General features: G+C 45.3%; 2 pseudogenes; both read left to right on the forward strand.

Annotated features, from left to right (window-relative positions):
• Positions 1-12,775: 12,775 nt before the first annotated feature.
• Positions 12,776-14,515, forward strand: LOC147981408 (uncharacterized; annotated as a pseudogene).
• Positions 14,516-37,103: 22,588 nt separating this feature from the next.
• Positions 37,104-38,818, forward strand: LOC147981409 (uncharacterized; annotated as a pseudogene).
• Positions 38,819-72,089: the final 33,271 nt, after the last annotated feature.

Below are 72,089 nucleotides of genomic sequence, written 5' to 3' on the forward strand. Positions count from 1 at the left end.
AACAAGTCATAACAGCCAAGCTACCAATCAGACTGCGAGTAAAGCCAAAGGACAACCTGACGTTGCTGTTGTTAGTTCGAAAGATATTATATTTGTTGTAAAATCATCAAAATAGAAAAGACAGAGCAAGGACTGATGACCTGTTGCTTTGCATTGTTTGTAGCCACTGAAGAAGTGATTACTGTGGATGATGCTGAAGAGTATGTTCAAATGGACGTAGATGCTCCTAGTCCAAGGAGAAATCCAGTGGAAATGGACACCGATCATGACATGGTACCAACATTTCTGGAAATTCAGTCGGATGCAAGTGTCCGAGCGCTGACCGATATTGTACAAGCCAGTCCAAGTGCATTGGCGGTTAGACGCCCCGACCTTCAACGCCTCCACCTATTCCTTATGTATTGTATCCGTTGGCCAGCACTCTAGAGGATGGGGTTAGTATCAGCGAAGAGGCCATGACTCAAGCCGAGCTAATGAACCCAAAGCTAAAGGATTCACTCAATTCAAGTGAGTCTCTGAAATCTCATCCCCAAGAAAGTACCACCGTAAGTGCCGACCATTTTCATTCGGACGTTCAACTTTTGACTTGTCATCTGAGTAGCGCCTGATATGTTTTCTTCTAGTGGGGGCACGTTCAGTGCACATACTAGGTGTTGCCTCCGAGACTCTGAATGATTGCTGGCAATCAATTAGAGTCTATACTGTTAGTTTATTTCCTTCTTCATAAATCTAGAACCAATCTATATCTATCTATCTATCTATCTATCTATCTATCTATCTATATCAATATCTATCTATCTATCTATACCTATACTAATTACAGACTTCCTAAAAATTCCCAAGTTAATTAGTAAATTGGGACCGTTAATCTCGGTGGGACCAATTTATTACGGTCTAGATCGGTTTGTATATTCCAGTTTGTCATAATGCTCAATTTGCGAACAAATCGCTTAAAAGGCCCGCTCAAAAGGCCCACCATCCTTTTCTCCAACCCAAGCGTTGCATAGCTGCCGCTCGGTAGCCTAGAGCCCTAACTTATACGATCCTGATTCTATCTCTCCCAACATAAAGCTCCGATCCCATCTATTCCATGCATGCATGTGCCGCCATGGTCGTTCAAGACACATGCAATACACATCTCTTCCCGTCTGACTCTGCGGTACTACAGTGCGGCGCCGGCTCTCTCTCCGGTGACCAGTTCATCGGTCTAAACAAGTCAATAGGCAGGCATCCAGAGTGCCTCAAGTAATCGTGAAGATTCAGCGGCGATCCCATCTATTCCATGCATGCATGTGCCGCCATGGTCGTTCAAGACACATGCAATACACATCTCTTCCCATCTGACTCTGCGGTACTACAGTGCGGCGCCTGCTCTCTCTCCGGTGACCAGTTCATTGGTCTAAACAAGTCAATAGGCAGGCATCCAGAGTGCCTCAAGTAATCGTGAAGATTCAGCTTGCCGCTGATCCTCATTGGCGGTCGTCGCTGCAACATCAAGGCAATCAACCATGCCGCCTCCTGCTGGTGCTGCATGTACAAGATACGTGTTTAATTAAACACTAGCAGTAATGGCGTTGCCATGGCCTAGCAAACAAGCTCTTAGTAATTTAATATTTGTTATGCATACATGCAAACAATATTCGCCACGGTCATGGACAAGAAACTAATCTATCTACTATTCCACGGTCATGCACAAGGAACTAATCTATCAACTATTCCATTGCCTCCTGACTCTCTTCCTCCCTTCATAAAAAAGTCAATTGTGTGGTATCAGATCTCTACACCCCATACAAAAAAAATCATGTGTCTCAATCTCATGACTGCAGGTTATGGATCCCGTGTGGTCAAAGGTCAAATAGCTTATATCCTCATAAGGATTTTCCTCATGTGGATCAGGTTTGTTTTTGCCGCACATTATTGTTTTCAGAATTTTTTTCTTCACTGTTTATAATCGATTCCATTTTATTGATCACATCACCTAATTGTAATGTGCCAAGTGGATCCTAAACAGTTGTTTCTTCATTGCAAGTTGGGCATTATTTTTTTGTCCAAGTATTTTTCCCACGTACAATATTTGTACACCTCGTAGACATTGAGTCTGAGCACAACTATGCCCATCAGCTGGGCAACATCATCATCAAAGAGCGTTATGTTGGTTGTCCCGCTGGGTGCAAAGGTTATTTTTGGTCAGCTGGTGCCACTACCCAGGTTAGATAAGTGTCTTCTTGCAAAAAAAAAACCCTAGGGATTTGTTGTACCAGTTTAGAATCACGCTGTTACTCAATATTGTTCACCTACTAATTTTCGTACTCCACTCATTCCAATTTGCGTCTTGAATCATCTTTGAAAATTTATTTTCATTCATGTCGTCATAAATAGTTTGCGGGTAAGATTTGTGTTCCTTTAACAATATTAAAGTTCTATTTTATTTGTTTCTGGCAAATCAAGGTCTAAAACAATTAATGGTGTGTGATACATACGCTTAATGCAATTAGCAATAAAAAGGATTCCAGCAAACTGAATGTCCGAGTAATTAGGCACCTATACTAATTAAAAATTCAGAGAGCGTAGTTTGCCTATTATTTTAGTTTACAGGGAGATAGGATTAGAAACCACGTGCCTGTTCGTACACACAAGACCAAAGGTTTGATGATGCATACTAAAAGTATAAGATGCTGCTTCGTTTTTTTCAACAGATGGATAAGATGTGTCCTTGCCAACCTCACAACGCACAAGAACGAGTTTCAAATAAGAAAACATAGTTTCTTTTAATAAGATGAAGAAAAACATAATTCAACTCAACTGTGCGCATTGGTAACTAATAAAGATGCGCAAATATCAATAGTCAAATTTAAAACTGTTTTTATATTAAAACTATATGTAAAAGTATCTGTATAAGCTTCAGTTAACTACCAATGAACATATACAATGAATATTTTCCGATGGATGAAATGCACCAGTCTCGGTACAGATGTTCTGGCATGAATTATAAATCACAACAAAAGCTAATTGCTGTGTATGCAATATATATTAAGTACAAATATAGTTCACATATACTTCCTCCTTTCCATAAGGTAGTGTCATAATGTAGTGCGTATATATTTTTTGAAAAGTCAAACTTCACAAATTTGGCCCATGTTTATGAAGAAAAACATCTACATCTAGAATACTAAACATATGTCATTTCATTCATCGTAAGATGTAGTTTCATATTTTATATGTTTGGCGACCAAGAAAAATAAAAATAAAAATAAACTCTATCGAATATTTCAATTAGTTTTCAAACCATTGTCATGGAACTAAATTATGGAATGGAGGGACACAAGAAAAGTAAAAATAAAATTAAACTCTGTCTACTATTTGACTACCTAGACCAAGTCAAAGATGAACCATCGCATGCATTGGTCGCAAGAGCTTGGCAAGATATTCTAGAATTGTAGGTAAATGAGCAGATCGCGAAGTGAACCTAAGGAGAAGAAGTAATTGTTGTCTATGAAAAAATGGTACAACAATTGTGTATAAATGGAAATGTTTGCGATAAGATGATAATCTCCCCCCCCCCCCCCCCCCCCCCGAAAAGAAAACAACAAGAAATTGTTTCACTATAAAAATATAATTGCTTCCAAAGACAGAAAGTTAACATTCTCTATATATTAGGATTGAGCCAGAGTTAATTAATATTATTAATCAAATATAAGCATTTCAAGCAATGCTGCCCTGGTATAGAAGAACTCAAGTAACCTGTTTTACAAATTGGATAACATACTTTTAGAATGGCTCTAAATTCACTGATATTTGTACCGACACAAATGGGTAGACCGAAAACCATGTCGCGCCTTCCGTGAAAAGAAGCATGTTTGCCTCCGCGATAAAATGATTAAGAAATTAAATGCAAAACCGTTGTTGACGAATAACAACTTAGTCGTAATGTTTGTTTACAATTGTAGACAGTTAACATTCTCTATATGCTAGCCCGTGCAAACGCACGGGTTGACGACTAGTATCTTAAATTCATGACTCGGCCTGATTGTTGACAATCAGTTAGAGTGTACATTACTAGATTATTTTTTGTCTTTGAAATTTTGGTCAATCCCTTTGAATCCATAGTTTCTCTCGATCACTATATTACTAACTGCTATCTCATGTCTTTTGAGTAGAAATACTGTCAACTGGAATCCAGGCATCTGGCATTGCAGGAAGAAGTAGAAACTCTCCGTGCGGAACTGGAGAAAGAGAAAAAGAAGAACGTGAAATAGGAGAAGGAGAAAGCTATCATGGGAGGTAAACTTTTCATACCAGGCACCCCCATGCCAGGCCACAACAACCAAGATGAGCACACAATCTTCTCATCACGATGGTGACTAGTGAGTGTCACTCCTCGTGATCTTCTCTATGGATCTCTCCAGTTCATCTATGGGTGTTTTGGTTCGATCTTTGGTAGGATAGATCAACTTCTTGCAAATGAAGAAGCTTTCAAAATACTTCCTCAAGTCCGAAATGATCCCTGATTGTATTACATGTTTGCTTCTTGGAAATGGACAAGGTATCCTAGGATATTCACTAGCCCCTCAGATTTCACTTGGGTTTTCAGAGGGCTTGATCAGATCTTTTAAGATCGGTAATATTATCCGACTCAAAACCAAGTGTCGTCATATAGTTCCTTATGTATTAGCTTATTGAATATATTAGTGCCTCCATTTCACCTTCTTTGGCATTTTATACATTTTCAGTTAGTGTTTCATATCTATAAACACAGGTGATTGTTTGTTCATTACTCGCTCACACTGTTGAACTAGTGCTTGCATAGACTAAGATTGTAGTGCATAGAGCCTATTTACTGTTTTTTTAATGCATGTGTTGCCTATAATCAGTATGCATATTGTATATATACATAGATCTCTCATGCCCCTATTCTACAAGTGGCACCACATCTAGGGAAGCGGAAAGACCACCTAGCATTAAATACTAAGTTGTGTTATGATTAAATAACTAAAATTGTTTATAATAATGTAATCACAGCTCATAATTCTTCTCCTTTTTTGGCAGCTTCTAAGATTCAGTTGTGATCATGTATACAAAAGTAATATTACTTCTGAAAAGATTGGTTTAGGGGTTGTTTTCATAATTCCATGTTGAACTAGGTCTAGGTCAACTTAAAGGGATGGTTACAAATAATTCTGTGATCTTATTTAAGTTCATTGGTCTTATTCTTCAGGTCAATTACGAATTATTAGTTTAATGTGGTGCTTATGTTTGTTAGTGCCTTTTAGAAAGGTTGCTACATTATTAACCTGTAGGATATACTTATGAAGTTTTTGTGCTGTTTCATAGAATACATTTCCTAGTGCATAGGAGGACCTAATAAAACTTTGGAGGTTGTAACCCAAAAAATTGCTAGTTTGCAACTTCATTATGAAGGAATTTCTTCTACCATGGAAACTATTGTTTATTTGGGAAGCAAATAACTTCCTCGATGTTTCTTTTTGTTTATATGCGGTGCATAATATACCTTGTTAATAGTAATAATTTAGTTCATTGGTTAAGGATCATTGTTGTAGCATTCTGTCGTAGTAGAAAAATGTTTATCTTTAAAGTACGTGATTTCCCAATATACCTGTGGAGAACATGCATGACCGCACATTCTTAGTCGTGCTATTGCTAGTTTGGTAGATGCTGTATATTATTTTAGTATTATGTTCACCCCTATATGTGACTTATCAAGATGATTTCCTACACCGAGTAAAAAAAACTGGAAGAGAAATGAACTTTTAAGCACATGTGTTTTAACATGTTATGTATGTATTTGTCGTTATCTCCAAGTCATTTCTATTTTCAAAGTGTAGAGTTCCAAAACAAGTACTCCCAGAAGAGCAAAGGCCGAGAAGCTTGACGATGAAATATTTGATATCCTTGCATGGCGTTATAGGTGTGTGTGTCGTCTATACATGTTCTACTGGATATTCTTAAAAAGAATTGAAACAATAACCTGGAATTGTTGATAAAAATATTATCAATGAAATGTTGTGACAATCCTCCACTCATGCATATCGAGGCCAACTCAATTGTTAATTTTCGGATATGTTATACATGAAACCCTCATCTTAGGACTGCGAGATCTATGAACTGCTGCACATTAATTGAAACCATCTTCAGCTACATAATCTATGAATTTATTCATCGGCTATGTAATCTATCAACATCTTTGCATCCGAGATGTATGAGTCAAGCACCATCAGCAATCGAATCTTAGAATCTAAAGCCGAAGTAACGCATCACCTCACGCAGGAGAATTGGGCACTTTGACTCTTGATAGAACCGCGGTTTGATGCACAGTATGTGGAAAGGCGTGGGTGTGGAAGCGCGGCAGAATGACGATCTCCTTGTTACCAGGCTCCAACTCCAGCCAATCGCGCACACCAAGCAGGGTACCGCCTCTTTACAGGCGCGGATTAAGTCCTTTGGATGGCTGAAAACTTGACGTACCAGTAAAACGGCAGGTGGATAACAACGTCGAAGCAGCGCAGGACGGAGCCCTCAAGGCTGTCGATTGTGCGGCCGGTGACATCGGTGAAGTCCCTTTGCCGGTGAAGACGGTACACCAGGTACCGGGTGCGAGGTCGTCCTCGCCAGTGACAGGCCCGTCAGTGAGCATGCATGGAATGGATGAGGTCGCGGCAGGCCTCATAGTTTCGGAAGAAGGCAGGGTCCATGCCCGATCGACGCGGTGGTCAAAGGGCGCTCAGTCGTCGAACAAGGCGTGGATGCGTAGGGAGCTCGGGAGATGGCATAGCTTCAGGCGGGGAAGAACGCGCAGGAGAACTCTACAGCAGCCGTAGATGTCAGTCTCTGTGACCTCCGCGGTGTGCATCCACGGTGGGAAATGTTGGCGCCGAGCCCTAGCTTGCTCTTTGCGCCGGTGCGCAGCTCTCTCTCTCTCTCTCTCTCGCACGAACAAAGATAAAAGAAAGAGGAGATATAGGACATGGTGGTGCTTTTCCGGCGCACATACGCCTTCCGCAAGGTGGTCTTTTCCTTGAGCAACAACTCGAGATACACACACCTGAGCAGTACAGTAGAGGGCTTTTTATACCAGGCTAGCACACACACCAGCACACTCACGCACACACGCAAGATCAACCGGCCACTAAGCCAACTAACTAGCATGCACACACGGACCCGCGTCTCCATGCATGCACCGCATGCAATAGCTAAGCTTACGAAACGGCCACACGGACTCGGCCGTCTCCTTCCATGCATGTAGGTAGCTACTAACAAACACAACGCATGCAGCTAACAACCCCTAACCGACGCAAGATCAAGACTACGGCTAACAGTAACACCATGCACCATGGCCCCGGCGCATGCTCTCTCTCTCTCTCTCATGGCAGATCGTTGGACGCGATTTCTTGTAGCTGAAGGAAGCAGGGCGAATGACCGGCTGTAAACTGATGGGATGCTACTGCAGGTCGCCTAGTGGAAACGGAAAGTGGACCGACTGTTTGTGACCGGTTGTAAACGACGAGCTTCAAGACTTTCCTTTTTGTTCCCGAAAAATAATGTCGGTGAAGAATGGATACAGTTTAGAGACAACCAGGCGCTTTAATTTGCTGCCTTAGGGCATCATAAACTGATGTGCAGGGCAAAATGGAAAATATAACCAAAAGTGAAACAAATTCAAATAGTAATTAAACTCTTCTTGAAAGTATTTCACAGAACAAAACCTTTAGTTAGCGCCTAACGCATAGGCGCAATGCGTTGTGTCGTAGCGCAGTTCTCACAGGTGCTACATATATAGCTAACCATATGTAATAATGTAGTCAATATATTTTTGTTAAGATGTTCATGTGATTATTAAAAAGTGTTCAATGATATTTTAAATATTCATCTAATTAGAAAAATGCATGCATTACAAAATCATGTAATTAAAAAAGTTTGAGACATTCTTAATAAATCATATAATTACAGATTTATTTGTTATAAAAAAATTTAAAAGATGAAGGAATACTAGAATTGCAAAAAAAAATGTTGCAACAAATAGAACAGCATGTTAGGGATAAAAAATGTTTACATCAGAAGTTTGTTCTTTCAACTATAGTGGTTTAGGCATCCCAAATATTTATTACCTCAATATATGTATCCTTGGCTCATGGGTAAAGAAATCCTTGGTTCACGGATAAAGAAATATATGCCTAGAGAAGGCAAGATTTGAAACACTAGAGTTGATGCAAAATATCATGCTTCATCACCAACAGTTTTCCATAGCAACGTAGTAGGCACATCAACCTTGTCCCAGGGGTACGGTGAGGAGCAAAAGATGCGAAGTTACTCTGAGCGTCACCTAGCTCCAAGTCCAACATACATGTGACGCACACCATGCTCGGTATCGCAAGAGCTCTGGGGGCGGCATCCTTTTAGCATGCGCGGATTAGGGCATATGGCTCGCAATAGACCAAACATTCCCGGAGTTTCAACAGGAGGATGTCAATGTCGAGGCACTGGACGAGCCCCCATGGCTGTCGATTTGGTGGTCGATCACAATGGTATTGTTCATTGGCGGGTGAGCCAGATCCCCTAGTTGGCCAATTGCTGGGGCGAGTTCGTACTCGGTGCTCACCGGCCCATCGTAGAGTATCCCGTGGATGAACCCACGACAAATCTTGTAGTTTTGGAAGATCGCAATGTCCGCGACCTCGACATTGTGGTCGAAGGGTGCCTGGTCATCTTAGAACAAGACGAGGATGATGCACATCGCTGTTCAGAGGGCCTGGATCCCTATCATGCGCCTCCCACGCGACACAACCACGTAGTCGTGGATGCACATGGAGGTCGGGAGATCGCACCCTCGAGGGAGGGGGGCGATGCGGAGGAAAACTCTCCCATAGCCGACGACATGCGTTGCTGTGACGACTGCCATGTCTAAGGTGGCAACACCATGGTCCCGGCGCCCACTCTGTCTCCCCAAGGAAACGAAATGAGCTCTACTGTCATCTCATACGCACCATGGTGGACTGTAGAGCCGAAAACAATGGGCGTAAACTGAAGGGATGTTGTTGAGGGCCTCCTACTAGGAACGGAAAGTTTTGCATGTTGAGTTTGAAAACTTTTCCATTTGCTCCCTAATTAATGTCGGTAAAGCCCGCAAACAGCTCGAAGAGAACTGTGTACTTTTATTTACTGCATGAGGGATTTGTTGGCGCTGCCTCCTCCTCGCGGCGCCGCTTCTTCTTCTACCTCCCAACTTTCTTGTGGTTTCTCTCTTATCTCATAAACACACACCATGAAAGGAACACACGTAAACACAGCTCACCGTGGAGAAAATTGGCTTAGCCTCGTTCTCCCGATGAGAACACATGGGCTACATTTTCCTCCTCTTCTCATTAACAGAACCAAGCTGATTACAATGCTTAAGTAGTACCCGCACACGCATAGTCCAGCCACCACGCTCGGCCACTAGCCCCACTAACAGACGCACAAGACTAGCCAACTACTTGTATCTAATCTGTTTCCTAGATTCTCTCCTACGTCCCAAAGACTAGGCCATCAACGCATGCGCATGCAGCTAACAAACTCACATATGCATGCAACTAACCACCGTATGTACAACCGCTTCCGTACGTGCAATACTGCCACATGACACGGCACTACACATGCACACACATACGCCACGCCGCTGCTCCGTCCCGTACGTCCTGTGCGCACCCAACGTGGCCGACGAGTTCGACCGCACCAGTGTGTCCCGCACGTCCCGCGCGCACCGGACGCGCCCGACGAGGCCGACTGCACTAGACGCCATGGCTTATTCCAACACACTCCCCCTAAGCCATGACGTCGCCGCACGGCCTGCCGACAGGAGCCCTGCCTCGTCGATGTCATCTCGGCGCTGGGGACTCCTCCGCTGCGTCTTCGGCACAAGCCGCCGCTCGCCGCGTCTCCGTGCCGCGCGCCTCCACGGTTGTCGCGCCGAGGCGCCGCGACCTCCTGCGCTACCACGCAGGTCCTTCGCAACCTCCTCGTCTCCGCGACCGCCGTACTCTTCGCGCGCACTCCCCACGTCCCCGCGCTCCTGGCCCGCGCTCCCGCCGCGCACGTACGCGATCTGCGCGACCAGGTCCAGCGCCCCGACGCAGTCCAATCCGGCGGTCCCAACGCATCCAGTGCGCACCCATAATACGCATCGGTCGCGCCCGGTCTGCCGCCGTCGTCGTCGCCATGCGCCGCAGCTGCGCCGCCTCGACCTACATGTCCGCCATGCTCGTCGCGGACTCACCGCGCGCCACCTCCGCATCCGCCATGACAGCCGCCGCGCCGCGCACCTTCACTGGCCGACACACGCCCCGGAGCTCCGCACAGCCGCCGACGAACACCACCATCGCCCGCACGCCTCCGGCATGGCCCAAGATGACCCAGCTTATGATACCAATTGTTGGCGCTGCCTCCTCCTTGCGGCGCCGCTTCTTCTTCTACCTCCCAACTCTTGTGGTTTCTCTCTTATCTCATAAACACACACCATGAAAGGAACACACACGTATACACAGCTCACCGTGGAGAAAATTGGCTTTGCCTCGTTCTCCCGATGAGAACACATGGGCTACATTTTCCTCCTCTTCTCATTAACAGAACCAAGCTGATTACAATGCTTAAGTAGTACCCGCACACGCATAGTCCAGCCACCACGCTCGGCCACTAGCCCCACTAACAGACGCACAATACAAGCCAACTACTTGCATGCATCTAATCTGTTTCCTAGATTCTCTCCTACGTCCCAAAGACTAGGCCTTCAATCGCATGCGCATGCAGCTAACAAACTCACATATGCATGCAACTAACCACCGTATGTACAGCCGCTTCCGTACGTGCAATACTGCCACATGACACGGCACTACACATGCACACACATACGCCACGCCGCTGCTGTGTCCCGCACGTCCCACGCGCACCCAACACGCCCGACGAGCCCGACCGCACCAGTGCGTCCCGCACGTCCCGCGCGCACCGGACGCGCCCGACGAGCCCGACCGCACCGGTGCGTCCCGCACGTCCCGCGCGCACCGGACGCGCCCGACGAGCCCGACTGCACTAGACGCCGTGGCTTATTCCAACAGGATTCATATACCGACGTGCCCATATTATTATTGTGAGATGGTGACGTACTTCAGCTTATAAGATCAGAGCAAGATTCAGTAAGATGAATATGACATAGATTACTAAGGTGATAAGTTCATAGACCTCCTTGCGGATGTGGAGCAATTAATAGATTAGAAAATGTTCATGTAATTACAAAAGTGTTTCTCATATTTTTACAAAGAAATTCATGTAATTTAAAAAGTGCTCGGTCAATTTTCATAAACGTTTGTGTCATTAGAAATTTTTTTATTAGCAATCCATGTACTAAAAGAACTGTTTGATACATTTATAGAAATTTGGATGTAATTAAAAAAAGTGTTGAATGCATTTTAAAATATATTTGAGTTTTTAAAAAATGTAACCATGTAATAAGTAGTTAATATATTTTAGTAAGATAGTCATGTGATTAAAAAGTGTTCGATGGTTTTTCAAATATTCTTCAAATTAAAAAATTTCATGCATTACAAAATAATGTAATTAAAAGAATAAACTTTAGATGAACAGCGCGCAGGAGTACTCTCCCGCAGCCGTAGACGCGGTTTGCGGGCACGGTGGCAGCACCATGCTCCCGGCGCCCGCTCTCTCGAGGGGATAGACGTCGTGGTCCACCGTGTTGCGGACGGGGACGGGAATCGCCTCCTTGCCGTTGGACATGTCCAACATGATGTAGCCGGGCAGACGGATCTCGGCGTCGAGCTGGTTGATGAGGTCTCTAGCGGAGCGTCACATGTTGCTGCCAACCGCTTCCTGGCCGGGCAGACGCACGCGCTTGAACTTGCAGACGTCGGGGCCAGACTTGCCGGGGCCGTAGGTGGCGGAGACGACATTGTAGAGGCCGTCCTAGACACGTACATCTTCATGAACCTTTGCAACGACTACAGAAAACTAAACCGAATGAAATTCTCAACTAAACGCTCACATCCATGGTTATGATGTCGATCCCAGACTCAATTCATGCAAATATGGTTTCAGGCTATAACTTGTCGACTGCAAAGTGCAAACACGGCAAACCAAGCACAAGAAATACAAGCAAACAGTTCAGTTTAAGGTGTCTTAGCGCTGCATCCATTCAATGGTACAATCCTTAACAATGACAGAAAGGTTCATGACAACTGAAAATGAAGGCGAAAGGTTCATGAAAATTGCAAATGAGGGTAAACATACAGGAAACGTTGCCCGTCGTCACTGATTGACGCCATAATTGATGCTCAGCTCGCTCATCGACGGGATGGTCTCCATAGCGGAGACCATCAGGTGGGGGCACGACTCGTCTTTGTCGCCACGGACAATGAGCTAGACTAAGGCGTTCGGCGCGAACCTGCTGTGGCTGATGTAGGCTGCGATGTTCTTCCTCTTGGACACGTCAAGCACGTACGTCGGTGCCGGGCACTGCACGAACCGGGGCGGTTCCTCGCCGTCGTCTGGAAACGCCGCCGTGGGGGCGTACCCTGACTCAATCCACCTCGGGGGAAACTTCGGCGGCTCGATGAAGCGGGCCTGCTCCTCCATTGATGCGCCGGTATTGGCATTGGCATTCGTGTTGGCAATGCGGGGGTGATGTGTGGGGAATTGAATTTTCCCCTTTCTGGATTACTCATGGATTTAACCGGTCGCGCCTAGGCACGGGCTGTAATGCTCAGATGGTACGCCGATGCAGGTTCAATTGTCTCATGGGTCGCCAGACGAAGGAATATGAAGGGGCGAGCGGCGTCAGCTGATGCGATGGCCCACTACGACTGACGATGGCAGCATAGTGCCCTAGTGGTCGCTATGGACGCTCGGCGGTTTGGTGGCACAAGAGAGAATTGGATGGGATGAGCGGGCCGGGTGACATAAGATGTGAAGGCGACGGAGTGAAATTATGGGTCATGTGATATTGGGGAAGTACCAGGGGAGTTACAACCCCCTTTATACGAGGAACTTGGAACGTTTTTTTATGAACTATTGGACCAAGTAACCGTTTTTTCTAGGGTTTGATTGGTAGGGCGGTGCGCTTGCTGGCATTTTCTTTCTGTCGGCCCGCTTCAGGATAAGCTATATATGTAGTACAATTTACTGTGAATTGTTTGGCACGCTACATCTACCGTTGTTTTATTCTTGAATCTTGAAAATACATGACAAAATTAGTTTGAAAAACGGTGAAGAAAGCGGTGCCTATGTGTGTCTCTAAAATGGAAGTAGGTATACGCGGACATTTGGATATGCCTTTTAAATATGCCCTACGGAAAATTGGCACATAAGGATCTGCATCCATATAAGGTAATTTGTTAGAAAAACATTTTTTCCCGATATACACAGCCGCCGCCCCGCTCTATTATTTTACCCTATTTCCCGATATACACAACCTTTGGGCAAAATTTTCGAAGAAGTGGTAAAGCCCATCCAGATCCAGGCACACAAAGCTGCGGCTCTATTGCCCTTTCCGGCTTATGAAGTCCAACCCCTAGAATTACGGATTCTTCCACACCCGCCACTCAGACGGTGGTCTCCGTTTCAACAATCTGTCCAGGGCCGGGAGCCGTCTCTCTGGTCGACGCTTTGATCCCTTTCCTTCACGGGAGCTACGCTAGGGTCAAGCTCAAACAATGCTGCAGCAGCCTTCTCCTCTGCAAATGCTGGGAATCGCAAGAAGACGAGGAATGCAATTATATCGTGTGCAATCCTATGACCGCCAGTGGACCGTGTTGCCTCCTATAGTATGGCAGGATGAAGAGGATGATGAACCTGCGCATATAAAACTGGCACAACCCTTCCTCGCTTTTTGGTGTTTACATCCCTGGTAGAGTTGCCCGACTATGTGGCGATATACTCATCCGAAACCGGGCGATGGACTGGGAGCAGCCGTGAGTGGGGGGAAACCAGAGAGTATCCTCCTTTTACTGCAGAATGTGCCTTCGTGAATGGCATGATGCATTTTATGCATTTGGTGATCGAGGAACCTATTATAGCTGCAGTGGACTCAAAGGGGGATATTTGTGGGGAAATTGCTCTCCCGGAAGGAATGGAAGAAGCTAGGTCTGGTTATAGCTCAATTGGATACTCTCAGGGGAAATTGCATGCTTGGTATATGGTTCCTTATTATTACCAACTCTTTGTGAGGGTACTTGAGGATTATGCTACTGAAGTGTGGACCCTAAAGCATACTATTGATGTTCCCCAAATGTTTGGAAGGGAATATGCGACAGAAAATTGTGACGAAGAGGACATGACCTTTAAGTATGAGATGTTTGCAATTCATTCAGATCGTAATTTGATTTTCGTTACTGACTGGAAGGAGGAGAATCTGTCGTATGATATGGATAGCAGGGAAGCACATCTTATGTGCAATTCTGGAGATTTCATGTGTGGTTTACCTTATATTCCCTGTTTCGCGGATTTGGTTGGCGGATGATTCCTGAAAGTCTGTGCTGCTTCATGCATTTAACATGGTGGCACAAATGCCTTTGTAAAAACTAGTCGTTGGGTGTGCGTGCGTGTGACTAATGGTCTAGTTCCGTGGCAGCATTCCAAAACGTGCTTTTCATGGTGCATGCCCTTTTGTGGCCTTGAAAATTGTGACGAAGAGGACATGACCTTTAAGTATGAGATGTTTGCAATTCATTCAGATCATAATTTGATTTTCGTTACTGACTGGAAGGAGGAGAATCTGTCGTATGATATGGATAGCAGGGAAGCACATCTTATGTGCAATTCTGGAGATTTCATGTGTGGTTTACCTTATATTCCCTGTTTCGCGGATTTGGTTGGCGGATGATTTCTGAAAGTCTGTGCTGCTTCATGCATTTAACATGGTGGCACAAATGCCTTTGTAAAAACTAGTCGTTGGGTGTGCGTGCGTGTGACTAATGGTCTAGTTCCGTGGCAGCATTCCAAAACGTGCTTTTCATGGTGCATGCCCTTTTGTGGCCTTGAACAATGTTGGTTAGCTTTACATATTTTGTAAGTGACAAGCGATCCAATGGATAATGCCTAGTTGTATGAATGACCTAGTCCCTTATATATTTGCTTTTAGGTAAGACTAATTGCTGTTGTCACTTGATATCTGTTATTGGTGGCTGAATGTAAACAGATGCTAGTTTCATTTATAAATCCTTCAAGGCCTTCCATCGATGACGTCAAATAATATGGAGCTCTTTATATGGAACTCCTTTTATATAGATTGCACAATATGCAGCCTAACATATCTAATGAACATCGTTATTTTTCATTATTTTATTCAGTAGAGAAAGCAAAATAATTCTGTTTGCTGCCAAGACTATTACGCGCTCTTAAGTCTGCCGTTCGTTGCCTACTGCTTAAGCACCCTTCGTGTGCTCCTAATCTTGTGTTTTGATTGAGTTTTCCATCAGATCATGACCAATATTTTCCTACTAGAATTATTGCTATATTGTTGAATTTCTAGGCTGTTGTCAAACTAAACGTATTTTGGAAGAATCTTAAGATTTTTGTTGACCATAATGTAGCTTAGTACATAATTTTGTCGTCAACTACCCAACGTTCTGAACTTTGTATTGAGTGCACTTTGAATTCTGAACTTCTCACTCTGAGTGGCTCTTTGTCACGGACCGGCAAAACTAAACCTATTTGAATTTGTTGTTGTCCCCAAAGGTTGTGAACTTCTCACTCTGAGCGGGTCTTTGCCAGGGACCGGCAAAACTAAATGGGTAAAAGAAAAACAAAGCTATGCCTAATCAGGCATGACATGTAAATCTAGCAAAGGTTACTGCACGTTTGGATTCTGGGCAAGCGCTTGCCGGCAAGCGCTTGCCTTGCCTCGCAAAGCAAAGAAGCGAGGGGTTTGGTTCCCTGCAACTCATCTCGTTACCCGCAGTTTCAAGTTTCTTCCTCATTTGTGTGAGCAAGCAAATTTGGCCACCATATGTTGGCAAGGTTGTCCTTGCCCATAGAGGTGAGCGCGCGAGAGATCAACAGTTGCTAATTTGTTACTAGAAGCTGAGCTTTTAGCACCATTCCTTAAAATAAATATCCACATCAACTCAAGGTTTTCGAGTTGACGAGTCATTCTGTTAGCGACTCTTGACGAGTCGTGCCATGCCGATCGTCTAGTCGAGGTATTTGAGTCGACTTCTAGTTACGACTCATTGACTAGTCGTTCGACTCGAAAAGAGGGCATCAGATAAGTTATGCTGCTCCTGTCAGTTATTTCAAAATAGTAATATGGACCTGCCATTTGTAGACAGTATGCACTACCTTACCTTATTGCACCCAAAGTCAATGGTGTGGGCTTAAAATGATGTATCACTATACTACATAGCATTACTGGCCACATTCCTATAGATTCAAAAACTACAATCACCTTTACCAGGTTGAAAGCATTTAAGTGTAGAAATACAGTAGTAAACAATTTCTTTTATTTTCTCAACTGGCAAATGCTTTGAAACAGATTTTCAGACAAAGACGCTAATAGTGAGACGAGCGGAGGGATTTGCAATCTGGACTTTGATGACCCATCCAGAATTAAGCTAGGCATTAAGAAAAAATTAACAGTTACTCACTCCGATCCAAATATGAATTCTTCTATCTGATATAACATGATATCTAAATTCCTGACAACCTTCTTAGTAATCCATGTTACCCATCTAATTAACAAATCTGATGTAGATAAGAGCAAGTGGTTTGCTGTCTAGGCTGACACGCTACTAATTACTAGTACTAGTCGTCAACCCGTGCAGTTGCACGGGCTAGCAATTTTGAAAACAATGAAATAGTGAAAATAGTAACTTGGGCATATGAAGAGTCATTGTTATAGTAAGATAATAGTCCTCTTGTACAAAGAAGAATTGCCGCACCAAACCTGAGACAATATCATATATTATTTTCTAATAGAAATGCTTTACTCAATGAAAACCATATGTTCATGTGCCGCATCAAACTAAACCTTAGAAAATAGCTCAAATTCTTAAATGTGGGAATTAAACCTATGTAACTTTGATTTTTTAGGGGATGTAACTTCGATTTATGGTGTATATAAATTATATTATTCTCATTTATGAAGTGAAAATAGTAACATTAGATTTATGGTGTATATAAATTATATTATTCTCATTTATGAAGTGAAGACCAATACCTTCCTGTTTCTTTTCTCATGAAAAGTTGTTAAATAATACAAAAATTCTTGTAGTATAGATAATAAATATCAAGTATATTTCAACAAAAATATCATATATTTCTGTAAGAAATAAAATTTATCATCACTAAGGGCTATAACAAAACTAAAAACCATCAAAGGATCAAAATGCCTACCAGATTTATTTGGTTAGGTATTTAGTGAAGGCCTTAGTTCTCGAATCCAAGAAACATTCGAGCACTGAAGTCCTGTTAGGTGCTCCTACCAAGAGACCCCAATATGATAAAGGACATAGGACACGAGTCTTCCGGAAAATCATACCAACCTCAAAGCTAAATCCAGAGACATATACACATCCAAGATGTATGAAATAACATGGGAATTTCTACAGTTATATTCCTTGTGGTAGCGGGCTTAAGGGAGCCTCCAGATAGTGAAATTCCAAAGTTACGAACTCTTGCTCTGATTCCAAAAAGAGGGCGTGCATCTTTTCGAAATTTAAACACGACCATCAAGTGGGCAGTAATACGTTGGTCATGTAACTTGAAAAATATATCATTGACAATTTATTTCAGACATGAATGCAATGCTATAAGTTTCATGAGACATAATTAGATTTCATGGACTGAAATCATTGTTAAAGTTAAATCTCAAAATGCACGTACGCCTTTGACAGTCGAGCATATAACATGGACGTCCTTCAAAAAGGTATGAACTTAATCCCTCTTGGTGGAGTCTGGGGGACTACAACTTCCAGAAGCACATCCATGTCATGCATAGGCAAGGAAATAATTGAATATACATGCTATTAGCTTGTTTTGAAAGATGGAGCATTGAAGCATATATATCCTAAGGGGTCTATCTTGTGTGCGTAATGATGCATGAACCAAATCTAAATCAGCAGGGCTGGTCTGGCGCCTCTTGGCCTCTTTGGTAGTTCTTTTACCATGGAGGTTACCACATCTTTCCGTACATTTTTTTAATTTACAACCAATGGCCTAGCCATATAGGTCATGTGAAAAAAAATAGGCAACTCGGAGGCTGGGATGCTTATAAAAGCTGCCCAAAACTACATTGGTGCAAGACCATGTGTAACGTCCAATTCACCTAGTCAGCCATGTACTAATGTGTACTACGTATCCTTCTTTGCCTCTATGAATCAGACAAACATCCACACGTCTACTTTTGGAAGAAGAAACTAAGATCTATTAGATAAGAAATTCGAACTTGATCATACAAATTTACATGAAATAATGAGATTCTTACTGCCGACTACTAACAACATAAAAGTTTCAGTCATACTTCAAGTATGTGGGAAAACATACTCTATCGCCGAATGAATCAAAATTAGAACCCAGTTACGCCGGTTTCCAATAGAAGATTAGCCATTCTTTTTCCGTTAGATGCTTACCGAATTCACTATCCTCAAATACCAGGACCCTCCTCAATATATGTTGCTGCTGGAGCATGGTGAATCGACAGGGAATCGGTGCCAGCTGATCATGTCGTGTTCCCGGTGCTGCTACAAACTGATGAATCTCTCAATCTTCATGATGCCCAGAGGAGAGGCCATGGGTTTGACGGTGGCACCAGAGTTATAGGGTTTATAAACTTCTTATTAACTTGATCAGCAGCCATATGCATACGTATAATTTTCTTCTAGAAAAGGAGATCTAGAGCATACTAAGAGTAATCGTCAAACATCAGATTTGTTGAGGATGGGCGTAGATAAACCTACACGGTTTATCCCATTAACATGATGTAGAGGCCAAACAAAACGGGAGCAGATGCCAGCCTGCAACTTGACAATGGGATTGATTCATAGGATGAAGCTGCCAGCGACCATGGGTTCGAGCGTGCTGCTGTTGGCCAGTCTTCATGTGGAGGCCAAACAAATTAGGAGAAAATGCCAGCCTGCAACTTGACAACACGATTGATTCATAGGATGAAGTTGCCGATGACCTTAGGATCGAGTGTGCTGCTACTGGCTAGTCTTCCCGATATGAAGGACGCACTTGTTCTATCATGGGAGGAGGAATTGCAAAGCTTAATAGCCGGGGAGGGGGGCTCTAGCAGCGGTTGGCCCAAGAGGAGATCCCAGCGAATTGGAATCGGTGGGGATTGGCGTGGGTTTACTCCATGCATACACATATGTGTACGTGTACCAGGAGACAATGAAGTCAAGCACCAGTACATAGGTCTGTAATTTTTGAAGGAAAATAGATCTAGATAGCTTTCCTAAAGCACTACGTGGCTCATAATTATTTTATTTGGAGATGCAGTCGTAGGCTAGACAAACTCTTGTGATCGGCTATCATGTAAATTGAATCGATTATATTAATTTATCTTTTTCCAATTAAAGTGGCAATTTATATATGGGTTGATCTACACCGTAATATCTCGGTCCCACCAGATTAACGGCTCATAAAATCTGATTAACGTGGCAATTTCTAGGGAGTCTAGAATTAGTATAGGTATAGATTATTTGGATGAATTCAGGATAAGTGATATTTGCTCACATCTTCTGCAATTTTTCCCACAATCAATAATGCAGCAGTGGTTAAAATTCCTGTATGGCTACTACCAACTGCTCACTTTGGTGTTTGTAACCTTACACAGATACAAAGAAACGGAAAGGTGCGGTAGCACCTAGGGGTCCCGACCCCCTTTTATCTGGACATTCACCGTTGATGAGACGGAAAGGTGCGGTAGCACCCGGGGGTCCCGGCCCCCTTTTATCTGGCCGTTCACCATGAAACGGAAAGATGCGGTAACGGGGGAGGGGGAATCTGCCTATGAATGAACAGTGTGAGTATGTGACAGATTGGTTTTAAATATTGCCAGGCTCCCACGAGTAGCTCTCCTGGGCCTGCTAATCAAACTTCTGGTACAGGACCTGGTGAAAATCTGTATGGGCTAGTTGCTTCACGGAAGGTGCTGATAAACCAGGTGCCTGATTCACGGAAGGTACACCCGGGTGCTGAAAAACCAGTCCCACCTCCCAAATATTTATTACATCGGAATTTATTCTTTTTTATTTTTTGCGGGATTGAAATTTATTCATCTGCTATGTAATCTATCAACATCTTTGCATTCAAGATTTTTGAATCAAGCACCTTCAGCTAACTAATCTCATAATCTAAAGCGGAAGTAATCCATCACCTCACATGGCCAAATTTGGCACTTTGACTCTTTATAGAACCCCGCTTCGATGCATGGCGTGTGGAAGGCATTAGTGTGGAGGCACGACAGCCTCACGATCTCCTTGTCACCAGGCTCCAACTCCAAATGGCGAATCGCGCACGCCAGGCCGGGTACCCCCAGAGCTCCTACAACAGCGTCCGCCTGTGGATTGTTGAAAACCAGAGATACCAGTAACTATGATAGGTTGACGTAGATGTTGAAGCGTGGGACGACACCCTCAAGGCTATCGATCTTGGGGACGATCTCATCAGCGAAGTCCATTTGCGGGTGATGATGCCCCCACCCCCCTCCCGGCCCCAGTTCTCGGGGACAGGCCCATCGGCGAGCATCCCATGGATGAGGTCGCGGCAGGCCTCATAGTTTCATAAGAATGCAGGGTCATCGTCGAACGAGGCATGGGCACATAGCCGATGCCAGCCCGCGTTTGGTTGTGGGGCCGAGGACGAGGAGCTCGGCGTGGTAGTTGAAGGCGTTGCCGACAAAGACGCACGGTAGAACCCCCCCCCCTGTGATCATGGCGTCGAGGGCCCATAAGTCAGCCCGGTTGCGCTTGCGTCTCCCGGGGTTGTGGTCAGTGTGGTGCGGTGGTAGCGGCCCCAGAGCACCTCAAAGGTGAGTCGCGTGCGGCGCACCAGCGGGCGATAGTGGAGCGTGTCCTCCTCCGCGGATATGACCCGAAGTTGCACCATCTCCATCGCCGGATTGGCATGCGCTCTGGGCAGATGAAGGGGCGGTGACACGTGAGAGGGCACCCGGGACGGCGGCGGGGGCAGGGAAGACTGTGGACGTTGCGGTGGCGTGGCGGAGGGGTGGCTAGCGGAGATGGAGTCGAGCTGCTGCTGCGAAAGGCGGAGAAGGAAGGCCAAGTAGGAGTGGTCATCGGGGGAGGGCTCGAGATCGCCACGCAGGATAGCGAGGATCTCGGATGTTAGAGGGATCCTCGGCGCGCCGGCGACAGGGTCGGACCTGGCGGCCACCCGGCTGAGCGTGGCGAACGATAAGACTTTTCTCCTCGTTGCTTTGCTTCCGCGTTGTTTTTCCGCTGTGCGTTTTGTTGGTGGTTGTGGACAAGAGCCATGTACTCCCTAATTAATCAGTTTGAATACTTTTATATTTGCTCGCTAATTAATGTCGGTAAAGACCGCAAACAGCACAAAGAGAACTGTACTTTGAAATATATATATTTTTACTGCATGAGGGCTTCATGTACTGATGTTCCCATGTTATCTTTGTGAGATGATGAGGTACTTCAGCTTATAAGATCAGAGCAAGATTTAGTAATATGAATATTAGCTAGATTACTAAGATGATAAGTTCATAGACCTCATTGCTGAAGAGGAGCAATTGATAGATTAGAAAATATTCATGTAACTACAAAAGTGTTTCTCACATTTTTTCAAAGAAATTCATGTAATTTAAAAAGTGTTCGTCAATTTTCATAATGTTTTTGTCATTAGAATAAAATCATTACTAGAAATCGATGTAATAAAAAAAAGTATGATACATTTATGGAAATTTTGATGTAAATGAAAAAAGCGTTGAATGCATTTTAAAACATGTTTGAGTTTTTAGAAAGTGAAATCAAGTAATAGATAGTCAATATATTTTAGTAAGATGGTCATGTGATTAAAACGTGATCAATGGTTTTCAAAATATTCTTGTAATTAAAAAAAATCAGGCATTACAAAATCATGTAATTAAAAAAGTGTGTGACACATTCTTAGAAAAATGATATTATGTCAGATTTACTTGTTATGAAAAAAAGTTAAAGGAGCATTAGAAAGGCAAAAATAAAATAAAATAACAATGTTAAGATGAATAGAGCAGCAAGTTAGGGATCCAAAATGTTCACATTTGAAGTTTATTCTTTCAACTGTGGTTGTTTTGGAATCCCAAATATTTATTACCTCAATGACTTGGTCGGCGGCCGCGGAAGCGACAAGGGCAACGACGACCAAGATGAGCACCAATTACTAAATTTCCATTCTCCTGCCAGTTAATGGCTATACCCACGACATGTTTGGTTGGGACACAGGTGACGTATTCACGATGGAGGGAGTTCGCCGGTGTCGTTGCCCACGGGGGAGAAGGGAGAAGACCAGCTGCCGGAGTTCTTGCCGACGGAGTCGACGGAAGAGATCTCTGGCACTGCTGAATGCTGCTCATGGTGAAGAAAATATCTGACGAGCAGAGAATAGAGAGAGGGAATCAATAGCGGGCGAGAAGTGTTATTCCATCTCAGGCCAATCGCCGTTCGGATGCGCCCTATTTGTATTACATGATTGCTTCTTGGTAACGGACATGTTTTCCTAGGATACACTAGCCACTCAGATTTCATGGGGTTATTACAAGGGCATATTGCATGCCCGTGGGTATTTAGAGGGCTTGATCAGATCTTTAAGATTTGCTATAGTATCCTACTCTGATTCTGGGCCTCCACTCTCACCATCAGCTCCTGGTCCATCCCCACATCGTTGCAGTACTGTCTGGACCTCCCATGCCTTGATCTGATATGAACCTGTCTCCTAGCAATATTGCAGCAGTGTCCCAGGGCGATGTAGGACGTGATTTGGCTTCTGCCGACTTGTCTGCTAGAGATCTCCCAACGCCCAGCCTAGCCTAGCTGTAACATAAAGAATGTGGTGCCTGTTGTCTCCAAGTATGTATTGTAGCTGAATCTTGCTTTGATCGTTCGGACATTATAACCATCTTATATCCTCTTCTGATGTAGGGTTGCTACTTCAACAAGTCATAACAGCCAAGCTACCAATCAGACTGCGAGTAAAGCCAAAGGACAACCTGACGTTGCTGTTGTTAGTTCGAAAGATATTATATTTGTTGTAAAATCATCAAAATAGAAAAGACAGAGCAAGGACTGATGACCTGTTGCTTTGCATTGTTTGTAGCCACTGAAGAAGTGATTACTGTGGATGATGCTGAAGAGTATGTTCAAATGGACGTATATGCTCCTAGTCCAAGGAGAAATCCAGTGGAAATGGACACCGATCATGACATGGTACCAACATTTCTGGAAATTCAGTCGGATGCAAGTGTCCGAGCGCTGACCGATATTGTACAAGCCAGTCCAAGTGCATTGGCGGTTACGACGCCCCGACCTTCAACGCCTCCACCTATTCCTTATGTATTGTATCCGTTGGCCAGCACTCTAGAGGATGGGGTTAGTATCAGCGAAGAGGCCATGACTCAAGCCGAGCTAATGAACCCAAAGCTAAAGGATTCACTCAATTCAAGTGAGTCTCTGAAATCTCATCCCCAAGAAAGTACCACCGTAAGTGCCGACCATTTTCATTCGGACGTTCAACTTTTGACTTGTCATCTGAGTAGCGCCTGAGATGTTTTCTTCTAGTGGGGGCACGTTCAGTGCACATACTAGGTGTTGCCTCCGAGACTCTGAATGATTGCTGGCAATCAATTAGAGTCTATAGTGTTAGTTTATTTCCTTCTTCATAAATCTAGAACCAATCTATATCTATCTATCTATCTATCTATCTATCTATATCTATATCTATCTATCTATACTCTATACCTATACTAATTACAGACTTCCTAAAAATTCCCAAGTTAATTAGTAAATTGGGACCGTTAATCTCGATGGGACCAATTTATTACGTTCTAGATCGGTTTGTATATTCCAGTTTGTCATAATGCTCAATTTGCGAACAAATCGCTTAAAAGGCCCGCTGAAAAGGCCCACCATCCTTTTCTCCAACCCAAGCGTTGCATAGCTGCCGCTCGGTAGCCTAGAGCCCTAACTTATACAATCCTGATTCTATCTCTCCCAACATAAAGCTCCGATCCCATCTATTCCATGCATGCATGTGCCTCCATGGTCGTTCAAGACACATGCAATACACATCTCTTCCCGTCTGACTCTGCGGTACTACAGTGCGGCGCCGGCTCTCTCTCCGGTGACCAGTTCATCGGTCTAAACAAGTCAATAGGCAGGCATCCAGAGTGCCTCAAGTAATCGTGAAGATTCAGCGGCGATCCCATCTATTCCATGCATGCATGTGCCGCCATGGTCGTTCAAGACACATGCAATACACATCTCTTCCCATCTGACTCTGCGGTACTACAATGCGGCGCCTGCTCTCTCTCTGGTGACCAGTTCATTGGTCTAAACAAGTCAATAGGCAGGCATCCAGAGTGCCTCAAGTAATCGTGAAGATTCAGCTTGCCGCTGATCCTCATTGGCGGTCGTCGCTGCAACATCAAGGCAATCAACCATGCCGCCTCCTGCTGGTGCTGCATGTACAAGATACGTGTTTAATTAAACACTAGCAGTAATGGCGTTGCCATGGCCTAGCAAACAAGCTCTTAGTAATTTAATATTTGTTATGCATACATGCAAACAATATTCGCCACGGTCATGGACAGGAAACTAATCTATCTACTATTCCACGGTCATGCACAAGGAACTAATCTATCAACTATTCCATTGCCTCCTGACTCTCTTCCTCCCTTCATAAAAAAGTCAATTGTGTGGTATCAGATCTCTACACCCCATAGAAAAAAAAATCATGTGTCTCAATCTCATGACTGCAGGTTATGGATCCCGTGTTGTCAAAGGTCAAATAGCTTATATCCTCATAAGGATTTTCCTCATGTGGATCAGGTTTGTTTTTGCCGCACATTATTTTTTTCAGAATTTTTTTCTTCACTGTCTATAATCGATTCCATTTTATTGATCACATCACCTAATTGTAATGTGCCAAGTGGATCCTAAACAGTTGTTTCTTCATTGCAAGTTGGGCATTATTTTTTTGTCCAAGTATTTTTCCCACGTACAATATTTGTACACCTCGTAGACATTGAGTCGGAGCACAACTATGCCCATCAGCTGGGCAACATCATCATCAAAGAGCATTATGTTGGTTGTCCCGCTGGGTGCAAAGGTTATTTTTGGTCAGCTGGTGCCACTACCCAGGTTAGATAAGTGTCTTCTTGCAAAAAAAAAAACCCTAGGGATTTGTTGTACCAGTTTAGAATCACGCTGTTACTCAATATTGTTCACCTACTAATTTTCGTACTCCACTCATTCCAATTTGCGTCTTGAATCATCTTTGAAAATTTATTTTCATTCATGTCATAAATAGTTTGCGGGTAAGATTTGTGTTCCTTTAACAATATTAAAGTTCTATTTTATTTGTTTCTGGCAATTCAAGGTCTAAAACAATTAATGGTGTGTGATACATACGCTTAATGCAATTAGCAATAAAAAGGATTCCAGCAAACTGAATGTCCGAGTAATTAGGCCCCTATACTAATTAGAAAGTCAGAGAGCGTAGTTTGCCTATTATTTTAGTTTACAGGGAGATAGGATTAGAAACCACGTGCCTGTTCGTACACACAAGACCAAAGGTTTGATGATGCATACTAAAAGTATAAGATGCTGCTTCGTTTTTTTCAACAGATGGATAAGATGTGTCCTTGCCAACCTCACAACGCACAAGAACGAGTTTCAAATAAGAAAACATAGTTTCTTTTAATAAGCCGAAGAAAAACATAATTCAACTCAACTGTGCGCATTGGTAACTAATAAAGATGCGCAAATATCAATAGCCAAATTTAAAACTGTTTTTATATTAAAACTATATGTAAAAGTATCTGTATAAGCTTCAGTTAACTACCAATGAACATATACAATGAATATTTTCCGATGGTTGAAATGCACCAGTCTCGGTACAGATGTTCTGGCATGAATTATAAATCACAACAAAAGCTAATTGCTGTGTATGCAATATATATTAAGTACAAATATAGTTCACATATACTTCCTCCTTTCCATAAGGTAGTGTCATAATGTAGTGCGTATATATTTTTTGAAAAGTCAAACTTCACAAATTTGGCCCATGTTTATGAAGAAAAACATCTACATCTAGAATACTAAACATATGTCATTTCATTCATCGTAAGATGTAGTTTCATATTTTATATGTTTGGCGACCAAGAAAAATAAAAATAAAAATAAACTCTATCGACTATTTCAATTAGTTTTCAAACCATTGTCATGGAACTAAATTATGGAATGGAGGGACACAAGAAAAGTAAAAATAAAATTAAACTCTGTCTACTATTTGACTACCTAGACCAAGTCAAAGATGAACCATCGCATGCATCAGTCGCAAGAGCTTGGCAAGATATTCTAGAATTGTAGGTAAATGAGCAGATCGCGAAGTGAACCTAAGGAGAAGAAGTAATTGTTGTCTATGAAAAAATGGTACAACAATTGTGTATAAATGGAAATGTTTGCGATAAGATGATAATCTCCCCCCCCCCCCCCCCCCCCCCGCGAAAAGAAAACAACAAGAAATTGTTTCACTATAAAAATATAATTGCTTCCAAAGACAGAAAGTTAACATTCTCTATATATTAGGATTGAGCCAGAGTTAATTAATATTATCAATCAAATATAAGCATTTCAAGCAATGCTGGTATAGAAGAACTCAAGTAACCTGTTTTACAAATTGGATAACATACTTTTAGAATGGCTATAAATTCACTGATATGTGTACCGACACAAATGGGTAGACCGAAAACCATGTCGCGCCTTCCGTGAAAAGAAGCATGTTTGCCTCCGCGATAAAATGATTAAGTAATTAAATGCAAAACCGTTGTTGACGAATAACAACTTAGTCGTAATGTTTGTTTACAATTGTAGACAGTTAACATTCTCTATATGCTAGCCCGTGCAAACGCACGGGTTGACGACTAGTATCTTAAATTCATGACTCCGCCTGATTGTTGACAATCAGTTAGAGTGTACATTACTAGATTATTTTTTGTCTTTGAAATTTTGGTCAATCCCTTTGAATCCATAGTTTCTCTCGATCACTATATTACTAACTGCTATCTCATGTCTTTTGAGTAGAAATATTGTGAACTGGAATCCAGGCATCTGGCATTGCAGGAAGAAGTAGAAACTCTCCGTGCGGAACTGGAGAAAGAGAAAAAGAAGAACGTGAAATAGGAGAAGGAGAAAGCTATCATGGGAGGTAAACTTTTCATACCAGGCACCCCCATGCCAGGCCACAACAACCAAGATGAGCACACAATCTTCTCATCACGATGGTGACTAGTGAGTGTCACTCCTCGTGATCTTCTCTATGGATCTCTCCGGTTCATCTATGGGTGTTTTGGTTCGATCTTTGGTAGGATAGATCAACTTCTTGCAAATGGAGAAGCTTTCAAAATACTTCCTCAAGTCCGAAATGATCCCTGATTGTATTACATGTTTGCTTCTTGGAAATGGACAATGTATCCTAGGATATTCACTAGCCCCTCAGATTTCACTTGGGTTTTCAGAGGGCTTGATCAGATCTTTTAAGATCGGTAATATTATCCGACTCAAAACCAAGTGTCGTCATATAGTTCCTTATGTATTAGCTTATTGAATATATTAGTGCCTCCATTTCACCTTCTTTGGCATTTTATACATTTTCAGTTAGTGTTTCATATCTATAAACACAGGTGATTGTTTGTTCATTACTCGCTCACACTGTTGAACTAGTGCTTGCATAGACTAAGATTGTAGTGCATAGAGCCTATTTACTGTTTTTTTAATGCATGTGTTGCCTATAATCAGTATGCATATTGTATATATACATAGATCTCTCATGCCCCTATTCTACAAGTGGCACCACATCTAGGGAAGCGGAAAGACCACCTAGCATTAAACACTAAGTTGTGTTATGATTAAATAACTAAAATTGTTTATAATAATGTAATCACCGCTCATAATTCTTCTCCTTTTTTGGCAGCTTCTAAGATTCAGTTGTGATCCTGTATACAAAAGTAATATTACTTCTAAAAAGATTGGTTTAGGGGTTGTTTTCATAATTCCATGTTGAACTAGGTCTAGGTCAACTTAAAGGGATGGTTACAAATAATTCTATGATCTTATTTAAGTTCATTGGTCTTATTCTTCAGGTCAATTACGAATTATTAGTTTAATGTGGTGCTTATGTTTGTTAGTGCCTTTTAGAAAGGTTGCTATATTATTAACCTGTAGGATATGCTTATGAAGTTTTTGTGCTGTTTCATAGAATACATTTCCTAGTGCATAGGAGGACCTAATAAAACTTTGGAAGTTGTAACCCAAAAAATTGCTAGTTTGCAACTTCATTATGAAGGAATTTCTTCTACCATGGAAACTATTGTTTATTTGGGAAGCAAATAACTTCCTCGATGTTTCTTTTTGTTTATATGCGGTGCATAATATACCTTGTTAATAGTAATAATTTAGTTCATTGGTTAAGAATCATTGTTGTAGCATTCTGTCCCAGTAGAAAAATGTTTATCTTTAAAGTACGTGATTTCCCAATATACCTGTGGAGAACATGCATGACCGCACATTCTTAGTCGTGCTATTGCTAGTTTGGTAGATGCTGTATATTATTTTAGTATTATGTTCACCCCTATATGTGACTTATCAAGATGATTTCCTACACCGAGTAAAAAAAACTGGAAGAGAAATGAACTTTTAAGCACATGTGTTTTAACATGTTATGTATGTATTTGTCGTTATCTCCAAGTCATTTCTATTTTCAAAGTGTAGAGTTCCAAAACAAGTACTCCCAGAAGAGCAAAGGCCGAGAAGCTTGACGATGAAATATTTGATATCCTTGCATGGCGTTATAGGTGTGTGTGTCGTCTATACATGTTCTACTGGATATTCTTAAAAAGAATTGAAACAATAACCTGGAATTGTTGATAAAAATATTATCAATGAAATGTTGTGACAATCCTCCACTCATACATATCGAGGCCAACTCAATTGTTAATTTTCGGATATGTTATACATGAAACCCTCATCTTAGGACTGCGAGATCTATGAACTGCTGCTCATTAATTGAAACCATCTTCAGCTACATAATCTATGAATTTATTCATCGGCTATGTAATCTATCAACATCTTTGCATCCGAGATGTATGAGTCAAGCACCATCAGCAATCGAATCTCAGAATCTAAAGCCGAAGTAACGCATCACCTCACGCAGGAGAATTGGGCACTTTGACTCTTGATAGAACCGCGGTTTGATGCACAGTATGTGGAAAGGCGTGGGTGTGGAAGCGCGGCAGAATGACGATCTCCTTGTTACCAGGCTCCAACTCCAGCCAATCGCGCACACCAAGCAGGGTACGGCCTCTTTGCAGGCGCGGATTAAGTCCTTTGGATGGCTGAAAACTTGACAAACCAGTAAAACGGCAGGTGGATAACAACGTCGAAGCAGCGCAGGACGGAGCCCTCAAGGCTATCGATTGTGCGGCCGATGACATCGGTGAAGTCCCTTTGCCGGTGAATACGGTACACCAGGTACCGGGTGCGAGGTCGTCCTCGCCAGTGACAGGCCCGTCAGTGAGCATGCATGGAATGGATGAGGTCGCGGGAGGCCTCATAGTTTCGGAAGAAGGCAGGGTCCATGCCCGATCGACGCGGTGGTCAAAGGGCGCTCAGTCGTCGAACAAGGCGTGGATGCGTAGGGAGCTCGGGAGATGGCGTAGCTTCAGGCAGGGAAGAACGCGCAGGAGAACTCTACAGCAGCCGCAGATGTCAGTCTCTGTGACCTCCGCGGTGTGCATCCACGGTGGGAAATGTTGGCGCCGAGCCCTAGCTTGCTCTTTGCGCCGGTGCGCAGCTCTCTCTCTCTCTCTCTCTCGCACGAACAAAGATAAAAGAAAGAGGAGATATAGGACATGGTGGTGCTTTTCCGGCGCACATAGGCCTTCCGCAAGGCGGTCTTTTCCTTGAGCAACAACTCGAGATACACACACCTGAGCAGTACAGTAGAGGGCTTTTTATACCAGGCTAGCACACACACCAGCACACTCACGCACACACGCAAGATCAACCGGCCACTAAGCCAACTAACTAGCATGCACACACGGACCCACGTCTCCATGCATGCACCGCATGCAATAGCTAACCTTACGAAACGGCCACACGGACTCGGCCGTCTCCTTCCATGCATGTAGGTAGCTACTAACAAACACAACGCATGCAGCTAACAACCCCTAACCGACGCAAGATCAAGACTACGGCTAACAGTAACACCATGCACTATGGTCTCGGCGCATGCTCTCTCTCTCTCTCTCATGAAACGAATTGAGCTCTGCACCATGGCAGATCGTTGGACGCGATTTCTTGTAGCTGAAGGAAGCAGGGCGAATGACCGGCTGTAAACTGACGGGATGCTACTGCGGGTCGCCTAGTGGAAACGGAAAGTGGACCGACTGTTTGTGACCGGTTGTAAACGACGAGCTTCAAGACTTTCCTTTTTGTTCCCGAAAAATAATGTCGGTGAAGAATGGATACAGTTTAGAGACAACCAGGCGCTTTAATTTGGTGCCTTAGGGCATTATAAACTGATGTGCAGGGCAAAATGGAAAATATAACCAAAAGTGAAACAAATTCAAATAGTAATTAAACTCTTCTTGAAAGTATTTCACAGAACAAAACCTTTAGTTAGTGCCTAACACGTAGGCGCAATGCGTTGTGTCGTAGCGCAGTTCTCACAGGTGCTACATATATAGCTAACCATATGTAATAATGTAGTCAATATATTTTTGTTAAGATGGTCATGTGATTATTAAAAAGTGTTCAATGATATTTTAAATATTCATCTAATTAGAAAAATGCATGCATTACAAAATCATGTAATTAAAAAAGTGTGAGACATTCTTAATAAATCATATAATTACAGATTTAAAAGATGAAGGAATGCTAGAATTGCAAAAAAAAATGTTGCAACAAATAGAACAGCATGTTAGGGATAAAAAATGTTTACATCAGAAGTTTGTTCTTTCAACTATAATGGTTTAGGCATCCCAAATATTTATTACCTCAATATATGTATCCTTGGCTCATGGGTAAAGAAATCCTTGGTTCACGGGTAAAGAAATATATGCCTAGAGAAGGCAAGATTTGAAACACTAGAGTTGATGCAAAATATCATGCTTCATCACCAACAGTTTTCCATAGCAACGTAGTAGGCACATCAACCTTGTCCCAGGGGTACGGTGAGGAGCAAAAGATGTGAAGTTACTCTGAGCGTCACCTAGCTCCAAGTCCAACATACATGTGACGCACACCATGCTCGGTATCGCAAGAGCTCTGGGAGCGGCATCCTTTTTGCATGCGCGGATTAGGGCATATGGCTCGCAATAGACCAAACATTCCCGGAGTTTCAACAGGAGGAAGTCAATGTCGAGGCACTGGACGAGCCCCCATGGCTGTCGATTTGGTGGTCGATCACGATGGTATTGCTCATTGGCGGGTGAGCCAGATCCCCTAGTTGGCCAATTGCTGGGGCGAGTTCGTACTCGGTGCTCACCGGCCCATCGTAGAGTATCCCGTGGATGAACCCACGACAAATCTTGTAGTTTTGGAAGATCGCAATGTCCGCGACCTCGACATTGTGGTCGAAGGGTGCCTGGTCATCTTAGAACAAGACGAGGATGATGCACATCGCTGTTCAGAGGGCCTGGATCCCTATCATGCGCCTCCCACGCGACACAACCACGTAGTCGTGGATGCACATGGAGGTCGGGAGATCGCACCCTCGAGGGAGGGGGGCGATGCGGAGGAAAACTCTCCCATAGCCGACGACATGCGTTGTGGCGACGACTGCCATGTCTAAGGTGGCAACACCATGGTCCCGGCGCCCGCTCTCTCTCCCCAAGGAAACGAAATGAGCTCTACTGTCATCGCATACGCACCATGGTGTACTGTAGAGCCGAAAACAATGGGCGTAAACTAAAGGGATGTTGTTGAGGGCCTCCTACTAGGAACGGAAAGTTTTGCATGATGAGTTTGAAAACTTTTCCATTTGCTCCCTAATTAATGTCGGTAAAGACCGCAAACAGCTCGAAGAGAACTGTATACTTTTATTTACTGCATGAGGGATTTGTTGGCGCTGCCTCCTCCTCGCGGCGCCGCTTCTTCTTCTACCTCCCATCTCTCTTGTGGTTTCTCTCTTATCTCATAAACACACACCATGAAAGGAACACACGTAAACACAGCTCACCGTGGAGAAAATTTGCTTAGCCTCGTTCTCCCGATGAGAACACATGGGCTACATTTTCCTCCTCTTCTCATTAACAGAACCAAGCTGATTACAATGCTTAAGTAGTACCCGCACACGCATAGTCCAGCCACCACGCTCGGCCACTAGCCCCACTAACAGACGCACAAGACTAGCCAACTACTTGTATCTAATCTGTTTCCTAGATTCTCTCCTACGTCCCAAAGACTAGGCCATCAACGCATGCACATGCAGCTAACAAACTCACATATGCATGCAACTAACCACCGTATGTACAACCGCTTCCGTACGTGCAATACTGCCACATGACACGGCATTACACATGCACACACATACGCCACGCCGCTGCTCCGTCCCGCACATCCTGTGCGCACCCAACGTGGCCGACGAACCCGACCGCGCCAGTGTGTCCCGCACGTCCCGCGCGCACCGGACGCGCCCGACGAGGCCGACTGCACTAGACGCCGTGGCTTATTCCAACACACTCCCCCTAAGCCACGACGTCGCCGCACGGCCTGCCGACAGGAGCCCTGCCTCGTCGATGTCATCTCGGCGCTGGGGACAGCTCCGCTGCGTCTTCGGCACAAGCCGCCGCTCGCCGCGTCTCCGTGCCGCGCGCCTCCACGGTTGTCGCGCCGAGGCGCCGCGACCTCTGCGCCACCACGCAGGTCCTTCGCGACCTCCTCGTCTCCGCGACAGCCGTACTCTTCGCGCGCACTCCCCACGTCCCCAAGCTCCTGACCCGCGCTCCCGCCGCGCACGTACGCGATCTGCGCGACCAGGTCCAGCGCCCCGACGCAGTCCAATCCGGCGGTCCCAACGCGTCCAGTGCGCACCCATAATACGCATCGGTTGCGCCCGGTCCGCCGCCGTCGTCGTCGCCATGCGCCGCAGCTGCGCCGCCTCGACCTACATGTCCGCCGTGCTCGTCGCGGACTCACCGCGCGCCACCTCCGCATCCGCCATGACAGCCGCCGCGCCGCGCACCTTCACTGGCCGACACACGCCCCGGAGCTCCGCACAGCCGCCGACGAACACCACCATCGCCGGCACGCCTCCGGCATGGCCCAAGATGACCCAGCTTATGATACCAATTGTTGGCGCTGCCTCCTCCTTGCGGCGCCGCTTCTTCTTCTACCTCCCAACTCTCTTGTGGTTTCTTTCTTATCTCATAAACACACACCATGAAAGGAACACACACGTATACACAGCTCACCGTGGAGAAAATTGGCTTTGCCTCGTTCTCCTGTTGAGAACACATGGGCTACATTTTCCTCCTCTTCTCATTAACAGAACCAAGCTGATTACAATGCTTAAGTAGTACCCGCACACGCATAGTCCAGCCACCACGCTCGGCCGCTCGCCCCACTAACAGACGCACAAGACTAGCCAACTACTTGTATCTAATCTGTTTCCTAGATTCTCTCCTACGTCCCAAAGACTAGGCCATCAACGCATGCACATGCAGCTAACAAACTCACATATGCATGCAACTAACCACCGTATGTACAACCGCTTCCGTACGTGCAATACTGCCACATGACACGGCATTACACATGCACACACATACGCCACGCCGCTGCTCCGTCCCGCACATCCTGTGCGCACCCAACGTGGCCGACGAACCCGACCGCGCCAGTGTGTCCCGCACGTCCCGCGCGCACCGGACGCGCCCGACGAGGTCGACTGCACTAGACGCCGTGGCTTATTCCAACACACTCCCCCTAAGCCACGACGTCGCCGCACGGCCTGCCGACAAGAGCCCTGCCTCGTCGATGTCATCTCGGCGCTGGGGACAGCTCCGCTGCGTCTTCGGCACAAGCCGCCGCTCGCCGCGTCTCCGTGCCGCGCGCCTCCACGGTTGTCGCGCCGAGGCGCCGCGACCTCTGCGCCACCACGCAGGTCCTTCGCGACCTCCTCGTCTCCGCGACAGCCGTACTCTTCGCGCGCACTCCCCACGTCCCCGCGCTCCTGACCCGCGCTCCCGCCGCGCACGTACGCGATCTGCGCGACCAGGTCCAGCGCCCCGACGCAGTCCAATCCGGCGGTCCCAACGCGTCCAGTGCGCACCCATAATACGCATCGGTTGCGCCCGGTCCGCCGCCGTCGTCGTCGCCATGCGCCGCAGCTGCGCCGCCTCGACCTACATGTCCGCCGTGCTCGTCGCGGACTCACCGCGCGCCACCTCCGCATCCGCCATGACAGCCGCCGAGCCGCGCACCTTCACTGGCCGACACACGCCCCGGAGCTCCGCACAGCCGCCGACGAACACCACCATCGCCGGCACGCCTCCGGCATGGCCCAAGATGACCCAGCTTATGATACCAATTGTTGGCGCTGCCTCCTCCTTGTGGTGCCGCTTCTTCTTCTACCTCCCAACTCTCTTGTGGTTTCTCTCTTATCTCATAAACACACACCATGAAAGGAACACACACGTATACACAGCTCACCGTGGAGAAAATTGGCTTTGCCTCGTTCTCCCGATGAGAACACATGGGCTACATTTTCCTCCTCTTCTCATTAACAGAACCAAGCTGATTACAATGCTTAAGTAGTACCCGCACACGCATAGTCCAGCCACCACGCTCGGCCACTAGCCCCACTAACAGACGCACAATACTAGCCAACTACTTGCATGCATCTAATCTGTTTCCTAGATTCTCTCCTACGTCCCAAAGACTAGGCCTTCAATCGCATGCGCATGCAGCTAACAAACTCACATATGCATGCAACTAACCACCGTATGTACAGCCGCTTCCGTACGTGCAATACTGCCACATGACACGGCACTACACATGCACACACATATGCCACGCCGCTGCTGTGTCCCGCACGTCCCGCGCGCACCCAACACGCCCGACGAGCCCGACCACACCAGTGCGTCCCGCACGTCCCGCGCGCACCGGACGCGCCCGACAAGCCCGACTGCACTAGACGCCGTGGCTTATTCCGACAGGATTCATATACGGACGTGCCCATATTATTATTATGAGATGATGACGTACTTCAGCTTATAAGATCAGAGCAAGATTCAGTAAGATGAATATGACATAGATTACTAAGGTGATAAGTTCATAGACCTCCTTGCGGACGTGGAGCAATTAATAGATTAGAAAATGTTCATGTAATTACAAAAGTGTTTCCCACATTTTTACAAAGAAATTCATGTAATTTAAAAAGTGCTCGGACAATTTTCATAAACGTTTGTGTCATTAGAATTTTTTTTATTAGCAATCCATGTACTAAAAGAACTGTTTCATACATTTATAGAAATTTGGATGTAATTAAAAAAAGTGTTGAATGCATTTTAAAATATATTTGAGTTTTTAAAAAATGTAACCATGTAATAAGTAGTTAATATATTTTAGTAAGATAGTCATGTGATTAAAAAGTGTTCAATGGTTTTTCAAATATTCTTCAAATTAAAAAATTTCATGCATTACAAAATAATGTAATTAAAAGAATAAACTTTAGATGAACAGCGCGCAGGAGTACTCTCCCGCAGCCGTAGACGCGGGTTGCGGGCACGGTGGCAGCACCATGCTCCCGGCGCCCGCTCTCTCGAGGGGATAGACGTCGTGGTCCACCGTGTTGCGGACGGGGACGGGAATCGCCTCCTTGCCGTTGGACATGTCCAACATGATGTAGCCGGGCAGGCGGATCTCGGCGTCGAGCTGGTTGATGAGGTCTCTAGCGGAGCGCCACATGTTGTTGCCAACCGCTTCCTGGCCGGGCAGACGCACGCGCCTGAACTTGCAGACGTCGGGGCCAGACTTGCCGGGGCCGTAGGTGGCGGAGACGACATTGTAGAGGCCGTCCTAGACACGTACATCTTCATGAACCTTTGCAACGACTACAGAAAACTAAACCGAATGAAATTCTCAACTAAACGCTCACATCCATGGTTATGATGTCGATCCCAGACTCAACTCATGCAAATATGGTTTCAGGCTATAACTTGTCGACTGCAAAGTGCAAACACGGCAAACCAAGCACAAGAAATACAAGCAAACAGTTCAGTTTAAGGTGTCTTAGCGCTGCGTCCATTCAATGGTACAATCCTTAACAATGACAGAAAGGTTCATGACAACTGAAAATGAAGGCGAAAGGTTCATGAAAATTTCAAATGAGGGTAAACATACAGGAAACGTTGCCCATTGTCACTGATCGACGCCATAATTGATGCTCAGCTCGCTCATTGACGGGATGGTCTCCATAGCGGCAGGTGGGGGCACGACTCGTCTTCGTCGCCACGGACAATGAGCTAGACTAAGGCGTTCGGCGCGAACCTCCTATGGCTGATGTAGGCTGCGATGTTCTTCCTCTTGGACACGTCAAGCACGTACGTCGGTGCCGGGCACTGCACGAACCGGGGCGGTTCCTCGCCGTCGTCTGGAAACGCCGCCGTGGGGGCGTACCCTGACTCAATCCACCTCGGGGGAAACTTCGGCGGCTCGATGAAGCGGGCCTGCTCCTCCATTGATGCGCCGGTATTGGCATTGGCATTCGTGTTGGCAATGCGGGGGTGATGTGTGGGGAATTGAATTTTCCCCTTTCTGGATTACTCATGGATTTAACCGGTCGCGCCTAGGCACGGGCGGTAATGCTCAGATGGTACGCCGATGCAGGTTCAATTGTCTCATGGGTCGCCAGACGAAGGAATATGAAGGGGCGAGCAGCGTCAGCTGATGCGATGGCCCACTACGACTGACGATGGCAGCATAGTGCCCTAGTGGTCGCTAGGGACACTCGGCGGTTTGGTGGCACAAGAGAGAATTGGATGGGATGAGCGGGCCGGGTGACATGAGATGTGAAGGCCATGGAGTGAAATTATGGGTCATGTGATATTGGGGAAGTACCAGGGGAGTTACAACCCCCTTTATACGAGGAACTTGGAGCGTTTTTTTATGAACTATTGGACCAAGTAACCGTTTTTTCTAGGGTTTGATTGGTACGGCGGTGCGCTTGCTGGCATTTTCTTTGTGTCGGCCCGCTTCAGGATAAGCTATATATGTAGTACAATTTACTGTGAATTGGTTGGTACGCTACATCTACCATTGTTTTATTCTTGAATCTTGAAAATACATGACACAATTAGTTTGAAAAATGGTGAAGAAAGCGGTGCCTTTGTGTGTCTCTAAAATGGAAGTAGGTATACGCGGACATTTGGATATGCCTTTTAAATATGCCCTACGGAAAATTGGCACATAAGGATCTGCATCCATATAAGGTAATTTGTTAGAAAAACATTTTTTCCCGATATACACAGCCGCCGCCCCGCTCTATTATTTTACCCTATTTCCCGATATACACAACCTTTGGGCAAAATTTTCGAAGAAGTGGTAAAGCCCATCCAGATCCAGGCACACAAAGCTGCGGCTCTATTGCCCTTTCCGGCTTATGAAGTCCAACCCCTAGAATTACGGATTCTTCCACACCCGCCACTCAGACGGCGGTCTCCGTTTCAACAATCTGTCTAGGGCCGGGGGCGGCCTCTCTGGTCGACGCTTTGCTCCCTTTCCTTCACGGGAGCTACGCTAGGGTCAAGCTCAAACAATGCTGCAGCAGCCTTCTCCTCTGCAAATGCTGGGAATCGCAAGAAGACGAGGAATGCAATTATATCGTGTGCGATCCTATGACGGCCAGTGTACCGTGTTGCCTCCTATAGTATGGCAGGATGAAGAGGATGATGAACCTGCGCATATAAAACTGGCACAACCCTTCCTCGCTTTTTGGTGTTTACATCCCTGGTAGAGTTGCCCGACTATGTGGCGATATACTCATCCGAAACCGGGCGATGGACTGGGAGCAGCCGTGAGTGGGGGGAAACCAGAGAGTATCCTCCTTTTACTGCAGAATGTGCCTTCGTGAATGGCATGATGCATTTTATGCATTTGGTGGGGGATATTTGTGGGATATTTGTGGGGAAATTGCTCTCCCGGAAGGAATGGAAGAAGCTAGGTCTGGTTATAGCTCAATTGGATACTCTCAGGGGAAATTGCATGCTTGGTATATGGTTCCTTATTATTACCAACTCTTTGTGAGGGTACTTGAGGATTATGCTACTGAAGTGTGGACCCTAAAGCATACTATTGATGTTCCCCAAATGTTTGGAAGGGAATATGCGACAGAAAATTGTGACGAAGAGGACATGACCTTTAAGTATGAGATGTTTGCAATTCATTCAGATCGTAATTTGATTTTCGTTACTGACTGGAAGGAGGAGAATCTGTCGTATGATATGGATAGCAGGGAAGCACATCTTATGTGCAATTCTGGAGATTTCATGTGTGGTTTACCTTATATTCCCTGTTTCGCGGATTTGGTTGGCGGATGATTTCTGAAAGTCTGTGCTGCTTCATGCATTTAACATGGTGGCACAAATGCCTTTGTAAAAACTAGTCGTTGGGTGTGCGTGCGTGTGACTAATGGTCTAGTTCCGTGGCACCATTCCAAAACGTGCTTTTCATGGTGCATGCCCTTTTGTGGCCTTGAACAATGTTGGTTAGCTTTACATATTTTGTAAGTGACAAGCGATCCAATGGATAATGCCTAGTTGTATGAATGACCTAGTCCCTTATATATTTGCTTTTAGGTAAGACTAATTGCTGTTGTCACTTGATATCTGTTATTGGTGGCTGAATGTAAACAGATGTTAGTTTCATTTATAAATCCTTCAAGGCCTTCCATCGATGACGTCAAATAATATGGAGCTCTTTATATGGAACTCCTTTTATATAGATTGCACAATATGCAGCCTAACATATCTAATGAACATCGTTATTTTTCATTATTTTATTCAGTAGAGAAAGCAAAATAATTCTGTTTGTTGCCAAGACTATTACGCGCTCTTAAGTCTGCCGTTCGTTGCCTACTGCTTAAGCACCCTTCGTGTGCTCCTAATCTTGTGTTTTGATTGAGTTTTCCATCAGATCATGACCAATATTTTCCTACTAGAATTATTGCTATATTGTTGAATTTCTAGGCTGTTGTCAAACTAAACGTATTTCGGAAGAATCTTAAGATTTTTGTTGACCATAATGTAGCTTAGTACATAATTTTGTCGTCAACTACCCAACGTTCTGAACATTGTATTGAGTGCACTTTGAATTCTGAACTTCTCACTCTGAGTGGCTCTTTGTCAGGGACCAGCAAAACTAAACCTATTTGAATTTGTTGTTGTCCCCAAAGGTTGTGAACTTCTCACTCTGAGCGGGTCTTTGCCAGGGACCGGCAAAACTAAATGGGTAAAAGAAAAACAAAGCTATGCCAAATCAGGCATGACATGTAAATCTAGCAAAGGTTACTGCATGTTTGGATTCTGGGCAAGCGCTTGCCGGCAAGCGCTTGCCTTGCCTCGCAAAGCAAAGAAGCGAGGGGTTTGGTTCCCTGCAACTCATCTCGTTACCCGCAGTTTCAAGTTTCTTCCTCATTTGTGTGAGCAAGCAAATTTGGCTACCATATGTTGGCAAGGTTGTCCTTGCCCATAGAGGTGAGCGCGCGAGAGATCAACAATTGCTAATTTGTTACTAGAAGCTGAGCTTTTAGCACCATTCCTTAAAATAAATATCCACATCAGCTCAAGGTTTTCGAGTTGACGAGTCATTCTGTTAGCGACTCTTGAGGAGTCGTGCCATGCCGATCGTCTAGTCGAGGTATTTGAGTCGACTTCTAGTTACGACTCATTGACTAGTCGTTCGACTCGAAAACAGGGCATCAGATAAGTTATGCTGCTCCTGTCAGTTATTTCAAAATAGTAATATGGACCTGCCATTTGTAGACAGTATGCACTACCTTACCTTATTGCACCCAAAGTCAATGGTGTTGGCTTAAAATGATGTATCACTATACTACATAGCATTACTGGCCACTACTCACTTCGGTTCCTATAACTATATATCTTTGGCCACATTCCTATAGATTCAAAAACTACAATCACCTTTACCAGGTTGAAAGCATTTAAGTCTAGAAATACAGTAGTAAACAATTTTTTTTATTTTCTCAACTGGCAAATGCTTTGAAACAGATTCTCAGACAAAGACGCTAATAGTGAGACGAGCGGAGGGATTTGCAATCTGGACTTTGATGACCCATCTAGAATTAAGCTAGGCATTAAGAGAAAATTAACAGTTACTCACTCCGATCCAAATATGAATTCTTCTATCTGATATAACATGATATCTAAATTCCTGACAACCTTCTTAGTAATCCATGTTACCCATCTAATTAACAAATCGGATGTAGATAAGAGCAAGTGGTTTGATGTCTAGGCTGACACGCTACTAATTACTAATTACTAGTATTACTTGCCGGGGGAATCTTTGGCTCGCCGTCCGCTGGTTCTGTCGTCGCGACTGCCTCCTCGTCGACCTCCCGCTGTGCCACCAATGCGGCGCTGACCACTTGATTCATTGCCGCTAGGTACAGCAGCGACGGTTCTTATGGCTTAGGCCCAATCAGTATTAGCGTGGAGGAAAGGTATTTCTTCAGATCCTGCAACGCCGCCTCGGCTTCTGGGGTCCACTCCATCGGGTCTGTCCTCTTCAAGATTTTGAAGAAGGGAAGGGCACGCTCGGCAGACTTGGAGATGAATCGGCTCATGGAGGTGACGCGGTAGGTGAGGCGACGCACATTCTTGATCCGCTTGGCCGCCTCAATCTATTCAATATCCTTGATTTTGTCTGGGTTTGCCTCGATCCCGCGCTGCGACACAAAGAATCCGAGAAGCTTGCCGGACGGAACGCTGAAGACACACTTCTCAGGGTTCAGCTTAAGGTTGATCTTGCGCAGGTTGGCAAATGTCTCTAAGAGATCTTGCACAAGAGTTGCTCCGTCCTTGGTTTTGACCACTATGTCATCCATGTATGCCTCCATATTTCTATGGAGCTGGGGTTCAAAACCAATTTGGACTGCTCTTTCAAACATCAAGCCAACACACTTCAACCCGAAAGGCATCTGTAAAAAGCAATACGTACCACATGGGGTGATGAATGCTGTCTTCTCTTCATCTTCTCTTGTCATGAAGATTTGGTGGTAGCCTGAGTAGGCGTCGAGGAATGACAGCAGATCAAACCCGGCCATGGAGTCGACAATCTGGTCGATGCGCGGCAACGGGAAGGGGTCCTTAGGACAAGCCTTATTGATATCTGTGTAGTCAATACACAGCCTCCACTTCGCATTTGCCTTGCGCACCACCACCGGATTGGCCAACCACGTCGGATGGAGCACTCCTCTCACCAAACCCGCCGCTTCCAACTTCCTGATCTCCTCTGTGGTGAACTACTGCCTCTCTAGTGCCTGCTTTCTGACCTTCTGCTTGACGGGCCGTGCATGAGGACAGACAGCTAGGTGGTGCTCAATCACCTTCCTGGGAACACCGGGGATGTCGGATTCTTGCCACGCAAACAAGTCGACATTCGCCTGCAGGAAGGTGACGAGCGCGCCTCCCTATTTGCTGTCGAGGGTGGAGCCTGTGGTGAAAGCCCCTCCCGTGCCATCTTCCCGGACGGACACCTTCTTGGTCTGCGGTGGCTTAGCTCTGGATTTTTTGCTCTTGCCGGTAGAGCTCTCTGGCACGTCCTCAACGGTAGCACAGCACTCCAAGGAGGTGCGCTTGCCGGAGTGGGTGCGAGAGGTCTTGCCGGACTTCTTTTTCCCTCCCCGGGTTTCGGCGGCAGGAGCAAGTGCCTTGGCGGCGGCTGCTGCAACTGCTTCCCGGTTGAGTTCGTCGGCGCAAATCAACGCGTCTTTATTGTCGGAGGGGACAGAAATGATGGTCAACGGCCTGGGCATCTTTAGCATGTTGTAGGCGTAGTGCGCCGCCGCCATGAACTTGGCTAGTTCCGGGCGGCCGAGGATCCCGTTGTAGGGCAAGGGAATCTCGGCCACGTCGAAGACGATCCTCTCCGTCCTGTGGTTCAACTCCCCTCCAAACGTCACGGGCAGCGTGACCTTCCCCTTCGGCTGGCTCCTCCCCGGATTGACTCCTTAGAACGTGCCCGTTTCCTCAAGATCTCCACCAGGGATTTGTAGACTTTTGATCACGATGGGCGAGATCAAGTTCAGGCCGGCCCCGCTGCTGACCAGCATCTTGTTCACTTTGAGGTTGCGTATAATTGGTGAGACCAACAACGGCAAACACCCGACCGCGGTTGTGCGGTCAGGGTGGTCCTCGGTGTCAAAGATGAGGGCCGTGCTGGACCACTTCAGCGGCTTCTGAGCGTCGAACGATGGCTCCGCTCCTGTAATCTCACACGCCCATTGCTTGAGTTGGCAATGAGAAGTGTGCAGCGAGGCGCCACCGTCGACGCACATGGCCTCTGTAGCCTTCTAGAACTCTTGCTCGCCGGACTCATCGTCCTCGTCATGATCATCGTCTTCTTGCTTCTTGTCACGGCCCCGGGCGGGCCTCTCTTGCTGGTTGTCCTTGTCGCGGCGGCCTCTTTGGCCGCCACGCTTCTTGCCGGATCCCTCGGCACTGTCCTGGCCCTTCTCCTTGTCCCGCCACTCATACTCGGCCTTTTTCTTTTCAGCAAGCAGCTCGACTTGCGGCAGTTCTGGAGGTTGTGGCCTTTGGTGCGGTGGATCTTGCAGTACTGCTTGCCGGAGCCCCTGGCTTGTTGGCATCTGCTAAGGCCCGGCAGGCGACGCCCGGAAATCTCCTTGTCGGGGTCGTCTGCCCTGACCTTCTTGGCAGCGCCAGTGTCGTCAGACCGTTCAACGGCAAGCACGGCCTTGCCCTTGCGTTTCCTGTTGCAGCGCCGACCCTTCTTCGTCGGGGCGGCGGTGTCTTCATCAGTAGAGTCGGTTTCCGCACCGGCGTCTTCGCCAGGGTACTTCCTTCCTTCTTCAGCCCGGGCGCACCTATCGGCCAAAACATAGAGTTCGTCCACTCCCTTAACCTTGTTCATCGCCAGCTCTTCGCGCATCTTGCGGTTGCGCACATTCTGATGGAACACGCTGATCACAGCGGCGGGATGAACGTCGGGGATGTTGTACCGCACCCGGCTGAATCTTTGGATGTACTTGTGCAGGGTTTCCCCTTCCTTCTAGGGAATGATCTGCAGATCACTAGCCTGGCCATGAGCTTGGTGGCCTCCAGTGAAGGCGCCAACGAACTCATGGCACAGATCCGACCAAGAAGAAATGGAATCTGCCGGCAAGTGCATCAAACAAGACATAACATTGGGCTTCAGAGCCAACGGGGAGTAATTGGCAAGCACCTTGTCATCGCGAGCTCCGGCAGCCTGCATCACGATGGTGTAGATGCTGAGGAACTCGGACGGATGGGTCTTGCCAGTATACTTCTCGCCGACGTCAGGCGTGAACGTGCGGTGGGACGGCCACTGGAACTGGCGCCGCTTGCGGGTAAAGGCTGGGCAGCCCACCTTGTAAGGTAGGCCGCCGGAGCCCCCCAGCGTTGGGTGGTCCATAGCGGGTCCCGCCCGCTTGTCCGATTGGTGGCGTGTATCAGGCGGTGCTCGATAGTGGTTAAAGCATCTTTGTGAGCTCGTTCGCGAAGAACTTGGCGCTGGTCGCGATGGGTCCGCGGGTCGGACGACGCTATAGAGATGTTATCACAAGCGTCGTCACGACAAGCCGACGCCCGCGGCGGCTGGCGAGGAGGGGGAGAGTGCACCGTGACCACAGCACCCCCGGTCCTCCCAGCGCTAGCATACGGTGGCTGGGTGGAGCGCTGACCCGAGGGTCCCGCCGGTCGCGGATCATCTTTGTTGGCGACGACAACGAGGCTCCGGATGGTGGCCCTCCACTCGTCGAGCTTCTCTGCAGTAGGAGGGAAGTCGAGGAGTAGCTGCATGCGCGCCAAAGCTTCTGCTGGCATGGGTGGCGGTGACAGCTTCGTGGACCGTGGCGCGCTTCAACTTGTAACCACGTTAGAAGGAGCTCTATCACGACCCAGCGGCTGCGCGCCATTTTTGCCAGCACCTCGGTGGGCATGCTGAACTCCTTCGTCCGATGGATGACGCACAGGGCTCTTCCCACGGCAGTGTCTAGGGTCACCGGTGTGGTGACGCTGCTCGTCGCGCACACAGTGGTCGCTGGCGTGGGCGGCCAGGAGGTTGCTGCGCCGCCCGTGGGTGGCACAACGACACTCTTGGAGGGCCCCGCGCTGCCTGCGGGGGGCTCAGCCCCGTCTTTGGATTTGGTGGCGTGCGGCCCGTCGCCTGACGCATGAACGGCGTCGCTCGCCAGGGCCTGACTGCCAGGGCGATGCTGGTGCTCGCGGACCGCGGCTCGGGTTCTGTCCGCGACCGGGCCGCTGCTCGCCTGCCCTGGCACGGGCCGTTCGGCCCCCGACGAGCCGGCCGCCGTGGCCGTCTTCTTCTTGGGAGCCATGGCGATGAAGAACCTCTAGGCTAACTACTAGACCAGATTCTAACAATTGCGTGCCAAAGATGTCGATGTGGAACGTCACCTATGGGATCACAAGAATCCCTACTACAGTTGCCGGGGCGTAGGGTTGCGAGAAGAGCAGGATTAGTAATCAGCACAAGGATCGTTTACCCAGGTTTGGCCCGCGAGGATGCGTAAAACCCTAGTCCTACTTTGGTGGATGTATTTCAGAGAGTTCTTGAGCTCTCGAACTAGCTATGGTGGGTGCGTGGTTCCAAAGAGCCAAATTCTTTTCCAGTATGCCATGGTCCTCCTTTTATAGTCGAAAGGGGCTGCCACAGTGCCACACAGGAGGTGGAAAGGCGTACAGTGCTACGAGCTTATCGTTCGTATTACAGGACAAGACGCATTTAATGCGTCGCTGAGGTGTCCCCTAGCTTTATCGGGTATCTGAGCGAGGCCCATCCCGTCCGTCGCCGCTCCTCCTGCCTTCAACACGCGCCCTGGCCAGCGATGCGTGCGGCGCCATGTAGGCAGGTAGGAAACTGACGTGGCGTGGTGGTAGGGTCTTCACAAAGATCTGCATACCGCCACGCAGGCGCTTGTTGAGTTTGCCTGGGAGCTGCATGTTGCCACGTAGGTGCCTGCCCAGCTGGTTGGGCTGGCAGCTGCATGCGAACGGCGGTGGAGACTTGGCTGGTGCGGTGTTGGAAGTGTCCCCGCTGACGCCCTTGGTGAGGGCCTTGCCGGGTGGCCCGGCAAGGGTCTTGCCGTGGCGTGCTGTCGTCCCCGGCAAGGATCTTGCCGGGGGTCTCGAGGCTCTCCTCGTTAAGGATCTTGCCGAGGACCGTTGTCTCTTAATCCTCATCTGATCTTGAATATTCCTTGGTCTTGACAAAGATATGCATGCCACCATGGAGATGCCCCCCGAGCCCTGGTTCCAACGTGGTTGGTTGAGTTGGAACCCGTGGGCTTGAGGGTGGCTCGCTCCGCTGGTGTGGGCGGGCCGCCCCGTCAAGGGTCTTGCCGGGGCCGCTGAGGCTGCCCCTGGCAAGGATCTCGCCGGGGGAACCAGCTTCGCCTCTCTGCTTCTTTGTGTTCTCAGCCTTGGCGTTGCTTTGGCTGTCTTGGGCTTTGGTTTTACCTCGGTTCACCTCCCCTGTTCTTCTTGGTGCGGCCGTGGGCGCGACTCCGACTGTCCATGCACAGGTGAAGGGGTACAAAGGTGCGCCCCTTCTTTTGTACACTGACAACAAGCGATCCAATGGATAATGCCCAGTTGTATGAATGACCTAGTCCCTTATATATTTGCTTTTAGGTAATACTAATTGCTGTTTTCACTTGATATCAGTAATTGGTGGCTGAATGTAAACAAATGTTAGTTTCATTTATGAGTCCTTCATGACCTTCCATCGACGACATCAAATAATATGGAGCTCTTTATATGGAACTCCTTTTATATAGATTGCACAATATGCAGCATAACATAACTAATGAACATCATTATTTTTCATTATTTTATTCAGTAGATAAAACAAAATAATTCTGTTTGTTGCCAAGACTATTAAGCGCTCTTAAGTCTGCCGTTCGTTCCTTACTGCTTAAGCACCCCTGGTGTGCTCCTAAACTTGTTGTTTGATTGAGTTTTCCATCAGATCATGACCAATATTGTCCAACTAGAATTCTTGCTATATTGTTGAATTTCTAGGCTGTTGTCAAACTAAACCTATTTTGGAAGAATCTTAAGATTTTTGCTGACCATGATGTAGCTTAGTACATAATTTTGTCATCAACTACCCAACATTCTGAACTTTGTATTGAGTGCACATTGAATTCTGGACTTCTCACTCTGAGTGGCTCTTTGTCAGGGAGAAGCAAAACCAAACCTATTCGAATTTGTTGCTGTCCCCAAAGGTTGTGAACTTCTCACTCTGAGTGGGTCTTTGCCAGGGACCGGAAAAATTAAATGGGTAAAAGAAAAACAAAGCTATGCCTAATCAGGCATGACATGTAAATCTAGCAAAGGTTACTGCACGTTTGGATTCTGGGCAAGCGCTTGCCTGGCCTCGCAAAGCAAAGAAGCGAGGAGTTTGGTTCCCCGGCAACTCATCTCGTTACCCGCAGTTTCAAGTTTTTTCCTCGTTTGTGTGAGCAAGCCAATTTGGCTACCATCGGTTGGCAAGGTTTTCCTTGCCCAGCGACGTGAGCGGGCGAGAGATCCAAAGTTGCTAATTTGTTACTAGAAGCTGAGCTTTTATCATCATTCCATAAAATAAATATCCACATCAGATCAACGTTTTTGAGTTGATGAGTCGACGAGTCGTTCTGTTAGTGAGTCTTCACGAGTCGTGCATGCCGATCGACTAGTCGAGGTATTTGAATCGACTTCTAGTTACGACTCATTGACTAGTCGTTTGACTCGAAAACAGGGCATCAGATAAGTTATGCTGGTCCTGTCAGTTATTTCAAAAATAGTAATATGGACCTGCTATTTGTAGACTTATCTTATTGCACCCAAAGTCAATGGTGTTGGCTTAAAATGATGTATCACTATACTACATAGCATTACTGGCCACTACTCACTTCGGTTCCTAAAACTATATATCTTTGGCCACATTCCTATAGATTCAAAAACTACAATCACCTTTACCAGGTTGAAAGCATTTAAGTGTAGAAATACAGTAGTAAACAATTTCATTTATTTTCTCAACTGGCAATAGCTTTGAAACAGATTCTCAGACAAAGACGCTAATAGTGAGACGAGCTGAGGGATTTGTAATCTGGACTTTGATGACCCATCTAGAATTAAGCTAGGCATTAAGAAACAATTAACAGTTACTCACTCCGATCCAAATATGAATTCTTCTATCTGATATAAGATGATATCTAAATTCCTGACAACCTTCTTAGTAATCCATGTTACCCATCTAATTGACAAATCTGATGTAGATAAGAGCAAGTGGTTTGCTGTCTAGGCTGACACGCTACTAATTACTAGTACTAGTCGTCAACCCGTGCAGTTGCACGGGCTAGCAATTTTGAAAACAATAAAATAGTGAAAATAGTAACTTGGGCATATGAAGAGTCATTGTTATAGTCAGATAATAGTCGTCTTGTACAAAGAAGAGTTGCCGCACCAAACCTGAGACAATATCATATATTATTTTCTAATAGAAATGCTTTACTCAATGAAAACCATATGTTCATGTGCCGCGTCAAACTAAACCTTAGAAAATAGCTCAAATTCTTAAATGTGGGAATTAAACCTATGTAACTTTGATTTTTTAGGGGATGTAACTTCGATTTATGGTGTATATAAATTATATTATTCTCATTTATGAAGTGAAAATAGTAACATTAGATTTATGGTGTATATAAATTATATTATTCTCATTTATGAAGTGAAGACCAATACCGTCCTGTTTCTTTTCTCATGAAAAGTTGTTAAATAATACAAAAATTCTTGTAGTATAGATAATAAATATCAAGTATATTTCAACAAAAATATCATGTATTTCTGTAAGAAATAAAATTTATCATCACTAAGGGCTATAACAAAACTAAAAACCATCCAAGGATCAAAATGCCTACCAGATTTATTTGGTTAGGTATTTAGTGAAGGCCTTAGTTCTCGAATCCAAGAAACATTCGAGCATCTGAAGTCCTGTTAGGTGCTCCTACCAAGAGACCCCAATATGATAAAGGACATAGGACACGAGTCTTCCGGAAAATCATACCAACCTCAAAGCTAAATCCAGAGACATATACACATCCAAGATGTCTGAAATAACGTGGGAATTTCTACAGTTATATTCCTTGTGGTAGTGGGCTTAAGGGAGCCTCTAGATAGTGAAATTCCAAAGTTACGACCTCTTGCTCTGATTCCAAAAAGAGGGCGTGCATCTTTTTGAAGAGTCATTTGGTTAGGTATTTAAACACGGTCATGTAACTTGAAAAACATATCATTAAAAATTTATTTCAGACATGAATGCAATGCTATAAGTTTCATGAGACATAATTAGATTTCATGGACTGAAATCATTGTGAAAGTTAAATCTCAAAATGCACGTATGCCTTTGACAGTCGAGCATATAACATGGACGTCCTTCAAAAAGGTATGAACTTAATCCCTCTTGGTGGAGTCTGGGGGACAACAACTTCCAGAAGCACATCCATGTCATGCATAGGCAAGGAAATAATTGAATACATTCTATTAGCTTGTTTTGAAAGATGGAGCATTGAAGCATATATATCCTAAGGGGTCTATCTTGTGTGCGTAATGATGCATGAACCAAATCTAAATCAGCAGGGCTGGTCTGGCGCCTCTTGGCCTCTTTGGTAGTTCTTTTACGATGGAGGTTACCACATCTTTCCATACATTTTTTTAATTACAACCAATGGCCTAGCCATATAGGTCATGTGAAAAAAAATAGGCAACTCGGAGGCTGGGATGCTTATAAAAGCTGCCCAAAACTACATTGGTGCAAGACCATGTGTAACGTCCAATTCACCTAGTCAGCCATGTACTAATGTGTATTATGTATCCTTCTTTGCCTCTATGAATCAGACAAACATCCACACATCTACTTTTGGAAGAAGAAACTAAGATCTATTAGATAAGAAATTCGAACTTGATCATACAAATTTACATGAAAAAATGAGATTCTTACTGCCGACTACTAACAACATAAAAGTTTCAGTCATACCTCAAGTATGTGGGAAAACATACTCTATCGCCGAATGAATCAAAATTAGAACCCAGTTACGCCGGTTGCCAATAGAAGATTAGCCATTCTTTTTCTGTTGGATGCTTACCGAATTCACTATCCTCAAATACCAGGACCCTCCTCAATATATGTTGCTGCTGGAGCATGGTGAATCGACAGGGAATCGGTGCCAGCTGATCATGTCGTGTTCCCGGTGCTGCTACAAACTGAGGAATCTCTCAATCTTCATGATGCCCAGAGGAGAGGCCATGGGTTTGACGGTGGCACCAGAATTATAGGGTTTATAAACTTCTTATTAACTTGATCAGCAGCCATATGCATAAGTATAATTTTCTTCTAGAAAAGGAGATCTAGAGCATACTAAGAGTAATCGTCAAACATCAGATTTGTTGAGGATGGGCGTAGATAAACCTACTCGGTTTATCCCATTAACTTGATGTAGAGGCCAAACAAAACGGGAGCAGATGCCAGCCTGCAACTTGACAATGGGATTGATTCATAGGATGAAGCTGCCGGCGACCATGGGTTCGAGTGTGCTGCTGTTGGCCAGTCTTCATGTGGAGGCCAAACAAATCAGGAGCAAATGCCAGCCTGCAACTTGACAACACGATTGATTCATAGGATGAAGTTGCCGATGACCTTAGGATCGAGTGTGCTGCTACTGGCTAGTCGTCCCGATATGAAGGAGGCACTTGTTCTATCGTGGGAGGAGGAATTGCAAAGCTTAACAGCCGGGGAGGGGGGCTCTAGCAGCGGTTGGCCCAAGAGGAGATCCCAGCGAATTGGAATCGGTGGGGATTGGCGTGGGTTTACTCCATGCATACACATATGTGTACGTGTACCAGGAGACAATAAAGTCACGCACCAGTACATAGGTCTGTAATTTTGGATGGAAAATAGATCTAGATAGCTTTCCTAAAGCACTACGTGGCTCATAATTATTTTATTTGGAGATGCAGTCGTAGGCTGGACAAACTCTTGTGATCGGCTATCATGTAAATTGAATCGATTATATTAATTTTTCTTTTTCCAATTAAAGTGGCAATTTATATATGGGTTGATCTACACCGTAATAGCTCGGTCCCACCAGATTAACGGCTCATAAAATCTGATTAACGTGGCAATTTCTAGGGACACTAGCAGAAAAGGGGGCTTTGGTCCAGGCCGGGTAAGCCCATTAGTCCCGGTTCAGTCGAGAACCGGGACCAATGGGTGCATTTATCCCGGTTCGTGCGGCTAAGGCATTAGTCCCGGTTCACCTGGGCCCTTTAGTCCCGGTTCGTGCCACGAACCGGGACTAAAGGGTGCGATGCCCATTAGTCCCGGTTGGTGGCACCAACCGGGACTGATGGGCTTTGAGGCATTAGTACCGCTTCATGGCACGAACCGGTACTAAAAGTCTCATATTCAACAGCCCCCCCCCCCCCGGACTGCCTTTTCAGTTTTAGAAAAAACAAAAGAAAATGATGGAAATGTCAAAAAAATAAAATAAAATAAGTTTCCCATGTGATATGTGGTCTAGTTGTTGGGAAAATTTACAAATATGAATTTCGACTTTATTTACAAAATCTTTCTAGAATTTGTAAAATGGGCATAACTTTTGCATACGAACTCGGACTAAAAAGTTTTTTATATGAAAAATCATCTACTCGAAAAGTTACATCCGACGGAGACCGCCTACGGCCTATTTGCAAATTTGTAGAATCCTCAAATTCCAAAAGGGAAAAAAGTTATGCTCAAATTTCAGTTTTTTTAAATTTTTATTAAATCTGGTCAAACTATGGTGAAACTACTTATTCAAGATGTATTAGTGTTACTAAATAATTATTCAAGAATATTAGTGTTATTAAATAATTATTTCAGTTTTTTTGAATTTTGGTCAAATCTAGTCAAACTATGGTCAAACCGTGGTCAAACAATGGTCAAACTAATTATTCAAGAAATATTAGTGGTACTAAAAATTTTTGGTCAAATCTGGTCAAACTATGGTCAAACAATGGTCAAACTGCACGCACCCAACGTGGTCGACGAGCCCGACCGCACCAGTGCGTCCCGCACGTCCCGCGCGCACCGGATGCGCCCGACGAGGCCGACGGCACTTGACACCGTGGCTTATTCCAACACACTTCCCCTAAGCCACGACATCGCCGCACGGCCTGCCGACAGGAGCCCTGCCTCGTCGATGTCATCTCGGCGCTGTGGACTCCTCCGCTGCGTCTTCGGCACAAGCCGCCGCTCGCCGCGTCTCCGTGCCGCGCGCCTCCACGGTTGTCGCGCCGAGGCGCCGCGACCTCTGCGCCACCACGCAGGTCCTTCGCGACCTCCTCGTCTCCGCGACCGCCGTACTCTTCGCGCGCACTCCCCACGTCCCCGCGCTCCTGGCCCGCGCTCCCGCCGCGCACGTACGCGATCTACGCGACCAGGTCCAGCGCCTCGACGCAGTCCAATCCCGCGGTCCCAACGCGTCCAGTGCGCACCCATAATACGCATCGGTCGCGCCCGGTCCGCCGCCGTCGTCGTCGCCATGCGCCGTAGCTGCGCCGCCTCGACCTCCATGTCCGCCGTGCTCCTCGCGGACTCACCGCGCGCCACCTCCGCATCCGCCATGACAGCCGCCGCGCCGCGCACCTTCACAGGCCGACACACGCCTCGGAGCTCCGCGCAGCCGCCGACGAACACCACCATCGCCGGCACGCCTCCGGCATGGCCCAAGATGACCAAGCTCATGATACCAATTGTTGGCGCTGCCTCCTCCTCGTGGCGCCGCTTCTTCTTCTACCTCCCAACTCTCTTGTGGTTTCTCTCTTATCTCATAAACACACACCATGAAAGGAACACACACGTATACACAGCTCACCGTGGAGAAAATTGGCTTTGCCTCGTTCTCCCGATGAGAACACATGGGCTACATTTTCCTCCTCTTCTCATTAACAGAACCAAGCTGATTACAATGCTTAAGTAGTACCCGCACACGCATAGTCCAGCCACCACGCTCGGCCACTAGCCCCACTAACAGACGCACAATACTAGCCAACTACTTGCATGCATCTAATCTGTTTCCTAGATTCTCTCCTACGTCCCAAAGACTAGGCCTTCAATCGCATGCGCATGCAGCTAACAAACTCACATATGCATGCAACTAACCACCGTATGTACAGCCGCTTCCGTACGTGCAATACTGCCACATGACATGGCACTACACATGCACACACATACGCCACACCGCTGCTGTGTCCCACACGTCCCGCGCGCACCCAACACGCCTGACGAGCCCGACCGCACCAGTGCGTCCCGCACGTCCCGCGCGCACCGGACGCGCCCGACGAGCCCGACTGCACTAGACGCCGTGGCTTATTCCAATAGGATTCATATACTGACGTGCCCATATTATTATTGTGAGATGATGACGTACTTCAGCTTATAAGATCAGAGCAAGATTCAGTAAGATGAATATGACATAGATTACTAAGGTGATAAGTTCATAGACCTCCTTGCGGACGAGGAGCAATTAAAAGATTAGAAAATGTTCATGTAATTACAAAAGTGTTTCTCACATTTTTACAAAGAAATTCATGTAATTTAAAAAGTGCTCGGTCAATTTTCATAAACGTTTGTGTCATTAGAAATTTTTTTATTAGCAATCCATGTACTAAAAGAACTGTTTGATACATTTATAGAAATTTGGATGTAATTAAAAAAAGTGTTGAATGCATTTTAAAATATATTTGAGTTTTTAAAAAATGTAACCATGTAATAAGTAGTTAATATATTTTAGTAAGATAGTCATGTGATTAAAAAGTGTTCAATGGTTTTTCAAATATTCTTCAAATTAAAAAATTTCATGCATTACAAAATAATGTAATTAAAAGAATAAACTTTAGATGAACAGCGCGCAGGAGTACTCTCCCACAGCTGTAGACGCGGTTTGCGGGCACGGTGGCAGCACCATGCTCCCGGCGCCCGCTCTCTCGAGGGGATAGACGTTGTGGTCCACCGTGTTGCGGACGGGGACGGGAATCGCCTCCTTGCCGTTGGACATGTCCAACATGATGTAGCCGGGCAGACGGATCTCGGCGTCGAGCTGGTTGATGAGGTCTCTAGCGGAGCACCACATGTTGCTGCCAACCACTTCCTGGCCGGCCAGACGCACGCGCTTGAACTTGTAGACGTCGGGGCCGGACTTGCCGGGGCCGTAGGTGGCGGAGACGACATTGTAGAGGCCGTCCTAGACACGTACATCTTCATGAAACTTTGTAACGACTACAGAAAACTAAACCGAATGAAATTCTCAACTAAACGCTCACATCCATGGTTATGACGTCGATCCCCGTCGCCGTGTGCCACCCCGCCCCGAGCTCGCTGCCGTCCGCCCTGCCCCGAGCACTGCCTCCTCGATCGTCCCCGTCGCCGTGTGCCGCCCCGAGCCCGCGGCCGTCCCCGTCTCCCCATCGCCCCGCGCACGCCGTCCCCATCGCCGGCATCCCCGAGCCCGCCGTAGCTCCTTTCCCGTCGCTGGCCTCCTCTCCCTGTCACCGCCCGCCCCCCAGTGAGCTCCCCCCTTTCCCATCCCCGTCGCCGACGATGCCACCCATTTCCGCCGCTGCTCTCTGTTCATATATGCAAAAGTTACTTTTTTTAGAAAATCATCTATATATGTTCAGAAAAGTTCTATATGAATGTGGCTATATATATATGTTCAGAGAAGTTCTATATGTATGTGGCTATGTATGTGTATGTGGCTATGTGAATATGCAAAGAAGAGGAGATGAAGAAGATGATATATTTTCTTATTCGTGGGTGTGTCGAGAGGGTCATCGATAACTTTAGTGAATTTTAGGTTATTTTCATTTTAGGTCATTTTAGGCGGGGAAGAAGGGGAAGAAGAGGGAGAAGAAGAGGGGGTCGAGAGGGGGTCTAGGGTCGCCGAGGGGTCGAGGGTCGTCGAACATGAGAGGAGGAAGAGGATAAAAAAAAGAAGAGGAATAAGAAAAGAAAAAAGAGGAGAAGATCTCCTCTATTCTTTCTTCTCCTCTTTTTTTCTTCTTCTTCCTCTTTTTTTTATCGGGAACGAGGGTCGTCGAGGGTCGCCGAGCGGTAGAGGAAGAAGAGGATAAAAAAGAAGAGGAAGAAAAAAAAGAGAGGGGTCGACGGTCGCCTAGGGGTCGAGGGTCGAGAGGGGGTCTAGGGTTGCCGAGAGGGGAGAGGAAGACGGGGAGAAATAAATAAGAAGAAGAAAAAGGAAGAAAAAGAAGAGGAGAAGAAGAAAGGAATAGAGGAGAAGAAGAGAAAAATAGAATATATATTCTATTTTCTCTTTTCTCCTCTATTCCTTTCTTCTTCTCCTATTTTTTTTTCTTCTTCTTTTTCTTCGACACGTGGGGGGGGGGTCGAGAATGTCGGACATTCATGAGAGAGGCGAAGAAGAAGGGGAAGAAGAGGGAGAAGAAGAGGAGAGAAAGAAGAGGAAGTCTTCTCCTCTATTCTTTCTTCTCTTCTTTTTTCTTCTTCTTCTTCCTCTTTATTTTATCGGGAACGAGGGTCGTCGAGAGGGTCGCCGAGCGGTAGAGGAGAAACCCTAAATAGAAAGTATCGTCGGTGTGAGATACATGTACCGTCGGTGTCGGACACTACACCCACATCCCACAAGTGGCGCGGGCTTCGACGCCCACGTCACTTGTGGGACGTGGATGTAGTGTCCGACACCGAAGGCCACATGTATCTCACACCCACGATACTTGCTAGCTATTTAGGGTTTCCTCTACCGAAAAGAAGAGGAGAAATAAATAAGAAGAAGAAAAAAGAAGAAAAAGAAGAGGAGAAGAAGAAAGGAATAGTGGAGAAGAAGAGAAAATAGAATATATTCTATTTTCTCTTTTCTCCACTATTCCTTTCTTCTTCTCCTCTTTTTTTTCTTCCTATTTTCTCTTCTTCTCCACTATTCCTTTCTTCTTCTCCTCTTCTTTTTCTTCTTTTCTTCTTCTTCTTCTTATTCTTATTCTTATTCTTATTCTTATTAGCCGGAAGTAGAGAGAGGTTTCCTAGTGTCAAAGTATTGAAGAAATCCATGCCTTCATCATTAGCCGGAAGTAAGCAGGGCATGTTGGTACGAAGTTCTGCAAAGTTGTTTTGGAATGGAGTCCCGGATAGAATAATCCGCTTTTTGGTACGAATTCAGCAAAGGCCTTCCAAATAGCGATATTCGGAAGGCTCTTGCTGAACTTTGTACCAAAAAGCGAATTATCCTATCTGGGACTCCGTTCCAGAACAACTTTGAAGAGCTTCGTACCATCATGCACATGTTACTTTCGCCTAATGATGAAGACATGGTTTTGTTGAATCCCTTGACACTAGGCAACCTCCCGACCCCTCGGCGATCCTATCGAACATGAGAGGAAGAAGAGGATAAAAAAAGAAGAGGAAGAAAAAAATAAGAGGAGAAGAAAGAATAGAGGAGATCTTCTCCTCTATTCTTTCTTCTCCTCTTATTTTTTTTCTTCTTCCTCTTTATTTTATCGGGAACGAGGGTCGTCGAGAGGGTCGCTGAGCGGTAGAGGAGAAACCCTAAATAGAAAGTATCGTCGGTGTGAGATACATGTACCGTCAGTGTCGGACACTACACCCACATCCCACAAATGGCGCGGGCTTCGACGCCCACGTCACTTGTGGGACGTGGATGTAGTGTTCGACACCGAAGGCCACATGTATCTCACACCCACGATACTTGCTAGCTATTTAGGGTTTCCTCTACCGAAAAGAAGAGGAGAAATAAATAAGAAGAAGAAAAAAGAAGAAAAAGAAGAGGAGAAGAAGAAAGGAATAGTGGAGAAAAGAGAAAATAGAATATTCTATTTTCTCTTTTCTGCACTATTCCTTTCTTCTTCTCCTCTTTTTTTTCTTCTTTTCTTCTTCTTCTTCTTCTTCTTCTTCTTCTTATTCTTATTAGCCGGAAGTAGAGAGAGGTTTCCTAGTGTCAAAGTATTGAAGAAATCCATGCCTTCATCATTAGCCGGAAGAAATCTCTTGACACTAGGCAACCTCCCGACCCCGCGGCGATCCTATCGAACATGAGAGGAAGAAGAGGATAAAAAAAGAAGAGGAAGAAGAAAAAAAAAGAGGAGAAGAAAGAATAGAGGAGGGTCGTCGAGGGACATAGATGTAGTGTCGTCGTTGTCGATATATACCCCCTCCCGATAGCTTACTATGATTAGGTAGCTAGTTCTACGTTTGGCACTAATATATCCATCTGTCATGTTTGAATAATAATTGCCATGTTGTAAATATTTGTAGAAACTATGGACACCACCCTAGACGAAGTAACAAAAGAAGCGTTGTTGAGGGACATAATCGCAGAAGGAAGTGATGCCATCTCGTTGTTTCTCGACGAAACCGATGGTCTGGAAGGAGAGGGTGAAAAAGCTGGCTACGGTGACCTAATGCCGGTGCAAGAAGAAGAACATGAGGACGGCTCCGGTGACCCAATGCCGGTGCAAGAAGGAGACCGTGATGACGGCTCCGGTGACCGAACCGAGTCCGGCCAGGTATATATATTAGTTAAGCCTATGCTGACTAGCTGATTGATGCATTCATTGTTTTGGTATGTACACATATTAATTAAGTCTTTGTTCTTTTTTCTAGCCCTCCGGATCGAGCACAACTTCGGTAAAGAGACGAGGCCCGAAGAAAAAGTTGAGCTCGGATGAAAAGTTTGAGATCATAGCAATCGCGCCCGACGGCCAACCTATTGAACCCCTCTGGACAAAAGAGCGCATTTGTTGCTCAGTGCGGGGTTCTGGTTAGGGACAAGATCCCAATAAGCATCCAGCAATGGTTTAAGCCGGCTACAGAAGACCCTGAGGTATCTTATGTCAATGATATGCAGAAAAATGATCTTTGGACTGAGCTGAAGTCAAATTTCACCCTACCGCCTGAGGATAATCCAGAGAACCCAGTTAAAGAGAAATTAATCAAGTCTTTTTCTCTGAAGAGGATGGCAGAACTATTCAGGAGGTGGAAGAAAGAGCTGAATAAGTTTGTCGAAAATAATGAGACACCAGAATTCAAGGGCAGATATGAGAAGATCAGAGATCACTGGCCCACATTTGTGGCCCAGAAGACATCGGAAAAGAGTAAGAAGATGTCGGCGACAAACAAGCAAAATGCTGCGAAGAAGAAGCTTCACCATCGCACGGGGTCAGATGGCTACCTCGTAGCCCGGCCTAAGTGGTCCAAGACTGAGAATGATCTGGTTCATAAAGGGATCGAACCAGAGACAATTAACTGGCCAGACCGTTGCCGGACTTGGTTCTTCCGGGCTGGCGGAACCCTGGACCCTGTAACAGGGAAGTGCATTTGGACGAACGATCAAATGGACATACCAGTCAGTAAGCTTAAGCAGTATATCGAAGCAGCGCAGGAAGGGACGTTCTTTCCAGACAGAGAGAACGACGAGCTCACAATGGCCCTCGGGAATCCTGAGCACCCTGGACGGACACGAGGCACGCCAGGCTCCATTCCGTGGAAGGTTGGGTTTCCGGACGCAGGCGGTTACAAATCCCATGAGAGGAGGAAAAAAGTGCAGCAGACCCAAATGCAGGTGCTGAAAGCAAGGGTAGACGCGATAGAGGAACGAGAAGCAAATCGCAGCAAACGTACTGCCGAAGCCTCCCCCGAAGCTATCCCGCCATCTCAGCGCAGAAGCAGCATGGTTTCCACCGAGCTGCTTCAGCCGGAGCATGCCTTGACGGCTCCTGCCAGCTATCCCATGGATGCTATAACGGAGTCTCAAAATTGCCACCTTATGACGCAATGGATGAATTTGAAGGTCAAGGTGGCTGTTGGCTATGTTTTTCCTACTGAACCCAGCGCAACTTTTCATTGCCGGCCGATTCCAGAAGGATATGCTAGGGTGATGGTGGATGAGATAACGGAGGGATTTGAGGACCTCCAGCTTGACCACCCTACCGGTGAAGGGGAGACTCGGCTGGGGTCTGCTCTGAAGACTCCATGCCTATGGCGGAAGGAGCTCATCAACCTTCCGAACTGGACGCCACCGCCTCCTCCTCCTCCTTCGGTGAGTCAGGGCACTCCGCCTCCACCGCCTCCTCCTCCGGCGAGTGACGATCAGGGCCCTCGGCCGGCTCCTTCTCCGGCGCGTGGCAGCACTCCGCCTCCTTCTCCGCCTGCGCCGACGCGCCCGAGCAGCTAGCCTCCTCCTTCTCCGCCTCGTCAGCAAGGGCGAAAGAGACCTGCCGCCGCTCCAGCTGCTCCGGCGCGTCGTAGTCCTTCTCCTCCGCCTCTTAAGCAAGTAAAGAAGACAACCGCTACGTCTGCTCGGTCGGCGTCTAGCAGTACAACCAGAGGCGGGAGGACATACAGATTCAGTCCTTCTCTGAAGACTCCAGAGAAGTTACCATACGAGAGGACCCAGGAGGAGAACACCGAGATCGCGCGAGAAGAAGTGAAGAAATTCTTTGAAGGGGTGAAAGCAAAGAAACATCCACCTCCGGAGGAGAAGGTAGATCGGGTGAAAGTGAAGCGCACTCTGGCTGCCCTGACAAAACCACTGAAGTCTGATCCGCCGAAAGGAAACTATGACCGCATTATTGGAAAGGAATTTGCCGAAGCGGAGCGGTCGGGAAGTACTGTCAGTGATCAAAGGCTGAAAAAAAGACGAGCTGGGAAACAAATTGCCCAGCTCGGAGAACAAGCAAAGCAATCGTGCCCCCCGCTCAAGGTGCCTAGCCACAACGTCGATAATGATCCGAGGATGGTGCCCGGTTATAGCAATCTTGCAGATTACCTGCCCGACGAAGTACATTATGAACCCATGGAGGTGCAGATACAAAGATACGAGTACGGGAAGCCTCTCATCAAAGATGAAAGATCTCTATCAACGATGATGCGAAGATTGCATGATTGGTACTTGAAAATCTGCAGAGACTCTGGGGGGAGGAGTACTTTGTATGTGAAAGTTAAAAAGGAGCATTACCTCATTGGAATTGATCTGTTGCCTGTTCCATTTGAGGAGTTCTATCAGTTTTTCAATCAATTGGCCCTCGATAAAACAACGGTCGCCTGCTACTGTCTGTAAGTAGTACTACTTCAGTCATTAAGTTTCTCTATATAGCTTAGCTCTTTCATTGCATGTATTTATAATCATCCTCACTATATTATGCAGATTGAAGATCGCCGAATTGAAGAAAAGACAAGTCGGTGATATTGGGTTCATTAACACATATCTCATAGATGAAACTCAGGTTAAACTTCATGCCGCAGCTACCGAGGCCAGCTTGCTACGATCGTTCGTAATAAATCAAAACAAAGACATAATACTCTTTCCTTACAACTTCAGGTGAGTGTTACTGTCTTGTGCGTATTCGGTTTCCCTTATATATTAGTCAAGGTTATAGTAATGTAATTCATGAGTTATGCATGTGTGTGCAGTTTCCACTTTATTCTCCTAGAGATTAAGCTTGAGCAGGGAGTAGTAACCGTCTTGGACTCTAAACGAAAAGATCCCAAGGAGTATGCGGACATGACTGAAATCCTCAAGAAGTAAGTTAAATCGATCATTATCCACCATATCAGCAACTTTGTTCATTTCCTGATATCAAGTAATTGTTTTCTTTGTCCGGCAGGGTTTGGAGAAAATTCACCAAAACAGTTCCGGGACTGCCGAAGGAGCTGGAATTTAGACACCCGAAAGTAAGTACTATAGTAGCATGTTCCGCGCATCTCCTAGTGATTCAAGCGCTAGTTTCATCAATACCATTTAGCATTCTTGCTTATCAGTTTGATTGACCTCTATTTCTTGTAAAGTGGTTGTGGCAGGAACAAGGGAATGATTTCTGTGGATACTACATCTGCGAGTCCATCAGCCACACGACCTGTGACCGGGGCGGGTACTCTAACGAACAATATGAAGTACGTAAATAACAACATTCACAATTTTATTTTATTACCATCATTTGTGTTGAGTTTCATTCATTTATATATATATATATATGTATTGACCCCCTTCTTCAAATTAGATGTTTCGGAAGCGGGATGAACTCCTAGCACCAGCTCGCATGCGAGCAATTCAAGAGGAATTGGCGGCAGTCTTTCTTGACCACGTGATCCCTGAAGACGGAGAATTCTATGTGGACCCTGAGTCCGTATGATTATATATGTAAGAGATAATTATTGTATATATGTAGCCGGTAGTGTCAGATAGATATACGAGACTTGTTGTTCGACCAATCTCCCGTAGAAGGAGAGGTGGTCGATATCACTTCTCTCTGTATATATGCATATATGTTCATGACGATCTTCTGTTTCCTTCGTTTGCTTAGTAGCTAGCTAGCGTGTCTAGTCCTCTCTATATACGTATGTATAGTACGTAGCGTCGACCAAGCACGGACATAACAGAGGACACTTATCTCTATTAATTATAACTAGTTAACACAATATATGAAACACCTAAATTAACCCCCCAAAACCCCCAACCCCCCCCCCCCCTTTCAAAAAAAAACAAAAACCCCAGCCACAGAAGTGCTGACGCGTGGATGACTATTGGTCCCGGTTGGTGCCACCAACCGGGACCAAAGGGTCTCCTGACTGGGCTCTGCGCACTGCCCACGTGGAGGTCCTTTAGTCCCGGTTCTGGATTGAACCGGGACTAAAGGGGGGAGGTATTAGTACCGACACTTTAGTCCCGGTTCCGGAACCGGGACTAAAGGCCCTTACGAACCGGGACTATAGGCCCTTTTTCTAGCAGTGTAAGTGGGCAGCTCCTGGATCCAACGGCCCGCACCTCACCCTCTCACTCCTCTCTCTCCCCGCGCAGCGAACCCTAGAGCTCCCGATCCAGATCCCTCCCCTCGCCGCCACCCACCCCTCCCCTCCCCACCACAGATCATCGCTGCCGCCACCCACCTCTCCCCTCCCCACCTCAGATCCCTCTACTCGCCTCTGCCCACCCCTCCACTGGCCGTCGTGGACTGGTCGCCACCGCCGGACTGGTTGCCTCCTCCGATCCAGATCGACACGCCGCTTCCGCGCCGTCGCCGCCCCTTCAGCCACCCCCGCTCCCTCCACCTAATCCAACGCTGCCCCCGAAGCCATGGCGGACACCGATAGTAGCAGCCACCCGCTGCTTGCCGACTTCTTCTCGCCCTTCGACCGTGTCATGCCCGCGCAGCTCTCTGTCTCTTCCATTCCCCTCCCGATTCATGCCCATCCCACGGCGCTGCCGCCGCCGCCCAGCACCCCCACCCCGGCGACCTCCCCACCGGCGAGCCCCTACATCCGTCGCGTGCACCTTCTCTCCCAGTCCCAGATCGACCCGGCGGCCAGGACCCACGCGAAGCGACAGAGATCGGCTGCGTCGCCCCGCTACCGCCTCCTTCCTTCCTCCCTCGGGGCGCTCGAAGACCACGTGCTCGTTGCGCCTCCTCTGCTCGGACCTTCTCCAAGCCATCCATGGAGCTCCATCATCAAGGTGCCTGATTCGTTTTGATTTCGATTTTCTTCTGCTTTTGTTTGTTGCTCAGTTCTGTACTATTGGTGATGCCATGGTCCTCCCTTTCCATTGCTGCAGGAGAAGAAGAAAAAACCCGAGCAGGGAGGGAGGAAGCAAGGAAGGTCACCATGGACCTCGCCCAACTCCCACCCTGCAGCTGCAGGTAACCCCCTCCCACTCCCCGCCTTGTTAGACCTGAAGATGCAGTGTCTGAGATATTCAGTGAACTGTGTGGATGCCGCCTCTCTCCATCTCCCCTAGCGCCTGAAACCATCCTCCCCTTGCCTTCTTCTTGTTTGTTTTGTTATTATCTCTGCATCTGATTTGTGCAGTTTGTGCACATCTTGTCTGGTTGTCTACAGGAATGGGGCGGTGCTGCATGCAGGTTCAGGAGAATAAGCCATGGATGAGGAAGACTATGGAGGAGCGGAGGGAGATGGACGAGTCCTTCGTCGACACTTACCGCCCCATATCTTTCCCCTCTCGCCTTAGTTATGGTTTTGAATTTTGTGTGTAGGCGTGTACAATCTAATTAACATGCTCATTCTTCTGATTGTTGGTGCTAAAATGAAGTTGCTAGTAGGATTTACTTCACACGTTTATTGTATTTCTTTCTTGGTGCCCTCTGTTTGTTATTAGGATTTATTTAGTTCACATGCTTTTGCGGCTGTTGGTAGTTTGTTTTGCAACCCTTTGCAGAAAGTTTGCATTGCAAGCCTACTTCCCTAGCACATTTTTTCTTAGAATCATGATGCAACCTATATGTTCTATGATTTTGATGTTTTTTTGCAGCGTGATCTAGACTATGATTATCCAGTGTTCTTATTTTTGCAATTTGGTCTATATGATTGAATGCAATGTTGAGAAAGTGTGTCTTCCTCTTGAGCATCATTTTGAGCAAATGTTTTATATAGAAGTTGCCGCCACGGGTTCAATTTGTTTCGATTTGGCTGGGTATGAGTCCCCTTGTTGCAAGGTGACGACTTGTCTCTCCCTTTGTTCGTTTCACTCTGGCCACCGTCAAGTGGTTGATTGGAGAATACGCGAGGAGAATATGTCATGTATTTCATTAGAAAAATAATACTGCCTATATTTGCATGCTTGCAGGAATGTGTCAAATACTTGTTATGTACATGTAGTGGCACGAGAGTCAATATTTACTAGTGCTTGCCTTCTTGTGTTATCTGGACACATTGGTTAATCTACTTTTCTTGTGATTTCCCAATTCAATATCTAAGAAATGAATCTATAGACTTTAATGAATTCAATGTATGATCCTGATGAGAATTATATGATATCTACCTGTTTTTATCCTTGACCAGTATCAATTGTGGTAGCTCTTAAGCGACACATACTTTTTCTCGCTCCGAGTTCCTAAGCATGGTATTATATTTTTGTTAGCTAGAACATACACTCTTTGAATTTCCTGAACATTAGTAGCTAACTAAGTTGTGCCCCATTGATGTCTCAATTGTTACATTACATCTAAAACAATTAGCCTCAACTAACTGTGAAATTTAGAATGTTCAAATTCAGATCTTAAGTTCTCAAACTGGACCGGCTTTGGGACTTATATATACACAAATCAATACTGAAGTAGGTTTGTATGATCTCCTGTTAGTAAAATTACAGCATAAATAACTTCCCATGTGATTTCAGGTTGTGTTCCATAGACCTGCTGTTGCTGCTGGTTGTGTTCCCCGACCGTGTCCCCAAGTTGCTGCTGCTGGTTGTTTTCCCCGACCATGTCCCCAAGCTGCATCCTACTGCCCCTGCCCCATGCGTCCTCAACTTTGCTCATGGACAGCTACTGTAGGTGATCCAGTTGCCTCCATATGTGGCTACTACTGTTGTAGTTTGGTTGTAGACGCAACTGTTGTAGCTCGGGTGAAATCTTAGTTTGCCTGCCTTGAGATAATGAGATGGATATAGCGCATAACATTGCTTCAGACATTTGCACTGCATCTCTTAATTTAACATACATGGTTGGGGTAATTCTGTTGTGTTAAGTAGAAATATTGAAATGCCACTAGGGCCGAGGCCGAATCTAGATACGCCCGCTATCTAGCGGGAGAGGGGAGGGAGCGTTGGAGGAACCGGATGAAGACGAGTTTCATCGTGATGATGCTCATCGTGATGACCGCAGCTCTCTTCTATGTGATGGTAGTTTAGATGATCGATATCGACTTGTAATGTGAAGACAAACTCGCTACTCGCGGTCTCAAGACTTGTAATATAATGTTCTATCTTTGTTCGGTCTTTTCAATTCGGAGACTAATATGATGAATTGTATTCGGAGACTAATATGATGAATTGTATTCAGAGACTAATCTTCTATTGTATTCGATGAATCTGTTGTTGATGTGTGCTGTCTATATTTTGACCAATTATACATTTTGTAACCTGTGCAAAAAACAGAAAATAAAAAAATAAAAAACCTAATATTCATACTAATGGCGCATCACATCATAGTGCGCCATTAGTATGCCAAAGGATACTAATGGCGCATCATTAAACAGTGCGCCATTAGTATGCCGAAGTTACTAATGGCGCATCTTGTTGTTGTGCGCCATTAGTATGCCAAAGCACCTGGGTATACATGGCCCCCTGGGAGGCATACTAATGGCGCACTGTTGTATATACTAATGGCGCATCTGAGGTGCGCCATTAGTATACCAGATACTAATGGCGCACTAGTGGTGCGCCATTAGTAAAATATACTAATGGCGTGGCACTAATGGCGCACCACTAATGCGCCATTAATGGCCAAATTAGGTGCGCCATTAGTAGCCCTTTTCCTAGTAGTGATCCATGCTAGTTTATTTTTCTTTTTCTTGCTTTCTTCTTGTGTGTTTCATAAACCTTAAGAAAACCCCAAAAAAATAGTAGTAGTTTTTAGTTAGTTTACTTCTCTTGCTGTAGCAGTAATAATTAAAAATAAAACCCAAAAATATTTCTCGTTCTTCTTTTGCTTGTTGGGAGCTTTCCCGTGTAAATAGTTTTATTTCTTTTGTTTTCTTTGGGGTCGATAGGAGAAGACCATAATTAAATTATTGAAGTGGCTCTTATATGCATTATTGTTGATTTAACCAAGAGCCCATATTGCCTTGTCTTCTCCTGTTTATTGAATGCTCGCAGATTCCAGCTTAGTCCAATGCACGTGCACTCTTATTATTATTCACTTCATTCGGTCGTGCAAGTGAAAGGCAATTATGATGATATATGATGGACTGCCTGAGATGAGAAAAGCTGGTATGAACTCGACCTCTCTTGTTTTTGTAAATATGATGAGTTCATCGTTCCCGATTCAGCTTATTATGAATAAACATGCTTGCATTGACAATTAGAGATCATAGTTGCTCGTGCCATTCTTGATTAGCTATGAGTTATAATGGTTTACCTTGCGTGCCAACATGCTATTAAAATGGTTGTGATGTGGTACGATGGGGTGGTATCCTCCTTTGAATGATTAAGTGACTTGACTTGGTACATGTTCACACATGTAGTTGAAACAAATCAACATAGCCTTCACGATATTTATGTTCATGGTGGATTATATCCTACTCATGCTTGCACTAAATGTTTATTAATTTTAATGCATGTTCATGACTGTGTCGCTCTCTAGTTGGTCGTTTCCCAGTCTTTTGCTATCTTTCACTTGTACTAAGCGGGAATACTGCTTGTGCATCCAATGCCTTAAAGCCCAAAAGTTATTCCATATGAGTCCACTATACCTTCCTATATGCGGTATCTACCTGCCGTTCCAAGTAAATTTGTATGTGCCAAACTCTAAACATTCAAATAAACATTCTGTTTTGTATACTCGAATAGCTCATGTATCAACTAGGGCTGCCCTTATCTTCCATGTTAGGCGGGTTATTCTCAAGAGCAGTGGACTCCGCTCCTCACTCACGAGAAAATGGCTGGTCACCGGGATGCCCAGTCCCATGCTTTATGCAAACTAAATCAAAATAATTGCAAATAAAACTCCCCCTGGGACTGTTGCTAGTTGGAGACACTCGTTGTTTCGAGCAAGCCATGAATTGATGCTTGTTGGTGGAGGGGGAGTATAAACTTTACCATTCTGTTTTGGAACTGCCTATAATGTGTGTAGCATGGAAGATATCACCATCTCTTAGTGGTTATGTTGACAATGAAAGTATGCCGCTCAAAATATTATTTATCTCTATTTCAAAACCGAGCACTGGCACCTCTACAAATCCCTGCTTCCCTCTGCGAAGGGCCTATCTATTTACTTTTATGTTGAGTCATCACCCTCTTATTAAAAAGCACTAGCTAGAGAGAGCATCTGTCATTTGCATTCATTACTATTAATTTATATTGGGTATGACTATGATTGGATCTCTTTTACGATGAATTACACTGTCTAGTTAGTCCTTGATCTTTAAAGGTGCTCTGCATTTATGTTTCGCTATCTCAGAAAGAGCTAGCGAGATACCATCTTGTTATATCATATCATGATTGTTTTGAGGAAGTGTTGTCATTCGAGATTTATTATTATCGCTCGCTAGTTGATTATGCCATTGATATGAGTAAACATGAGACCTAAGAGTTATTGCAAATGTGGTTAGTCATAATCTTTGCTGAAAACATGAATGCTGGCTTTAAATATTTACAACAACAAGAGCAAACAAAGTTTGTAAAAGTTTTTCTTTATCACTTTCAGTTTAACAATGGAATTGCTTGAGGACAAGCAAAGGTTTAAGCTTGGGGGAGTTGACACGTCTCCGTCGTATCTACTTTTCCAAACACTTTTGCCCTTGTTTTGGACTCTAACTTGCATTATTTGAATGGAACTAACCCGGACTGACGCTGTTTTCATCAGACTTTCCATGGTGTTATTTGTGTGCAGAAACAAAAGTTCTCGGAATGACCTGAAACTTCACGGAAAGTCTATTTCTCGTTCTTCTTTTGCTTGTTGGGAGCTTTCCCGTGTAAATAGTTTTATTTCTTTTGTTTTCTTTGGGGTCGATAGGAGAAGACCATAATTAAATTATTGAAGTGGCTCTTATATGCATTATTGTTGATTTAACCAAGAGCCCATATTGCCTTGTCTTCTCCTGTTTATTGAATGCTCGCAGATTCCAGCTTAGTCCAATGCACGTGCACTCTTATTATTATTCACTTCATTCGGTCGTGCAAGTGAAAGGCAATTATGATGATATATGATGGACTGCCTGAGATGAGAAAAGCTGGTATGAACTCGACCTCTCTTGTTTTTGTAAATATGATGAGTTCATCGTTCCCGATTCAGCTTATTATGAATAAACATGCTTGCATTGACAATTAGAGATCATAGTTGCTCGTGCCATTCTTGATTAGCTATGAGTTATAATGGTTTACCTTGCGTGCCAACATGCTATTAAAATGGTTGTGATGTGGTACGATGGGGTGGTATCCTCCTTTGAATGATTAAGTGACTTGACTTGGTACATGTTCACACATGTAGTTGAAACAAATCAACATAGCCTTCACGATATTTATGTTCATGGTGGATTATATCCTACTCATGCTTGCACTAAATGTTTATTAATTTTAATGCATGTTCATGACTGTGTCGCTCTCTAGTTGGTCGTTTCCCAGTCTTTTGCTATCTTTCACTTGTACTAAGCGGGAATACTGCTTGTGCATCCAATGCCTTAAAGCCCAAAAGTTATTCCATATGAGTCCACTATACCTTCCTATATGCGGTATCTACCTGCCGTTCCAAGTAAATTTGTATGTGCCAAACTCTAAACATTCAAATAAACATTCTGTTTTGTATACTCGAATAGCTCATGTATCAACTAGGGCTGCCCTTATCTTCCATGTTAGGCGGGTTATTCTCAAGAGCAGTGGACTCCGCTCCTCACTCACGAGAAAATGGCTGGTCACCGGGATGCCCAGTCCCATGCTTTATGCAAACTAAATCAAAATAATTGCAAATAAAACTCCCCCTGGGACTGTTGCTAGTTGGAGACACTCGTTGTTTCGAGCAAGCCATGAATTGATGCTTGTTGGTGGAGGGGGAGTATAAACTTTACCATTCTGTTTTGGAACTGCCTATAATGTGTGTAGCATGGAAGATATCACCATCTCTTAGTGGTTATGTTGACAATGAAAGTATGCCGCTCAAAATATTATTTATCTCTATTTCAAAACCGAGCACTGGCACCTCTACAAATCCCTGCTTCCCTCTGCGAAGGGCCTATCTATTTACTTTTATGTTGAGTCATCACCCTCTTATTAAAAAGCACTAGCTAGAGAGAGCATCTGTCATTTGCATTCATTACTATTAATTTATATTGGGTATGACTATGATTGGATCTCTTTTACGATGAATTACACTGTCTAGTTAGTCCTTGATCTTTAAAGGTGCTCTGCATTTATGTTTCGCTATCTCAGAAAGAGCTAGCGAGATACCATCTTGTTATATCATATCATGATTGTTTTGAGGAAGTGTTGTCATTCGAGATTTATTATTATCGCTCGCTAGTTGATTATGCCATTGATATGAGTAAACATGAGACCTAAGAGTTATTGCAAATGTGGTTAGTCATAATCTTTGCTGAAAACATGAATGCTGGCTTTAAATATTTACAACAACAAGAGCAAACAAAGTTTGTAAAAGTTTTTCTTTATCACTTTCAGTTTAACAATGGAATTGCTTGAGGACAAGCAAAGGTTTAAGCTTGGGGGAGTTGACACGTCTCCGTCGTATCTACTTTTCCAAACACTTTTGCCCTTGTTTTGGACTCTAACTTGCATTATTTGAATGGAACTAACCCGGACTGACGCTGTTTTCATCAGACTTTCCATGGTGTTATTTGTGTGCAGAAACAAAAGTTCTCGGAATGACCTGAAACTTCACGGAAAGTCTATTTCTCGTTCTTCTTTTGCTTGTTGGGAGCTTTCCCGTGTAAATAGTTTTATTTCTTTTGTTTTCTTTGGGGTCGATAGGAGAAGACCATAATTAAATTATTGAAGTGGCTCTTATATGCATTATTGTTGATTTAACCAAGAGCCCATATTGCCTTGTCTTCTCCTGTTTATTGAATGCTCGCAGATTCCAGCTTAGTCCAATGCACGTGCACTCTTATTATTATTCACTTCATTCGGTCGTGCAAGTGAAAGGCAATTATGATGATATATGATGGACTGCCTGAGATGAGAAAAGCTGGTATGAACTCGACCTCTCTTGTTTTTGTAAATATGATGAGTTCATCGTTCCCGATTCAGCTTATTATGAATAAACATGCTTGCATTGACAATTAGAGATCATAGTTGCTCGTGCCATTCTTGATTAGCTATGAGTTATAATGGTTTACCTTGCGTGCCAACATGCTATTAAAATGGTTGTGATGTGGTACGATGGGGTGGTATCCTCCTTTGAATGATTAAGTGACTTGACTTGGTACATGTTCACACATGTAGTTGAAACAAATCAACATAGCCTTCACGATATTTATGTTCATGGTGGATTATATCCTACTCATGCTTGCACTAAATGTTTATTAATTTTAATGCATGTTCATGACTGTGTCGCTCTCTAGTTGGTCGTTTCCCAGTCTTTTGCTATCTTTCACTTGTACTAAGCGGGAATACTGCTTGTGCATCCAATGCCTTAAAGCCCAAAAGTTATTCCATATGAGTCCACTATACCTTCCTATATGCGGTATCTACCTGCCGTTCCAAGTAAATTTGTATGTGCCAAACTCTAAACATTCAAATAAACATTCTGTTTTGTATACTCGAATAGCTCATGTATCAACTAGGGCTGCCCTTATCTTCCATGTTAGGCGGGTTATTCTCAAGAGCAGTGGACTCCGCTCCTCACTCACGAGAAAATGGCTGGTCACCGGGATGCCCAGTCCCATGCTTTATGCAAACTAAATCAAAATAATTGCAAATAAAACTCCCCCTGGGACTGTTGCTAGTTGGAGACACTCGTTGTTTCGAGCAAGCCATGAATTGATGCTTGTTGGTGGAGGGGGAGTATAAACTTTACCATTCTGTTTTGGAACTGCCTATAATGTGTGTAGCATGGAAGATATCACCATCTCTTAGTGGTTATGTTGACAATGAAAGTATGCCGCTCAAAATATTATTTATCTCTATTTCAAAACCGAGCACTGGCACCTCTACAAATCCCTGCTTCCCTCTGCGAAGGGCCTATCTATTTACTTTTATGTTGAGTCATCACCCTCTTATTAAAAAGCACTAGCTAGAAAGAGCATCTGTCATTTGCATTCATTACTATTAATTTATATTGGGTATGACTATGATTGGATCTCTTTTACGATGAATTACACTGTCTAGTTAGTCCTTGATCTTTAAAGGTGCTCTGCATTTATGTTTCGCTATCTCAGAAAGAGCTAGCGAGATACCATCTTGTTATATCATATCATGATTGTTTTGAGGAAGTGTTGTCATTCGAGATTTATTATTATCGCTCGCTAGTTGATTATGCCATTGATATGAGTAAACATGAGACCTAAGAGTTATTGCAAATGTGGTTAGTCATAATCTTTGCTGAAAACATGAATGCTGGCTTTAAATATTTACAACAACAAGAGCAAACAAAGTTTGTAAAAGTTTTTCTTTATCACTTTCAGTTTAACAATGGAATTGCTTGAGGACAAGCAAAGGTTTAAGCTTGGGGGAGTTGACACGTCTCCGTCGTATCTACTTTTCCAAACACTTTTGCCCTTGTTTTGGACTCTAACTTGCATTATTTGAATGGAACTAACCCGGACTGACGCTGTTTTCATCAGACTTTCCATGGTGTTATTTGTGTGCAGAAACAAAAGTTCTCGGAATGACCTGAAACTTCACGGAAAGTCTATCTGGAATTAATAAAAAATCCTTGCAAAAGATGAAGACCAGGGGCCCACACCCTGTCCACGAGGGTCGGGGGCGCGCCCTCCCTCCTAGGGCGCGCCCCCCTACCTCGTGGTCCCCCTGGAGCTCCTCCGACCTCAACTCCAACTCTATATATTTGCTTTCGGGGAGAAAAAAATCAAGGAGAAGAATTCATCGCGTTTTACGATACGGAGCCACCGCCAAGCCCTAAAACCTCTCGGGACAGCTGATCTGGAATCTGTTCGGGGCTCCGGAGAGGGGGATTCGTCGCTGTCATCATCATCAACCATCGTCCATCACCAATTTCATGATGCTCACCGCCGTGCGTGACTAATTCCATCGTAGGCTTGCTGGACGGTGATGGGTTGGATGAGATCTATCATGTAATCGAGTTAGTTTTGTTAGGGTTTGATCCCTAGTATCCACTATGTTCTGAGATTGATGTTGCTATGCCTTTGCTATGCTTAATGCTTGTCACTAGGGCCTGAGTGCCATGATTTCAGATCTGAACCTATTATGTTTTCATGAATATATGTGTGTTCTTGATCCTATCTTGCAAGTCTATAGTCACCTACTATGTGTTATGATCCGGCCACCCCGAAGTGACAATAATCAGGACCACTCCCGGTGATGACCATAGTTTGAGGAGTTCATGTATTCACTATGTCTAATGCTTTGTTCCGGTTCTCTATTAAAAGGAGGCCTTAATATCCCTTAGTTTCCATTAGGACCCCGCTGCCACGGGAGTGTAGGACAAAAGATGTCATGCATGTTTTTTTCCATAAGCACGTATGAAAATATTCGGAATACATGCCTACATTACATTGATGAATTGGAGCTAGTTCTGTGTCACCCTAGGTTATGACTGTTACATGATGAACCGCATCCGGCATAATTCTCCATCACCGATCCAATGCCTACGAGCTTTTCCTATATTGGTTCTCGCTTATTTACTTTTCCGTTGCTACTGTTACAATCACTACAAAACACCAAAAATATTAATTTTGCTACCGTTACTTTTGTTATCTTTGCCACTACTATCATATTACTTTGCTACTAAATACTTTGCTTCAGATATTAAGTTATCCTGGTGTGGTTGAATTGACAACTCAACTGCTAATACTTGAGAATATTCTTTGGCTCCCCTTGTGTTGAATCAACAA

Source organism: Triticum urartu, chromosome 3A (genome assembly GCF_056163025.1).
Source record: "Triticum urartu cultivar PI428250 chromosome 3A, HENAU_Tu73, whole genome shotgun sequence".
NCBI classification, from domain to species: domain Eukaryota; kingdom Viridiplantae; phylum Streptophyta; class Magnoliopsida; order Poales; family Poaceae; genus Triticum; species Triticum urartu.